This window comes from Anas acuta, chromosome Z (genome assembly GCF_963932015.1).
Source record: "Anas acuta chromosome Z, bAnaAcu1.1, whole genome shotgun sequence".
NCBI lineage: Eukaryota > Metazoa > Chordata > Aves > Anseriformes > Anatidae > Anas > Anas acuta.
In genome coordinates this window covers 5,125,962-5,194,025 of record NC_089017.1, presented here as the reverse complement: position 1 = coordinate 5,194,025, position 68,064 = coordinate 5,125,962, and the positions used below count along the sequence as shown (strand labels likewise).

The following is a 68,064-nucleotide window of genomic DNA, read 5'->3' as shown; positions in this document are numbered from 1 at the left end:
GTTCATGACAGGTTGCTTGAACCACAAGAAGGGGGACATCACAGGGAGGAGGTGTCCATGGGGCGATGTCCACAGGTTGACCTACCCCAGCCACCTCCTGGACAGTCCATGGCACACCCGGTGCTTCCCAGCCCCGCCAACACAATTATGCACAAAGACCAGGGCTGCCAAACTGACTATGTTCTCATCCTGGATCCGTTTGTGACTGATAGCAGGAATGGGAAAGAGCCCCCCACTGCAGCGCCTCTCAGGATCACGAAGCTGCAGCTGAAGGAAGAGCTCCGCAGCAAGCTCCGTGAGCACATAACAAAGAAGTGCCAGGAAGTACAGCTGCAACGCTTCCCTGGGCCAGTGCAGAGCTCCATGGAAATGAAGCATGGAGCGCTGCCCAAAAATGCCCGTGCTGGGGCTGGCGCCTTACCACCACGAAGTCCCTCTGTACGCTTCATCAAGCCCAAGCCCCTCCTCATCCGGACCAGGTGAAGCAGAAGAAGCGTGGGGCATCCTTTGCCTGCCCAGCGTTTTCCAGGACACCATGCTCCCAGCCTGTGCCTGCCTATTTTCACAGCTCTGAGGCCACGTTTATGCCTGAGGAGCAGCGTGAGGCCCTGGAGCTGCACATTGGAGGCAAGAAGCTGCGGACCCTTGAGAGACGTCTGGGCATGAAGCGTCCATCCCAGTCAGCTGTGCTCCAGGAGGAGGGTGGCAGGGCAGCCCTAAGGACCAGCGCCCTGCCCAGCACACCCTGCAAACCGACAAAGAAATCGAGCACCTCCTGGAACCACGGATCCCAGCAGCCAGACTCCACTGAGGCTGTGCACAAGGGCAAGTGGCAGAACCTGTGGGAACTCTACTCTGCCCTGCAGGGTAAGGCCCACGGTCACAAGTATCAAGCGAGGAAAGGAGTGACAGGGGAACAGGGGCCTGGCAGCTCAGTCCTCCGGTCCAAACAAATCCTCATCCTAGCCCCGGGGTGGGAGTGGTACCCACTTTGTGAAGCACCAGCAGACTTGCGTTGGGCTGTGCCTGCAGATTGAAGGGGGGTGGCAGGGAAGGGGTGTCCCTGGGCAGGGGGCTTGCCCATTAGTCCAGTGTGAATTCACCCATTCCTCTCTTTATTCAGGGGTATTCTGACACTGGCCGATGGAATGGCTGCCAGCGGTCTTGGGAGCAGATTGAGCAAATCCAAGGTTACCGCTGCATCCCAGTATTGGGAGCCAGAACGCACCTGCTGATGACTGTATAAGAAGCAGGAGAAGGGTAAGAGGGCCTCTCACAATTCTGACAAGGTTCCCTGAGTAACATCTGCAGCTGCTGGAGGGATATTAATGGGAGTGTTAAGAATTGTATGTCTTATTTGTAGATGGCTGGGTATCTCATGTAGAAAGCATTTGTGTAAGTGTATGTGTTTGAGACAAAGTATTGTCGTGAAGTGAGTTAATCCACGAGGAACTCGAATCCACGGGAGATGGTACAGACAAGTTTGGTTATTGTCTGTAGCACATGACAGATCAAAAGGAAGTGCTGTTTTACCCAAGTGTTGACTGGTGGTGCCCAATATACGGGCCCGGCGGTGCATCTTGTAATCCTCTTTTCTGCCCTTAAATGTTTTGAGTGCGACAAGGAGGAAGGCGGGAGCATTATCTAAGTAACAGTTTAGAAGTTTTGCTATATTCGCTGTGGTGTTTGGTCAGTTTCCAAAGTATCGGGGGAGGAGGGGGCCGACTGATTATCAAAGCGGTGGAACGGAGAGAGTCACTTCTTTGGTGGTTGGGGCTTTAGTCCTGAGAGTTTGGTAAGAAGGGGGAGAGTGATTTTATTTAGGCCTCAATATCTTTTAAAACCCCCATATTGGTGGATGCGTAGGAGTGATTCCTTGTTTTGTGTGGGCTTACTAACCAAGTGCATGAAAAAAATTGGCCTTCGGGTTGAAATTTGGTCCTGTTGAAATGTAAACTTTGTGAAAAAGTTGGTATTGTTTGTCTAGAAGATGGAGGGCTGAGGGCTTCAGGTGTTTTCCCGAAGCCCTGTGGATTTATGGTTGGAACGGGGCTCATTAAGAATCTGAAATAGTGAAGTCTGTATGTGGAAAGAAGAGTTTAATCCCAGCGAATTGGGAGGTTTGGGCAGAAGATTAGGAAAAGATAGCAAAAAACTGCAATAAAAAGGTTTGCATGGAAAACGAAACAAGGGACAGTAATTGATAAGGAATAGTAATAAATAAGTGGGAATGGGAAATCAAGGAAACGGGTAATATCCAAAACAAAGACGTCTTCAAGAAAGCCTCCTTGGGTGCGTATTGGCACAGTGAAAGGATATTGTTAGAAATGGGGGCACAGAAAGCAAGAGGACTTTTAGTAAGTCTTGCAATCACTGGTGGCCACTCTATAAGCTAAACAGCCACTTTATGGATCAATTGATTATAACAACATCTTGCAATTAATGTTGCTGTTGAGGAGAGAAGGAAAATAGGATGAAATGTTGTATGCTGCTATGTTGTTTAGTATCTTAGAGGGAAAAGGTATGGAATTAAGTTGGCCCCTGACTGAGCCTTTAGTGTTGGCATTAGCAAAGTACAGGCTGGAGAAAGATAAAAGAAGCGGTAAAAGGGTTGTTGGAGGTGTTAAAGGTGTAGCATGTAGTATTTGACAGAGCTGTTTGAAGTTGAAGGAGCAGGAAAAGAGGATGTAGGAATGTGAGTAGTTTAGCCTCAACCCAAGGCTGAGATCTCAAAATCATGGGTGTGAGCCCTCTGGGGCAGAGGGATCATGATGGGTCCCAGAGAGTTGTCATGGAAACAGGAAAAGGCACTTTTTTTTTTCTTTTTTTTTTTTTTTTTTGTAATGCTTGAAATTTAAATTGGGAAAAATGCTTGGAATTCGTCAGTTTTTATACTCACCCGATTTGCCAAGGTCCTTGTTAGGAAGGAACTTGCTGGAAAAATTGAATGCAAAAATTTCTTTTGAACAAGGAAAAATGGAAACAGACTGAAAGGGTGTCTTTTTCCACCTGCCCGTTGCAACTGAAGGAGAGAAACTCTTTGCCTTTGAATGGGAAAATCCTAACAGAGGATCTTGAAGTCTGAAATACCCCTTTGGGAAAAGGGGACGCTGTTGCAATGTGCAAATGATAGCTACTGAAGAAAAAAAGAGAATGTGTCTAATGGATGGACTGAAGTTTTCCAGCACTAGTTCTGTGAACCCAGCCTCTTTCCTTAGTCAGGATTGCATCAAGACCACAGACACGGTGTACTCCAGCTGACCAGACTTAAAGGATACACCCCTAGAGGATGTGCAGGATTGGTATATAGACGGCAGCAGCTTTGTCTGCCAGGGATTTCGCCTCACAGGATATGCGGTAACAAACATCAGCCCAACAGGTGGGAATCATCACCTTGATAAGAGGTTTTGAGCTGGCAAACATTTAGACAGATTTGAAATAGGCCTTTGGTGTGGTGTATGCACACAGGGCAATTTGGAAGGAGAGAGGACTTTTATCTTCCTCAATTAAACATGCAGAAGAGGCTGGTAGCAGTTGTTAGGGGAGAAGGAAAAAGGAGGCGCAGACAGGAAGAGCCCTGGCTAGGCAAGGAGCAATGTGCCCTATGTAAGAAATGTGGGCATTGGAAAAACCAATGCCCGGAACAGAAAAGAAATGGAAAAGGGAACCGGGGAAGGGAGGTGGTGGTCGCACATGCAAAAGACAACTGAGGAAGACCGCGGGAGTCTACCCCAGCAGATCCGTTGGCTATAAAAATGAAGCTGGGGAAGGAGGGAAAAGAGGTGGAACTTCTGGTGGATACGGGGGCAACATATTCAGTTTTAAGGAAAGCATCAGTACCAGTGGGGAGTGATTACGTTGTAGTGAAGGGGGCAACTGGCCAATCTGAAAGAGCATATTTCTGCAAAGCATTGAAATATAAATATGGGAAACAGTGGGGCATTCACAAGTTCCTATACACGCCCATCTCTCCAGAGTCACTCCTAGGGAGAGTGCCCTTCATCAAGCCCAAGCCCCTCCTCATCCGGACCAGGTGAAGCACAAGAAGCGTGGGGCATCCATTGCCTGCCCAGCATTTTCCAGGACACCACGCTCCCAGCCCGTGCCTGCCTATTTTCACAGGCCTGAGGCCACGTTTATGCCTGAGGAGCAGCGTGAGGCCCTGGAGCTGCACATTGGAGGCAAGAAGCTGCGGACCCTTGAGAGACGTCTGGGCATGAAACGTCCATCCCAGTCAGCTGTGCCCCAGGAGGAGGGTGGCAGGGCAGCCCTAAGGACCAGCGCCCTGCCCAGCACACCCTGCAAACCCACAAAGAAACAGCCCCCAGGCACCGCAGGCCTGTGTCCCACTGCAGCTCAGCCTCCCTCTGTGTTGGGCAGGCGGCAAGCAGCTGTACCGGTCAGTGCCAGCGTCACGCACACAGCCAGGGGGCTGCCTCACAGGGGGGAGCAGTGCTGGCACTGGCAGCGGCAGCTGTCCTTCTGCCCGGCGGCAGCCAGTCAGGGCGCCGGCGGGGGGCGGGAAAGGGGCGAGGGCGGTGCCGGGGACGTGCGGGCCGTGACCGCCCCATGCGGGGAAGTGGTCGTGCTGCTGTTCCTGCAGCCACTTTGGCCATGGCGGCAACAGCTGAAGAGGCCGTGGAGAATCCACGAGGCCGCAGGAACTCCTTTTCTCTGCTTGTCTGCCCCTCATCCTTCTGAAAGAAGCTAATACGGATGGTGTGCTCAGGGCTGGAGAGAGCTGGTTCTGCCCTGGGCAGTACCAATCCCCTGATGTCGGGCAGCCCTCCGTCAGGGCGGAGAATGCTCTCCCGCACAATGCAGTCCGTTTGTGCAGGCTGGCTGGAGGAGCTGACCCCAGAGAGTAGCCCTTGATTCCTCTTTCCTTTCTTGTAATCCTGAGTCTGCATCTTGAAGGTTTTGGGCACCCCCAGGCTCTGTGGTCACAGGTTCTGTATGGAGAGCCCACTTGGTTTCCCCATGCTTCTGTCAGCGCCAACAGAAGACTCATCTGTGTTCATCACAGATGGGCCATGTCTGCCATCACAGACATCACTGCCTTTCTTGGGATGGTACGTGGTCAGGCTGTTGGTCCTGCAGCCACTTTGACCATGCCAGGAACAGCTGAAGAGGCCACAGACAGTCAATGATGCTGAAATGCTGAAGGGGGCATGGGCAACCCATAGGGACTCCTCCTTTGTCTGAGGCAGCCCTCCATCTGGGTGGAGAATGCTTTCCCGGACAATGCAGTCCCTTTGTGGTGGCTGGCTGCAGGTGCTGATCCCGGAGTGTGGCCTTTGATTCCTCTTTCCTTTCTTGTAATCCGGAAGCATCTTGAATATTTTGGGTGCCTCAGGCCCTTTGGGTACTGGTTCAGTATGGAGAGCCCACTTGGTTTGCCCATGCTTCTTTGGTGCCAATGGAAGACTCTAATTTGTGGTCTCTGACAGACATACCACAATCAGCATTTCTTGTGGTTATCGATGGTCCTGCTGTTGGTCCTGCGGCCACTTTGGCCATGCCAGGACCAGCTGAAGAGGCCATGGACAATGCATGAGGTTGCAGGAATTCCACTTCTCTGCTTGCCTGCCCCTCATCCTTCCACAAGAAGCTGTGCTGGTTGGTCTTCTCAGGGCTGAAAAGGGCTGTTTGTGTCTCACCCAGTGCAGGAGGCCGCCATTTAAACCCAGGACGAGGGGCAGCGGACACCACCTGAAGCACAGGAGGTTCCGCTGCAAGATGAGAGGGCATTTCTTTCCTGTCAGGCTGACAGCACAGGAACAGGTTGCCCAGAGAGGTTGTGGAGTCTCCTTCTCTGGAGATATTCTACAAAAGGCGCCTGGAAGCCATCCTGCGCAGTGTGCTCTGGGTGATCCTGCTCCCCAGGGGGTTTTGAACTGGATGATCCTCAGAGGTCCCTTCAGACCTCAGCCGTTCTGGGATTCTGTGGCCACCCTCTCAGGGCACAACTGGTCCCAAACAGCCAGCCTGACCCTCCCCTGTCCCAGCTCCGTGCCCTTCCCTCGCTGCTGTTGCTGTCCTCTGGCAGCTCAGCGCCTGCCCCTCTGCTCCCCTCGCGAGGAAGCCGCAGGCCGCCATGAGGCCTCCTCTCAGCCCCCCCTAAGCTGGGAAGGAGCTCTTGATTCCTTTTGGTGCCCCTTGATGGCACAATGCTCAGCACAACGGCTTGACTTTTGCTGAAAGGAGCAGCTAACAAGGGGCTGTTGGAAGGGCCAGTGTCAAGGGCTTTGTCATGGGGTGTCCTTTGGGGCCTGCCTCAGCCCCAGCTCTCTCAGATGCTGTGGTCCCCTCCGTGCTGCTGGTTCCCCTCAGAGGGACGGCTGCAGCCCACAAGTGGAAGCTGCCATCAGAGTCTTTGGCCTCGGGCCCAGCTGGTGCCTGGATGCAGGGACTTGGTGGTGGTAGGGGGCCAGCCCCAGCACAGGCATCTTTGGGCTGCGCTCCATGCTTCTTTTCAGTGGACCTCTGCGCTGGCCCAGGGAAGCCTGGCAGCTTTGCGGGGACAACACAAGAGGCTGCAGGAACTCCCCATTTCCCTGAGGCAGCCCTCCATCTGCGCAGAGAATGCTCTCACACACAGTGCTCTCACGCACAGCCCTTTTCATCCGCAAACCACTCAGGTTGTAACTTCGATTCTCTCCACATTCGCATCAGAACCCGATCTCCTGCTTGGAATAGATGGATGGGGGCTTCCAAGGGTGGGCTTAGAGCTAACAATCCATGGGTACCGACAGATGACAAAAAGGATGACAGTGTGGTCTGTAGATTCGTGCGCAGAGTGCTGCACCAGAAAGCACACTGGGTCAGAACCCACACGAAGGTCTTTTAATTCAGTAAGTAATCATAGAACTCTGCAGTGTCAGGCGCTTGGCGATCTTTCGCAAAGCAAGCACACCTCTGACTCAAACCACCATCATTTATACACAGCAAACTTGTGAAAACTATCTCTTTGGCTATTTTTGATTGGCTCTTACAGCTCACCCAACCTAAGGGGAGGGGAGGATGGGCACCAAGTTCCACATGATCATTTTGATGGGTGTTACTTTTACTATGTTAGTGGCCCCTAATGAGCAAAAGCTTACTATAGGTCAGTCTGGAGCTGGTTTTCTCCTTCTTGTTTTTTACTTTTTACCCGTTACCTTCCTTGCTTCTGTTAGCTGTAGGCTACCTGTCTCTCCCTTTCCTTCTTTTCTCAGCTAAAACACTACACAAGCTACAGAAAGACTACACAAGCTACAGCTCTCCCTATTTTCTTCAGTGTTTCCTGGTCTGCCTTTTTTTTTTTTTTTTTTTTCCCCATGAAAACAAGGGAGAGAGCAAGGGAAGAGCACTGGATGTCCTCAACCATGACTTGTGTAAACCTTTTGATTTGGCGCTACCATATCAAAAACCACTGGAAACAGTACTGTTGAATGTTTTCAGTGGTGACATGGAACGTGGGATGGAGCGCACCTTCAGCAACTTTGCGGATGACACAAAGCTGAGTGGTGCAGTTGATACTTCAGAGGCATAGGCACAGCCCCACTTCTGGGTCAAGGATTCTCTCATGCGTAATCGTGCCCGTTGATGGTGGCTGGATGGTGTCTTCTCTCAAAGAGATGCCATGATCGTTCTTTCGCAGCATTTGATCTTGTCTCTCCAATGGTCCTGAAGCCACTTTGGCCTTGCCTGCTTTGGTAGCTATGGTGGCCGTGGACATATTGGGAGGGTGCCAGAGCTTCTTCTCCCCTCTGTGAGGCAGTTCCTTGTCTGGGTGAATGACGCTCTCACAGACAGTGGACAACCTCTGATTCTCCTGGAACTTGGCCTCCCACCACTGTATTAGCTCATTTCGGTGGGAACTCTTGCACACAATGCTCCCCTTTTCTGGTGAGTTGATGGAGGAAGAGACCTCAGGCAGTGGTTGTTCAGCTCTGCTGCCTGTCTTGGAGATGTGCTTCCAAGGCCTGCGGTGCCTGGGGGCTGTTTCCTGCTGACATCCCCTCATTCGCTGGGGCTGGCCATCACCGTGTGGGCACAGAAGCACGGCACAGTGACCAGCCTGGGGAGGGACCCACGGGACTCCTTCCAACACATCCTGGCCCCCACTCCCAAAGCCCCGAGTCCCCCAGCCCCAAGACCATCCACCCTCAAGCCCCCTGTATGTGTCGGAACTGAGAACTGGTGAGCAGGGGAGACCCCGGCCACCAGAAGCAGGAGGCAGGTCCAAAAGGAAGGCTGCCGAGAGCAACTGCACAGAGCCCAGTGTGACTGCAGCAAGCCCACCTGGGACCTCGCAGCATTGCCAGGGCACGTCTTCTTCCAGGGCCACCTGGGGTCCTTTGGGCCTGCCTCAGCCCACCTCTCTCAGATGCTGTTGTCCCCCCCTTGCTGGTGGTTCCCCTCAGAGGGACAGCCGCAACCCAGAGGTGGGAGCTGCCATCAGAGCCTCCGGCCTGCTGGGAGCTGCTGCCCCAGTGGCCTTGCCAGGCTCCTGGGGCTGGTCCCACAAAGTGTCCATGGTGCTCCTGCTTGTCTGACCCTTGCTCAGCACTCAGGCTCGCAGTTTGCAGTCCTGTGCCGAGGGCCAGGGAGACGACGCTGGACTCTGGTCCTACCGGGCCTTTGGCAGCCCCCAGGGTGTCCTCAGGGTTTTGCCTGTGGGGCCGGGTCCCTCTTGAAGCCAGAGCAGCCAGCCTCACTGCGCACTGTGCCGGGGCTCAGGGCAGCCCGGACTCCCTCCTCCTGGGGCACTGCTTGTGGGACAGGTGCTTCGGGTAGTGCTGCCACCAGAAAGGGACTGCATTGTCCAGGAGAGCCTTCTCCACTCAGCTGGAGGGCTGCCTCAGACAAAGGAGGAGTTCCTGCGGCCCTATGGGTTGCACATGCTCCCTTCAGCATTTCCCAGCTTGGTTAAAAGAGAAAAAGGATTATCTTTGCCCCAGACAAAGAGAAGAGATGGCAGGTCTGCACCTGGCAGGCACACAGACTGTGCTCTTAGGCACAAGGAATGCACAGGGAGACTGGGTGGGCTCCCCGTGAAACAGCAGTAACCCAGGACTGACATTCAGGGCCCTACGTAGGGCAAAAATATTGTTCCATCATCAAGGGGGGTGATTGTTCGTGACAGGTTGCTTGAACCACAAGAAGGGGGACATCACTGGGAGGAGGTGTCCATGGGGCGATGTCCACAGGTTGACCTATCCCAGCCACCTCCTGGACAGTCCATGGCACACCCGGTGCTTCCCAGCCCCGCCAACACAATTATGCACAAAGACCAGGGCTGCCAAACTGACTAGGTTCTCATCCTGGATCCGTTTGTGACTATGTCAGGAATGGGAAAGAGCCCCCCACTGCAGCGCCTCTCAGGATCACGAAGCTGCAGCTGAAGGAAGAGCTCGGCAGCAAGCTCCGTGAGCACATAACAAAGAAGTGCTGGGAAGTACAGCTGCAACGCTTCCCTGGGCAGTGCGCAAGGGCAAGTGGCAGAACCTGTGGGAACTCTACTCTGCCCTGCAGGACAAGGCCCACGGTCTTGGGTTGCAAGTGTGGATAGGAGTGACAGAGGACCAGAGGCCATGCAGCTCACTCCGCCAGTCCTAATAAATCCTCATCCTAGCCCCAGGGTGGGAGTGGTACCCACTTTGTGAAGCGCCAGCAGACTTGCGTTGGGCTGTGCCTGCAGATTGAAGGGGGGTGGCAGGGAAGGGGTGTCCCTGGGCAGGGGGCTTGCCCACGAGTCTGGTGTGAATTCACCCATTCCTCTCTTAATTCAGGGGTGTTCTAACGGGCACCTTCTCAAACTCCTAACTTGCAATTCCCAACTGGTAGCTCACAACTAGAGAATTCTAGAAGGTAACAGGGCGTGTAACAGTCATCTAACTGTTGACATGTGCAGCCAGGACAGCAAAATACCTTCTTAGCATCAAAAGTGCAGCGCCACATGTTAGCCAATGCCCACGTGTGTAGGGTTCACTTCCTATGCCCTACTCAGATTGAGTACTCTAAAGCAGCAGCTGCTACATGCACTGAGGATGACGAATAGTCAAGAGATACGTGGCTCAATCCCGGTTCTCCTCATCCTCCTGACAGTGATGATTCAGATGATCTGGGCAAAGGCAATGCCATGGAGCTGGCAGCTCCTGTGAAAGGGATTGAGCAAACCCAGACGCACCCCCTCAGACTACCGCAAGAGGCTTGACCTCCCTGGAGTTAACTCATCTCCAGCTCTATCTGAGGAACCGTGTGTGGGAAAAGGGGGTACATAAGGATACCCTTGTGAGAAGCAATCTGTAGAAAATAACACAGGCTCAGGTGAGGATCTCACCGAACTAGATTTTTTATTCATGATTGTGGTGCCAGCTGTCCTGCAAGCAGGAGCGCACATCACAGGTGTATCATAACCTTATATCCCCTATTACCCAGTGCTTGATTCCTCCCGTTTCCTCACTGGCTCAGTACTACAGGTTCAGAACATACTCAATGCTTGTTACTATACCATATCTGTACAATTTTATTTGACCAACCTTTAATTTCTTTTTTTCCCTATTTTTTCCTCCCTCGTGACTCGAGGGACTAGTGACCTTATGTTGTTGTTGTATGCTGAATCCACAACTGCTGGTGTTGTTTTTCTTGTCCATCCTCCTTGTTTTGGGACAGGGGGACCTTCCAATGTTCCTTTTGTCTGCTTAGCATAGTCCCCACTGCTGTGCCACTGTTAATTTTCCACTTTCATTTCCAGTGAATTTTCCACTGCAAAAACACAACTTTAATTCTCACACCCTCACCTCGGATGGGGCCCTCAAGATGCATGAGGTATGGAAAGGCCTGGAAGTGTGGCTGTCTTCCCCGCGCTTCTCAGGCTGGCCAACAAGGTATGCAGAAAGACTGGGGCTGCAGAACTGACTTTGTCATCATCCTGGCCCCTGCCACAAGGTACCTGTGCTCGTGGCACTTGCGCCAAGCCTGTGGCACCCAGGGTACTGGAGCGGTACCGACCAGCAACAGCATCCACTCCATCTGGGGAGCAGAGGGGAAAGTGCTGCTCTCTGCTCTGTGTGGAGAGCAACAGGACCTCTGTGTGGAGGGAACAGCATGGAGCTGTGACAGGGGAGGGTCAGGCTGGGTGTTAGGAAAAGGTTCTTCACCAAACACGATGGTTAGGCACTGGAACAGGGTCTCCGAGGGACATGGTCACAGCAGTGAGCCTGTCAGACTCCATGCAGTGTTTAGACAATGCTCTCAGACATTGGATTTTGGTTTTTGGCCCTCTGTGGCCTCTTTTGTTTTTCTTTTACTTTTTTTTTTTTTTTTTTCCCCTTCCTCTCTTGTGACTAGAGGGACTTCTTCTGTCTTGACTAGACAGTGGGACCTTCCACTGACCCCTTATCTTCTTAACATACTCGTCAGTGCTTTGTGCCTATAGCAGCTGCAGGACAAGCAGCAGGATGAGTTGCAATGCCAAGGAAGGATGATTGTGGCATCTCTGGAAGAGAAGACAAATTGCTCTCTTCTACCAACACCAGCGAAAGTGTTGAAAAAAACACGTGGGCTCTCCTGAAAGAATGAGCAGCCACAAGGCCTGACAGACCTCAGACTTTCAGTAACTGAGATTCAGTATCATAGGGCTCTGATGGCAGCTCCAAGCTCGGTTGCGGCTGTCCCTCTGAGGGGAACCACCAGCAAGGGGGGGACAACAGCATCGTAGAGAGGTGGGCTGAGGCAGGCCCAAAGGACCCCATGTGTCCCTGGAAGAAGACGTGCCCTGGCAATGCTGCGAGGTCCCAGGTGGGCTTGCTGCAGTCACACTGGGCTCTGTGCAGTTGCTCTCGGCAGCCTTCCTTTTGGACCTGCCTCCTGCTTCTGGTGGCCGGGGTCTCCCCTGCTCACCAGTTCTCAGTTCCGACACATACAGGGGGCTTGACAATGGGGGGTCTTGGGACTGAGGGACTTGGTGTCGGAAGCAGCCACACGGGTCCCTCCCAAGGTTGGTGACTGTGTCGTGCTCCTAAGTCCACAGGGTGATGGCCAGCACAAGTGATGGTGGAAATGGTGTTGGTGAGTGTTGGCACCAGGTCATTCCCTGTGGGTCGGCCTCAGGAGTGAGCAGCCCATCCCGATGGGCCCAAGGTGGCCCTAGTGCCTCTGTCCCACTGCAGCTCAGCCTCCCTCTGTGTTGGGCAGGCGGCAAGCAGCTGTACCGGTCAATTGGGGCAGGCTGCATTGTCCGTGACAGCGTCACGCACACAGACAGGGGGCTGCCTCACAGGGGGGAGCAGTGCTGGCATTGGCAGCGGCAGCTTTCCTTCTGCCTCCTGCTGCTGCTGGCCGGGGTGTGCCTGGAATGGCCAAAGTGGCTGCAGGGCTGGCAGCAGGACAAGCTGCAGTGCTGAGGCAGGGTGATCATGGCATCTGTGCCTCGCTAGCCCCTGGAGCTGCACTTTCACAGCAAGAGGTCTGTGTGCAGCTCCAGGGACCATCACCCTGCCCGTCGTGTCCTGCACAAAGACATGGAGCACCTCCCAGGACCAGGTATCCCCCCAGGCAGGCTGTGTCAGGATGCTGTGCTGGAGCAGGAGCTGGAACCTGTGGGCCCTGGACTCTGCCCTGCAGGGCATTGCCCACAGCCTAGCCCAGCAGAGGTGTTTGTCGTCCCCCCAAGTGTGATGGGAAAGAGAAGTGGGAGGGAAGAAAAGAAAAAAAAAAATTAAAACCTCATGTGTTGAGCAGGAAGAGGTAATAATGCTGTTGACAATAAAACCTACAAAGCAAGTGCTGTTCAGTGCAAAAATTCCTTGCCACCTGCGGTCCGATGCTCAGCCTGTCCTCGAGCAGTGTTCCCCCAGGCCCAGATGCCACATAGTGTGGGGCATCCCTTTGGGGCCAGCCACCAGCAATGGAGAGCACTGTGCGCGAGAGCATTCTCTGCGCAGATGGAGGGCTGCCTCAGGGAAATTGGGAGTTCCTGCAGCCTCTTGTGTTGTCCCCGCAAAGCTGCCAGGCTTCCCTGGGCCAGCGCAGAGGTCCACTGAAAAGAAGCATGGAGCGCAGCCCAAAGATGCCTGTGCTGGGGCTGGCCCCCTACCACCACCAAGTCCCTGCATCCAGGCACCAGCTGGGCCCGAGGCCAAAGACTCTGATGGCAGCTTCCACTTGTGGGCTGCAGCCGTCCCTCTGAGGGGAACCAGCAGCACGGAGGGGACCACAGCATCTGAGAGAGCTGGGGCTGAGGCAGGCCCCAAAGGACACCCCATGACAAAGCCCTTGACACTGGCCCTTCCAAAAGCCCCTTGTTAGCTGCTCCTTTCAGCAAAAGTCAAGCCGTTGTGCTGAGCATTGTGCCATCAAGGGGCACCAAAAGGAATCAAGAGCTCCTTCCCAGCTTAGGGGGGGCTGAAAGGAGGCCTCATGGCGGCCTGCGGCTTCCTCACGAGGGGAGCAGAGGGGCATGCGCTGAGCTGCCAGAGGACAGCAACAGCAGTGAGGGAAGGGCACGGAGCTGGGACAGGGGAGGGTCAGGCTGGCTGTTTGGGACCAGTTGTGCCCTGAGAGGGTGGCCACAGAATCCCAGCTTGGTTGCGGCTGTCCCTCTGAGGGGAACCACCAGCAAGGGGGGGCCAACAGCATCGTAGAGAGGTGGGCTGAGGCAATGTGGGGTTGGCTCCTGTCCTTCCTTTCAGCCACACACAATCCTGGAGTGGGGGTGAAGCCTGGTGAGTCTCCCTTGGGTCAGCCTCAGCACCGAGCAGCCCGTCCCTATGGGCCTGAGGTGGCCCTTGTGCCTCTCTCCCACTGCAGCTCAGATTCCCTCCCTGTTTTGCAGGCGGCAAGAGGCGTTACCGGTCAATTAGTCTGGACCACGTTGAACACGAGTCCATCCTTTGCCCACATTGGGGGCTGCCTCACGGAGGGGTGCAGCTCAGTCATTTTTCATTTTTCCCACAGCCCCCTCAGCTGTTCCTGATATGTCTAAAGTGGCTGCAGGACAAGCAGCAGGACAAGTTGCAAAGCCAAGGAAGGATGATCGTGACATCTCTGGAAGAAAAGACAAATTGCTCTCTTCTACCAACACCAGTGAAAGAGTGGAAAAAACACGTGGGCTCTCCAGAAAGAATGAGCAGCCACAAGGCCTGACAGACCTCAAACTTTCAATAACCGAGATTCAGTATCATAGGGCAGGAAACAGGACTGAAGAGCTGCGCTCTGGGGTCACCTCCTCCAGCCAGGCACAAGCAATGGGCAGCATTGTGCGTGAGGGCGTTCTCCGCCCAGAGAAATTGCTGCCTGAGAGGAAGGGGGAGTTCCTGCGGCCTCTTTGCACAGCCCCCACCAGCAGTCTTTGTCTCGTGCCTTGGTATGAAGAGAGAGGGCCAGGGCTGGGTGGATGGGTCCAGGTGCTTCACACAGAACTCTGCTTTCCTTGAACAGCTCTGGGGCTTCTTCATGGCCTGCAGTCCATTCCCTGGCTGCATTCGTCTTTCAGTTTGGATCGTGCTTTGATAGCGTATCCGTGTAATGTGGCAGACTAAGCAGCTTGGGGTGGGGGACGGGAGCTGCTGTCGGACACAGCTGGAGCTGGGCCGTGGGCTCTGACCATGGCCCCGAGCGAGGAGCCTGGGGGAGCCAGCGCTGACAGGTGCCTCGGAAGCACGACTCCAAGCCAGGCAGCGGAGCTCAAGAGCCACCGGCTGAGGTCTGCTCCTCCATCCAGCCACCAAAAATGGGGATGATTGTGCACAAGATTCTCCTTTGCCCACATGAGGGACGACAGTGCTGGAGGAGCTCTTCCAGTGCACTCACAGCTGGTCCACAGCACTTCACAGCCCAGCCAACATGGGTCACCCTCCCGGCTTGGCAGGCAGCAAGCAGCAGTACCAGTCCATTGGGGCAGGCTGCACTGTCCGTGACAGCGTCACTCACACAGACAGGGGGCTGCCTCACAGGGGGGAGCAGTGCTGGCATTGGCAGCGGCAGCTGTCCTTCTGCCTCCTGCTGCTGCTGGCCGGGGTGTGCCTGGAATGGCCAAAGTGGCTGCAGGGCTGGCAGCAGGACAAGCTGCGGTGCTGAGGCAGGGTGATCATGGCATCTGTGCCTCGCTAGCCCCTGGAGCTGCACTTTCACAGCAAGAGGTCTGTGTGCAGCTCCAGGGACCATCACCCTGCCCGTCGTGTCCTGCACAAAGACATGGAGCACCTCCCAGGACCAGGGATCCCCCCAGGTGGCTGGGCTGGGGGGCTGCCTGAGATGGATGGGGAGGTCCTGCGGCCTCTTGTTTTGCCCATTGCCCCTTCAGCATTTCCCAGCCTGGCCAAAGGGGCAAAAGCACCCTCTTTGGTCTAGACCAAGGAAAGGAAGGGCAGAGATGCACATGGCAGGCACATGGACTGTGCCCTGAGTTGCAAGAAAAGTGTAGGGAAACTGGGCAGGCTCCCCAGGAACAGGCAGCGCCTGCAGGCCCTGCTTGCCCCCAACCACCCAGGGACCCACATGCGGGGCTCCAACCCAGGCAGAGGAGGTGAAGAGCTGCCAGCTGGGGTATTTCCCAAAAGGAATCCATCAGCAATGGGGATGATTATTCATGATAGTCCCCTTGACCCAGATGAGGGCCACTATCAGTGGGAGAAGGCGTCCAAGGGGCGACATACACAGGAGGACCTGTTCTCACAGCTTCTTGTATTGTCCATGGCACACCCAGTGCTTCCCAGCCCGGCCAACACGGTACTATGAAAAGACTAGGCCTGCCAAATGGACTATGTTACCAGCCTGGTTCCATGCGTGGCTGATGTCAAGCATGGGAACCAGCCCCACACTGCAGCCCCTGTCAAGATCAAGAAGCTGATCAGTCCCTCCAGCCAGCCACCAGAAATGGACTGCATTGTCCAGGAGAGCATTCTCCACCCAGATGGAGGGCTGAGTCAGAAAAACGGTGAGTTCCTGCAGGCCATGCCCCCTTTGGCATTTCCGAGCTTGCCCAACAGGAAAAAAGGGCTATCTTTGCCACAGACAAAGAGAAGAGATGGCAGGTCTGCACCTGGCAGGCACACAGACTGTGCTCTTAGTCACAGCGAATGCACAGAGAGACTGGGCGGGCTCCAAAGGGAACAGCTGCAACCCAGGACTGGCATTCAGGGCTCCACGGGATGCAACAACAGTGTTCCATCAGCAAAAGGGATCATTGCTCACGAGAGGTGACTTGACCCACACGATGGATGGCGTCAGTGGGAGGAGGTATCCTCCCACTGGACATGCGGATGCGGCAACATCCACAGGATGACCAGCTGCCTCTTAAACTGTCCACGGCTGTTCCAGTGCTTCCCAGCCCGGCCAACACAATTATGCATAAAGACCAGGGCTGCCAAACTGACTATGTTCTCATCCTGGATCCGTTTGTGACTATGTCAGGAATGGGAAAGAGCCCCCCACTGCAGCGCCTCTCAGGATCACAAAGCTGCAGCTGAAGGAAGAGCTCCGCAGCAAGCTCCGTGAGCACATAACAAAGAAGTGCTGGGAAGTACAGCTGCAACGCTTCCCTGGGCCAGTGCAGGGCTCCATGGAAATGAAGCATGGAGCGCTGCCCAAAAATGCCCATGCTGGGGCTGGCACCTTACTACCACCAAGTCCCTCTGTACGCTTCATCAAGCCCAAGCCCCTCCTCATCCGGACCAGGTGAAGCAGAAGAAGCGTGGGGCATCCATTGCCTGCCCAGCGTTTTCCAGGATACCACGCTCCCACCCCGTGCCTGTCTATTTTCACAGCCCTGAGGCCACGTTTATGCCTGAGGAGCAGCGTGAGGCCCTGGAGCTGCACATTGGAGGCAAGAAGCTGCGGACCCTTGAGAGACGTCTGGGCATGAAGCGTCCATCCCAGTCAGCTGTGCCCCAGGAGGAGGGTGGCAGGGCAGCCCTAAGGACCAGCGCCCTGCCCAGCACACCCTGCAAACCTACAAAGAAATCGAGCACCTCCTGGAACCATGGATCCCAGCAGCCAGACTCCACTGAGGCTGTGCACAAGGGCAAGTGGCAGAACCTGCGGGAACTCTACTCTGCCCTGCAGGGTAAGGCCCACGGTCACAAGTATCAAGCGAGGAAAGGAGTGACAGGGGACCAGGGGCCTGGCAGCTCAGTCCTCCGGTCCAAACAAATCCTCATCGTAGCCCCGGGGTGGGAGTGGTACCCACTTTGTGAAGCGCCAGCAGACTTGCGTTGGGCTGTGCCTGCAGATTGAAGGGGGGTGGCAGGGAAGGGGTGTCCCTGGGCAGGGGGCTTGTACATGAGTCCGGTGTGAATTCACCCATTCCTCTCTTTATTCAGGGGTATTCTGACACTGGCCGATGGAATGGCTGCCAGCGGTCTTGGGAGCAGATTGAGCAAATCCAAGGTTACCGCTGCATCCCAGTATTGGGAGCCTGAACGAACCTGCTGATGACTGTATAAGAATCAGGAGAAGGGTAAGAGGGCCTCTCACAATTTTGACAAGGTTTCCCTGGGTAACATGTGCAGCTGCTGGAGGGATATTAATGGGAGTGTTAAGAATTGTATGTCTTATTTGTAGATGGCTGGGTATCTCATGTTGAAAGCATTTGTGTAAGTGTATGTGTTTGAGACAAAGTATTGTTGTGAAGTGAGTTAATCCACGAGGAACATGAATCCACGGGAGATGATACAGATAAGGTTGGTTATTGTTTTAAGTGATATATTCTTGTGGTATGAATGAGAAGTGCAAGGGGCCTCTCTGTGTGATTGCATGATTGTGCAATCGTCTTGGGCACAACTGAAAAGAGACAGGCTCCATCCTCTTGGCATCCTCCCCTTAGAAATTTAAACACATTGATGTGGTCTCTCCTTAGTCTTCTCTTTTCCAGGATAAGGAGCCCAAGTTCTACCAGCCTATCCTTGTACAACAGGTGCTGCAGTCCTTTAATCGTCTTTGTAGCCCTTCTCTGGACTCACTCTGGTAGTTCTATGTCCCTGTTGTACTGGGGGCACCGGAACAGGGTCCCCAGGGATTGTGGTTGCAGCACTAAACTTTTCAGAGTTCATGCAGTGTTTAGACAATGCTCTCAGACATCGGGTTTGGTTGTTTGGTCCTCTCTGGAGCCAGGAATTAGACTCGATGTTCCAGGTGGGTCCCCTCCAGCTTGGGATATTCTGTGATTCTATGGAAGTGTGAGGTTCTGTATGGAGAGTCTTACTGGTTTCCCCATGCTTCTGTTGGTGCTAATGGAAGACTGTAATTTGTGGTCTCTCACAGACATGCCACGATCAGCCTTTCTCGGGATTGTTGTTTGTTCTGCTGCTGTTCCTGCAGCCACTTTGGCCTTGCCAGGACCAGCTGAAGAGGCCATGGACAATGCTTAAGGCCATAGTAACTCCTTTTCTCTGCTTGCCTGCCCCTCACCCTTCCAAAAGAAGCTGTGGCTGTTGTCTTCTCAGGGCTGTTTCTGTCTTTTGAAGTACAGGAGGTCTCTGTAAGAACCCACTCCTGTCAGGCAGCCCTCCATCTGCATGGAGAATGCCCTAATGCACAATGCAGTCCATTTGTGGTGGCTGGCTGGAGGAGCTGACCCCAGAGCGTGGCCCTTGATTCCTCTTTCCTTTCTTGTAATCCTGAATCTCCATCTTGAAAGTTTTGGGTGCTCTCTGGCCCTGCCGTTCTGTGTGGAGAGTCCTATTGGTTTCATCAAGCCCAAGCTCTCCTCCTCTCTGTGCTACGATTATGTGCATAAAATGGCAGCAGGCCATCACTCAGCAGAGGTAAAGCTGATGAAAATGGCCAAGAAAGAAAGACTAAAATGAAAGAGAGCTTTCAAAAGGAGAAGAGCCACTATTTAGTGTACAAAGGCAGCCTGCAGAGTGAGGAAAAGCTGCAGTCTTGCCTGCAGTGCAGGCTTTGGAAAGGAAGCAGCCAGAAGGGGCTGCCTGAGTGTGTGGGTCAGTCCCACCAAGCCTGTGGAGACAGCATTACTGCCCCATGACACCGGCCCTTAATGAAGCCCTTCGTTAAGTGCTCATTTTAGCAGAAGTCGAGCAGTTGTGCTGAGGATTGTGCCATCAAGTGGCACCAAAAGTAATCAAGAGCTCCTTCCCAGCTTAGGGGGGGCTGAGAGGAGGCCTCATGGTGGCCTGCGGCTTCCTCACGAGGGGAGTGGAGGGGCAGGCACTGAGCTCTACTCTCTGGGGACAGTGACAGGACCCAAAGGAACAGCATGGAGTTGTGACAGGGTTGTACAGGACAACAGGTTGTACAGGGTTGTGACAGTTCTGTGGTCAGGCTGTCTGTTTGGAAATTGGGGTTGGGAAGCAGGCTCCTTGGTTAGCAGTGGAATCCCTTCCTTATCACTGCAAGATGTGCACATCTTGTTCTACTTCTTTCCAAAGGCAGAGTCCAAGTGTCTGATTCTTGTGTGAAGGGGGCCTCATAATTGCCAGCCTCATAGGGACTACACTGTAATGGTTTCTGGTTTATGAGGGTTTCTTAAAAACAGCAGTTCAGCCTGAGACACCAGGACAAGCAGCGCGCTCAGGTGGTCTCACCAGAACCAGTGTCACTGTGCAAGGGACAGCTCCATCAATGAAAACAGGGTCTGGTGATAAGCAAAGTGGTGGGGGACAAAAAAAGTGCCTGAAAGCATGTGCTTTAGAAAGGTGTTAGAGGATGAATCCCAAACTGGACAAGTGGGAAAGTGGGATGTATATAAAATTTTGGACTCTTGTGGGATATATGCATGGCTGACCACAGAAACGATGAGGAAGAAGACATACTTTATTCCAAAACACATCCTTTTAAGTCTTTTTTTTTTTTTTTCCAGAAATGAATGAAAATCCTGTTGTGCAAAATACAGAAAGGGAGGCAATATCTGTATCCACTGCTTGGGAAGATGCAAGGAAGGCTGTAAAATGTTTTCCAGTTTATCAGGCATGAGAGAGGGTGACATACGCTCAGGGCAAATATTTTAAAAGTAGCAGCCCAGATAAATTGTACCCAAGAGCCCTGAAAGAATGGGTTGAGGGATCTTAGCAGCAGTGGTATTTATTTCTTATACAACTGGAATTTCCCTGGATGGAGATGCTGTGGCAGACAAGCATCTGCTGGGTATCTCCCTGCTCAGGCATCCACATCCCCCTGAGCACAGAGCATCCTTCATGAGAGTCAGGCACAGAGGGATGGCATGGCTCTCACTACAAGTGTCTTGCAAGAAGAGTGCAAAAGCACTGCTTGTGCTTTCTAGGAAAAGCCAAAGCAAAGCAAAGCAAAGCCTGTGCAACTCCCATGTGAGGTTTTAAAGGAGGAATGGGAGCACACTCCATGCAAAGGGGCCCCTCTCTGCTCTGCTCCTCACCTCTGCCTCCTCCTCCACCCCCAGGTTGGCAAATAAATGTGAGCTGCTGTGGAGAGAGATCACTTCTTCCCAGACAAAGGGTAGCCCTGGAGTTGCTGCTGGAAGAGAGCATCTCCTTGTGGTGTGTATATGGACCTGACATTACATGGGTACGGTTCTCCTCTTGTTTGAGGCCATTCAGAGGGCACGATCACCAGCCATCTAAACTGCCCTCCACAACGAGGACATTCTAATATTACTTACCTTCATTCTAATATTGCTTAGCTGCTGTTTCTTGACAATATGTCTCACAAAACCACATGTTTTGTATAGCATAGCTTCCAAGTTGCTTTTCCCAGCCAGCAGCTTTTTGCATGTTCTTTGACATTTGCATAATCTAAACTCTGAGATCTCTCATAATCTTGTTTGCAAACTGCACTTCTATTACTTGTTCTTCCCTTTGCTATGGGGAGGGTATTATGGATGCCCTAGGAAGTGTACCAGTGGCAGGGATCCCTGTGGCAGTTTGTGGATTCCAAGTTGTCCTGGCTTGGGTAGTGGCAGGGGGTGATTTGAGGAGGGCATGTGTACCTTGGGCATCATCATCAACACCCATCAGCCTGTTCCTCTGGAACCAGTTCTGGGCATGATAACATTCAACATAATGGAAAATGAGTATTAAAGGGGGGAAGATGAAATCTGTAGGCACAAAGAGGCAAGGAAGGAGTTATAACGTTTAAAGGACGGAGCTGCCACACAGCTGCCAGCAAAGCTCCAGTCTGCGGTTATGCAGGAGGTGTGAAAAGCTGATCTGATGGCTCCCTCTGGCTGTAGGCTACGGGAATCTGTGGAAAATGCATCCTGTAGCTGCTCCATTCCTACAGACATCAAAGGAGCTGGGGAATCTGTCTGTTTTCTGGAGCTGTGGTCTGCAAAAGGCCTCCTCCACCTCTTCGTCCTAGCAGTTTTGGGGCAAAGCAGAACCAAGGGGGTGGTGCTGATCTGGGCATCAGCCAGAAACTGAGGGCTCACAGGAGCTGTTAGATCCTCCTTTCACACTGGTCTGAGCAATAGCCTTAGCAATATGTTTGGCTTGCTAAAAGGCAGAAAGTCTCAGCTCTTTCTTTTCAACCCTAGGGGGTAATCATCCTCCTTTTCCCAGCTCTCATTATACCACAGCTGGGTGCTGCATCAAAGTTTGGGCTCCCACAGGAGAGACATTGAATAAGCAGGAGAGAGTTCAGTGGAGCCCACTGAGACGGTGGGTGCTGGAGCTAATGCCGTGTATGTGAGGAGCTGGGCTTGTCCTGCCTTGAGAAGGGATGGCTTTGAGGGGACCTGGGAGCAGACCCCAACGCTTATGGGGAGATTATTGAGAAGGTGGAGCCAGGCTGTGAATGGAGGTGCACAACAGGAGGAGGAGAAAGTGGTCTAGCTTAAAACCTGGGGAGGTTTTTCACCACGGGGACAGTCACCCACCAGGAGAGGGACCCAGAGAGTTTATGTGATCTCTGACCTTGGAGGTTTTCAAGACCCAGATACACAAAGTCCCGAGCAGCCTGGTTTGATGCCACTGCTGCTACTGCTTTGGGCAGGAGACAGGGCTAGAGACCTCTGTGCTGGATGGATATGTAATACTGTGAAACGAGTGTGAGGAAGCAGGGGAAACCAGTAGCTGAAAATGATTTTGGCCAAATGGAGCCTGAAAGAGGGGTGGGGGAAGGCTGGAGAAAATGACTGCTGGTGCCTGGTGTGAGCCTGGAGGCAAGCTGGTCGTGGCAAGGGCCTGCCTGAGGCACAGGTCTGGTGAAGGAGAGCAGGACCAAACAGCCTGGGGAGACAAACACAGTCATACAAGACATAAAGTTAAATGTGAGCATTTCCATCTAGATTCAAACTCATCCCAACCTGCACTTCTGCTAGCTCCAAAGGAAAGGGGAGATTAATGGAGCTGTTTGGAAAGCATTTGTAAATGATTTGGGCTGGTGTGGCCACGAGCCCACGGGGAGGGCAGTGAGGAGGGGGTTGCAGCTGAGTCTGGATGAACTGACAAACATGCACGGGAAGGCCACCGAGTGCCTTGGCCCTCTGGCAGAGAGGAGCACTCTCACCCTTAGCCAGCACCACGATATCCTCTGGCCCTCAGGGACAGTCCCTGCCTCTCACCCTACCCCTGTGCATCTAGTTTGCCTCAGGCTGGTCTATCTCAAAAGCACGAGTGAGTGTCTGTGTTATTTATCAGCCCATGCAGTGACGTTCCAACAATGTTACTGAAGCCCGAGTGGTGCTCCAGGAGGATGCAGCCAACTCCAGTGTCTCTGCAGTAATAAACCAAGAGATGCCAATGTCAGAGACCTTTCTGAAGCAATACACAGCCCCTGGTTTTGTGGTGGAGGTGGCAGGAGACCCGTGGCTGCAGCTTGGGAGAAACCAGAAGGAAAGGAACAAGCTGGAACATGACTTCAGTTTCCCTCTGCTCAGCAGTGGCTGCTGCTGTCTCACAAAATTGAGAAATTGGCTGTGTGCGCTTTCCCCTTGCTCCTTTTATCTTCCCTTCCCGCTCATCCATCTACAGTCACCCAAAAAGTTTCTCTATCTGGTTATGTCCCTGTGATTTTCTGGGACACTTTTCTCCTCCTGACTAATGAGAAATACTCCCCCTCTCGTCACGGTTGATGGCAAGGACACTGTCGGTGCTGCAGGTCCCTGGGGTCCCCTGGTCTGTGCTGGGCTCCCAGTGCTCCCCTGGCAGCTCCTCTAGCTGGAAAGCCCCTGCTTATCCCCCACCTGCTTTTCAGGAACGTGCTCATTCCCTGCTTCCCCCCCAAAACCCCCTTCCCCCCCCCAAAAAAAAATAGGAAAATTGAAAATACTTTTCCTATTTCTTCCTCCACTTGTGCTCCTCCGTAAAATTAATTGTGCTGTTTATTTGTTTCAAAATCTCCTCTCTGTAAGTCTGAGCAATCGTTCTGCTTTAACTGTCCTCGGATTTTGAGGACAAGCTGTCCTGTTTGTGTTATCGGCAAAAGTTCGAGGCTGTCGTGCCTGGAAGGCTTCGCTCTGGGAATGGCCCGCCATGCCGAGAAAGGGATGCCACAGACGGGACAGCCAGCAGGCCCCCGCACCCAGGTCGTTCAGATCCCTGCTCCCACAGCTATCGCTGGCCCTCCTCACCCTGCGCCCTGCCAAAATCCAGGCGTGTTTAGCCTGAGCTTTTTGCTTTGCAGCAGTGTGAGCGTTGCCTGTTGCCTTCAAAACTGTGTGCTGGCAGTGGATGAGGTTCTGGTGTGGCTGCCAGTGTTGCCAAATGCCTGCAGCCATTTGAGCCTGCTGGTAAATCTCCCCAGCTTGTGTTGTGCTGGCTGTGGGGAGAATGAGGGGGCTGCTGAAGGAAGGGAAGGAGAGGGGAACAGACCCCCCCATACAATTTGCCTGGGGCTGGGCAGGCTTGGTGGGTCTGTGCATGGCCAGGGAAATGGGCTGTGTGCTCTGCTCTGCTCCTGTCCCCACCCTGTGTCCCCAGATCACACGAGCATCATAGCAGTGTGTTTTAGCCCCCTGCCATGCTCTTGCAGGTATACGGTCTGATAAAATCCCTTCCCTACCTCAAAAGCAGTAATACTGGGGGACCTTCCCCGCCACCAAACAGCACGTTTCGGCCACGAGCCCCTTTTAGGGGAGCATTTGGCTTCTCTCTCAGCTCCCATCCCCTGGGACTCGGTGCTGAACTGCTGGGAAGGGTCATGTTTGTCAACTGCCCATCACGCACTGCAGTCAGCCAGGGCCCCCTTCTTTCCTAGTGCAGCCAGCTGCAAGCTGCTTGCTTTGTACGGGGCTGAAAATGGGCTGGGGGTTCAAAGCGATCCCTCAAGCTTGTTCGCCGAGGGAGGACGACCTGTTTACTTTGACAGGGACAGCGGCTTGCTCAGTGGGTGGCTGCAGAAACCTCAGCACACAGCTGGACAGACACAGGGTGGCTTATCTGGCTTATTTGTCATGTTGGCCTGGAGTCTCCCAGCCATGAGAGATCGAAGGATACAAAATCTGGAGTCAATCTGCTCGTGTACAGCTCCAGCCAGCATCTACTGCCTGCGGCTGTAGGGTTGCGAGGGACAACACGAGGACACAGGGCTGTGATGGGGACAACGTGGGGCTCCTCTCTGCCCAGGCTGGCCTCTCAGCCTGGCTCTGCAGGCTTCTTGTGGACACAGGAGACAATGAGATCCAGGCTCTGTGCTGGGAAGCATCACAGACGTCAGTCTCCTCTCCAGCAGCTCCAGGCATCTTTTTCCCACCCTCACTGCCCCCCTTAGTTTCCCGCTTGAGGGACCTGTACCCAGTGGCCCTGGGGCTTGCAGCATCCCTAAGCTGGTGGCTAGAAACATCTGGGTTAGCACTGAGCCCTTCCTGGGAATTCCCTGCATGGATGCCACAGGTTTGCTAGCTCGTGTGTTTTTGTGCCGGAGTGCTGACAAGAGCTGCTTGCGGAAACAGGCTGGAACTGTTTGCAAACCTTCCAGGCTGGGTCTTTGCCTTAATCTCTGTGATTAGCTCAAATGGAAAGGAACAGCTGGGCAGCTGGGGAGCCTGGGAAGTGGGACAAACACATGTGAAATCCAAAGCTTCCCAGAAATTGCTCTATATTGAATTTAGTGCTGAGAGACTGGAAGGTCAGCTTTTTAGGGGGATATCCTCTGAGTGGGAGATAGGTGCAGGCCTGGGTAGCAGCTCACGGTGTGCATATCCTGGCTATGCCATGAGGATGGAAGAAGGCATGGGTGCTGCATCTTCCCTCGTTTCTTCTTCCTCTGGGCCTCTGCTTACACTGTTTGGAGTTCAGGGCTGGAGAAACCACTGGGCAGTTCAGTCTTAGCCCTGTGCAGACTACAGAGATTGTGAGATGGCTCTGGTGGCAGGGAGGCATTGGTGCCTGTGTGGAGGCACACGAGGGATGCTGCTGATCCACCCAGTCTTCCCAGGCTCACTGTGGCCCAGGCTACAGGTCCCCAGATGGAGCTTTCTGCACCCGGCTCTTCCCAGGCAGCTTGGGGCCAGCTTGCTGGGACCTCTCATGGACAAGGAACTGTGTGTGTCCAGGGCTTGCATCTCTTCAGGGTTCTTCAAGATGCATCTCCCGTTGTACCTGTGAGGGCACCAGGGAGCTCCTGATGGGTTTGAGAATAGTGATAACCATGCAGAGGAAGACAAGCAGGAAACTGCAGGGCGGCCAGTGGCCACAGATCCTCCTGAGCACACAGATGAAGCCCGTGGGCAGCAGAGAGTGGGCGGATGCTGCATGTTGTTACAGGGGAGTCCTCGGAGGGTGCTCTGGGTCTACAATCTCCTAAGGGCTGCACCCACCCCAGGAGAGCTCTTCTGATGTCCTGCTTGGTTCGCTTTAGTATATTTTAAATGCCTATTCCAGCAAAGTGTGCTGAACCCAGGCGGCAGCCAAGTCTCAGGACAGCGGGAATTTCCAAAAGATTTAGAAGAAAATGTTATGCCAATATTTGACAGGGGTATAGGGGCGGACCAGAAAGATAGTGCACGTGTCTGGGGGAACACTTAGTCACTAGCACATCCTCAAGCTGGAGGACATCTCTAGTAATAGAAAGTTTTTAAAGGATAGTATTTTTTCCCGAAATCTCTATTAGACTAAGGAGTTCCCAAGGCAGATAACATCAAGTGGGAATGAAGGGCAGCTTGACCTCCAAGAGCTGCTTGGATGTTTGGAGAGTTATCCTTATCTCTGCAGTGCTGTAGCCAAAGTGGCTGTGTGTGATACTGGCTGGATGCAGAGCTCGGGCTCAGCAGCCCGGAGTTAATCTCTTCATTCCCAGTGACACACGAGCGACTGCAAACTTCAGCAGGTTCCAGAAGATCTATTAAATCACCCTACATAACACAGCCAAAGCTTATGATGGGGCGGGGGGTGTTCCCCGAGCTGAGATGACTTGCATGAGAAGCTGCAGCCACGCAGACACCGGGTCGGCCGTCCACCCCGGCCGTTCCAGCCTCCCCTTTCAGAGAGGAGAACATTTTGTGTGCGCTTTCCGTTGTAAACACATTTCCCAGCCTTTGTGTTGATCTCCAGACTCTCATCCCAAGCCTGCTCAGCCTGCTCTGTGTGCGTGCCGGTGCTGCCACAGCACAGGGTGTGCCAGCCGGTCGGGGGGACACAACCTCGGGGTCACCACGAAGGGAGCAGGGGCAGGCAGGGGGCACTGACACCCCCCTGGCAGGGGCAGCGGTGGGGCTGGCAGCGTCCTGTTGCTTGGAAGAGAAAATAGAGACGGTGCTTGCAGCCCCCCGAGGCCCTGCTCCCCTCAGGGGTGGGAGCAGATGGCAAAGATGAAGAGAGCAGGAGCATCCGCAGAGGTTTTGGCACTGGAATGGCACACAGTCCTCCGCTGCTGGCTCGAACATCTTCCCCCTCTCCCTCCAGCAAGGCTGTTGTTTTGCAATACTGGCAACTCTCACAGAGACCTTCGGGACTGGAGCAGAGCCCTGGACAGATGGGAATTAGGGCCATGGCCCTTGTGGTCTTCCTGGGGGTGCAAAATCCCCTTCCTGATTGCAACCACAGTTGATTACTGCTGGGCTACAGGGGGCACAATCTGGTCTGAATCTCTTCTTGGCAGCCCCAAGCTCCTCCAGACGTCTGTGACATGCGGGGTCTGCTCTGCTGCAGGGTGCTGGGACAGGACCCAGTGAGGGAGACAGGGATGGGACCCCTGGACCCTACAGCACGGAGCTGGACCTGCAGAGCGCACACACTCCAAGGCTCCCTGGTGTGTGCAGAGACATCCAGCAGCACCAACACCAGAGGCAGATCTGCTTTGAGTGCTCATGGATGCTGCTCTATCTGGTGTCTATGTGCTGCAACAACCCTGGCTGTGCTAGAACCATCTTGCTGTCTCCTTTGCTCCCTTCAAAGGAGAAAGGGCCTCCTAAGCTACTATGAACTGGTCTCTAAGGGAAGAGAAGTGGGAAGGGACACCCACCAGAGCACAGGGAACATAATATTTGGAAGTGGGGCTCTGCTTGAGATGCTCCAGCCGGCCGGCAAGCGTCTGAGCCCTTTGGTTCAGCGGGTGGCTGCAGGCGGTGTCCGGCGGGCTGGGAACAGCGAGGGGCTGGAAATTCCCTTTGGGGCTGGGGATCAGGCGAGGCGGCTGCTTGCAGCGTGGGAGCAGCGGGGAAAAGCTGCAGGGGCAGCGCCGGGAGACCTCCCGGCAGCATCCGCCTGCCAAAGCTTTGGAGATACATCACGAGGATGGAGATGAGGCACACCAGCCCGTCGGGACAGAGCAACTTTGGGCTGTGGGAAGTGCCAGGTGGGCCAGGGCAAATTGCTCGTTCACCTCCCCAGGTCAGGGAGGAAGGATTCAGCTCTTCTCCAGAAGCAGCTTCAATGCTGCTTTCTGGCTGACATCCTTCTTCCAGGACAACTCAGTTTCGTGAAGAAGCTCGCACAGTTTGGAAGCACAGAGGGAGCATGGGCATTTGGGTCCATGGCATCACCAGAGCAGCCTGGGGTTTGCTGGGGACTTTGGAAATGCTCCACAGTCTCCACAGCACCTCCAGCTCTGTGTGGCTGGAAAGACTGGGGGTTCCTTCTGCCCACTGTGGGATTGCCCTGTGGTATATTGGGTGGAATTGTTGTTTCATGAGGTATTCTTCATGGAAACTGGATGCTCTGTAGACACAGGAGAGCTCATCACTGCTGTCACTGTGGGGAACAGACTGTGGGCCGTGTCCAAACACAGTGGTGGAGGACTGCTTGCTGGTTTCTGGTCTTTTTCTGGCCCTGCAACTTGTGCTGGACAAGCACAGCTGTAGGGCAAATTTGGTGGGACACAAAGTGCTTGGGTGCTTGTGAATGCTGCACACCAGCCTCCTGCTCCACTACAGACACCTACTAACACTTCCCCAGTGCCATAAAGGGAGGCTCTGTCTAGGTTACTCCATATGAGGCTCTTTTAAAAACTCTGTAACTCCTCATCTTTTCCTTAAAACCTTGTCATTTTTCTTCTGAAAGGCTGACTCCAGAACAGGCAGTGTAAGCAGCGGTCTGCTGATGGGTGTATGCACAGGCGTCACCTCCAGCACTGTGATTCCCTGATGTTTGTGCCAGCCACGCATTTTGTAAGTACGGGGTATTTTGGCAGCTGAATCTACTGAGATTAGATGTTTTGATAGACAATGGGGCTATCTGAGCTGTGCTTACAGAAGGATGCTTGCCTTGATGGATCACGACCGTGGACTCAGTGACAGCTCCTGGCCTGTGGTCAGACAAGACGAACATACCCATTGCTCCTGTCCTCCAAGTCCATTAAAACAAAACTCCCTAACTACTGCCTTGCAGCCTGGGAGTCAGCCTGGCTCTTCCCAGGTGCAAGGCAGGGGGTGATTTTCTCAGCGTGGAGCCAGGTGCTCCTGCTGCATGGTCCGAGGGGTTTTGGCAGGCGGATACCGCCGGGAGGTCTCCCGGTGCTGCCCCTGCAGCTCTTCCCTGCTGTTCCCACGCTGCAAGCAGCCGCCTCGCCTGATCCCCAGCCCCAAAGGGAATTTCCAGCCCCTCGCTGCTCCCAGCCCATCAGACACCACCTGCAGCCACCCGCTGAACCAAAGGGCTCAGACTTTTGCCGGCCGGCTGGAGCATCTCAAGCAGAGCCCCAGCTCCAAACACTGCTCACCCTATGAACCAGAGGGCTCAGATACTTGCCAGCCGGCTGGAGCATCTCAAGCAGAACCCCAGCTCCAAACACTGCTCACCCTATGCTTACCCCCGGCCTCCTTTGGAGACCAGTTTGGGGGCCAGGCCAAACGTCCCATCCCATCTCCCGAGGTCTTTGGTGTGTCCGGGTTACCCACGGCTCTGCGTGTGCCTGCAGGGAGGTTTCTCTGCCTCATGCAGGTCATTGTGGTGGAGCAGAGCATCCCTCCTGCATTGCTCCTGGCTGCCAGAACCACTCTCGGTCCACCCCTCGTGCCTTCAAGCATTGCCCTCACTACAGAGTCAGCTACGGCGGGCCTCCAGCGCTCTGCCCTGTACCACTGCTAACGACCGGTCGAGTTTGGAGATGGAGCTCATAACTTCTTCCTATTGTTTAATTGTATCCGGGCTGGGTGAGGCCTGTGCATTGTGGAGCGGGGCTCCCTGAGCCCCCCCTGACCATTTCCTCCCCATCCAGCAGCTGTTTCCTCTCCATACAGCTGCTGGGAAGTGCTCGGCCACTCCTCAGCCCCCTCGGCTGCAGGCTCCGCGGAGCTGCCCCTCCACCAGCCTGTGCCTGGTGCCAGTGCCTGGCAGCTCCTCACCCCGCGGGGCTTCACCTCCTGTCTCCTGGCTCTCTCTCCATCCCCAGGCACTTGTATTTTCCACCTCTGCCAGGGCGTTGGGTTGCTTCTTCCCTGTTCGGGGCTGAAATGGGGGCAGAGCGTTTTCCACTCCTGGCTGAAGCACATCGAGTTCCCAGCTCACACGCTGCTCTAACACACTCTGCGAACCCTCCTGAGCCTTCCCAATGTTGTGCTTCATTTCCCTTTGGCTGTCTTCAGTTTCTCTGTCTCCGTCTCTCCCCTCCTGCCGAGCTTGCCACGGGTGCCAGCTCCTGTCTGCTGCGGGCGCTGGATCCGGCCCCTCCGGGCGAGATTTTTGGGGCCGGGCGGGTGCCAGGGACGCGGGGCAGAGCGGGGCTGCCTGGCGGATGCTTGGGCGTCTGCAGCACGGCTCTGCCTGTTTTCAAGCACCGAGTCCCACGTCCCTGGGCACGGAGCCGTGAAATGGAGAAGGAGCGGTTTCCTTTCCGACAACACTCAGCCGCCTCATTTCCCAGCAGCTTCCTAAATCTCACTGAATTCACACGCTAGGCGGGCTGGGCTGGGGCTGTGCCTTTGAGCCGAGTGTGCCCCTACCAGTGTCCCTGCTCGGACAGAGCCCAACTCAAACCTGGAGGCAGCCTTGCTGACTGCCTGGCTTGGCTGGCAGATACCTGGTGCCTTGCCTGGGGGATTTATGACTTGTTACCTCTCCATTTTCAACAAGAGGCTGGGCTGGCGCCAGCAGTTTCCACTCTGTTTTTACTCTGCTGCAGGGAGAACCGTAGGGTTTCTGGATGGAGGATCGCCGTGCTCCTTGCTGGGAGAGGAGCTGGGCCAGAGCTCGGTGGAAGGGGTGGGGACCAGCTGAGAGAGGCCCTGATTTTGGAGGGTTATGCAGACTCCAATTGGCACGCTCTTCCCTGCAGCACCCACTTCTGGCCTAGCATCTCTGCTGAGAGCAGGAGCATCTCACTGTGCCCCTTTACATCAGGAACCTTGGCCACTGCATGAAGGTTTTCACCCTGCCACAGAGGAGAGAGCTGAGCACCCCAGCCCACCTGCTTCCCCTGGGGAGGGGGACAAAACGGCAGAGCCAGCCCAGCCCCTTGCCTTTCGGTCGGGGGGAGTGCTACGAGCAGCGCTGCACACCGTGCAGGCAGAGCTGGAGAAAGAGGGCATCATGCTGTACTGCAGGACTGCTCAGCTCCCTCTCAGCATTTCACCCCTGGCAGATTTCTCAGCAGAGAGCCAGCGCTGCCCCAAAAGCCTCCCAGCATCTCTGTGGATGTGCAAGCAACTGTGTGTGCTTGCACCCACACCCGGCTGGGAAAACACATTTCCTTGGGGTCAGAGTGCTTGGGGTGCACGGGGGCCAAACCTGAGGATGTCAAAGCTCTGGTGTGCGGGGAGGGGGGTCCTGGGGTGCCCTTCCCAGCACCATGTGCTCACCCGCTCTTCCCATCAGCCCTGCCACACGCTGGGGACAGGGAGGCAGCCGGCGTGTGTGCCGCAGGCTTCCAGCAATTCTTTTCCCATTTCCTGAGGACCGCCGCGCTGCATGGCATTTCTGCACCGTGTGGCTGACAGGCAGCCCGCTCCCCTTCCCAGCGGCGGGGGCTTTCCAGGCTGCGGGCTCGGCGAGGTGTCTCCGTGGCTCGGTCCTGGGAATCGGGGGCCTCTGCAGGAAGGAATTTGCTGGTCAGCGGGCTGAGCGCAGCGGAGCGACCCCGTTCCTGTTAGCAGTGACTTTAACTTGGACGCGGCGTCCAGGAGGATTTGGAAATTCCCACCCCCAGGATGGATCCCCTGGATGCCCTCTGCCTGTGTGTGCGCCCGAGGAGACTCTGCTGCCGGCCCCGAGCATGCCGAGGAGCAGACCCTGCTGCAAGCCAGGGAAGCAATTCATAAGCAAACTCCAGGCTCTGGTGCTGGGGTGTGGGGTGCCAACACGGGAAGCGTTTGGGATGGAGGCTTGAGCGAGGCTCTGCAAGCTCCTGTGGTGATTTCAGTGCCTGGGAAAGTGCCAGAAGCAGGGTAGCCCTCACTATGGTCCCACTGCTTTTGCACACAGGGCGTGAGGGTCCCTGCCTAGGACCCTCTCCCCTCTTTCTGCAGTTTGGGACACGTGAGGGGAGGGAGCTGCCTGAGCTCGGGGGGAATGGAGAGCCTGGGTGGGGGGGTTCCAGTGCCTGGGACACTAAAGAGGGGCACCCTGCCTGCTTGCAGCCCCCTCATCCTGCACCTCTGAGCTCTGGTGGCTGCGGGAGCCCAAGCTGGTGAGCAATGGGTATAAGTGGGCACATGCCCAAAATTGTGCCTGGCCAGGGCAGAGCAGAGAGGCTGCTGGAGGTTGCTGGTGTTGGAGAGCCCTTTTTAGGGCTTTGCTTCTGTCCCCCCACCCCTGGCAGCTCCTCTTTTCCCTGAAGGTGAGGTCTGCCTCATGACTGCCCGCAGATGGATGCTTATCCCACTCCCACTGCCAGAAGCTCCCTGCTTTCTCCCTTGGCTGGGGGGAAAGGTGGCAAAGCAGGGCACCTGGGGAGGATGAGGTGAACTGGGGGCTCTGGGAGGATGGGTGCAGGAGGGGAGTTGTGCACAGACCCTCCATGGGCCCTGCAGGTACCTGTGGCCTCCATGGGCTTGCCCAGCCCATGAGCATGCTGCTGGGTACCCCTGCCCTGAGCTTGTATCCCTCCAAACCTCTTTCCCTGCAGGGACCAGAGCGAGGGTCCGCTCAGCTGGCTGTTTTCTTTGGGATGCAAATTGCAGTGACCAGAAACTTGCCAAAACTGATGCCTGCAAAAGGGAACACGTGCCCTGACCTTCCTCAGCAGCTCGGACCTCGTTTGGGGCTGGCCTCCAGCCAGAGGATGCTGCTGCAGTGTCTTCAAAACACGCAGAAAGCCAGGGACTTTCCAGGAGTCTGCTGCTGCAGCCGGGGCTGAGACTGGGCAAAGGAGGCAGCGGGGCTCTGTGCTGGGCTGCAGAGCTCTCCTGGGTCTGACTGGTTTGTGCTGGGGGCCACTGGTGGCATCTCTCCCCCCTCCACATCACTTGCCTTTGTACCTCGTGCGCTCCAGGACTGGGCTGACCAGGATGGGTGGTCAGGGCTGGGGTTAAGGGCGCAGTGATGCCCTGGTTTCTCCAGCACACTCCTGTCCCTGCAGTGGGACAGGAGATGCTGTTGGTGTCCCAGCTGTGCCAAGGCTTTGGGGTTCACCTGGGTGCTCGGTGCCTGGGCACTGCTGCCTGCAGAAGTTACAGGATGAGGGCTGGGAATGCTGTATGAGCTTTTTTTTCTCACCCTGTCCTGACACCACCAATGCTTTGGGGTTGGAGGGATGCACGTGGAGACCCACACTACCAGGGGATGCATCCACAGGCAATTTGCTGCTGCCCACAGCCCACTGCCTCCTCCCCAATGAGGGGGCGAAAGCCAAGGCTCACTGGTCTGCTTTCTGCAGAAGTTGGGACTTTTTTCTCCCCCTGGGTTACTCATTGCCCTCGATAACTGCTTCCGAGGGTCCTTATCAGCAACTGGTGAAGAGTCCTGGGGCTGCAGGAGCAGCAGCCCAAGACGAGGGCAATGGGGTGCTGCAGCCAGGGCTGGGGAGATGAAGGGGACTTCTCGCTGGTGGGGGCTGCCTGGGGAGAGCTGGGGAGATGCCAGGACTCAAATTTTCTCAGAGAGACCCTGGGACAGGGCATGATGCAGCAGCACAGGATGCACACAGGGAAATTCCGATTAAATAGTGGGGAAAATGCTTTCAACATGAGAACATTTCGAGCGTTGGAACAGGTTGCCCATAGTGGTTGTGAAATCTCCATCCCTGGCCGTGAAATCTTCATCTTTGGTCTCTTCCAGTCCATGGCCTGAAGCTGTGGAGGTCTCTGGCCATCCCCTGCTGAGAGCAGGAGATGCTTTTAGGGTTGCCTTTGCCCCTGCAGCTCAGCTCCCCCAGACCCACTTCTTGCCAGCCGTGCCCAGCCTGGGGCTTTGCATTTTGCCGTTTGTGTTGGACCTCAGGAGGAGCCCAGCAGCCCCTCCTCAGCTGGTTGTGGTCCCTGCTCATCCTCAGCTCCCCACAATCCGGTATCAGTAACAGGGAGCATGCAGACACTCAGGGTTTTCACGCTTACAAAAGGGGAGCAGGCTGTGCTGTCACCCCCAGCCCCATTTGCAGCTCAGCCCTGGCACACCCCAGCCCTACAGACGTGCTCAGAAATCTGAGGAGCCCCTGGGGTCTCGGGGGCAGGAATGCGGGGTCACCTTTTCACCCGCACGGGTGACTTGGCTCGGGAGCAGAGCGCAGGGTGGGGAAGTAGCAAAATTCACTCCTTGCTTTCCTGGATGGCTTGGCCACCCGCCAGGGTCCCTGCCGGGGGAGCAAACAGGCAAACAGCAGCGGCTGGGAGCTTGTAGAGGCAGGTTGTGGGGCCGGGGAGGAAACAGGAGCCCGCAAACACATCTGGATGTGGTGGGGGCCGCGTCTCGGGCATGCCCCCCGCCTGGCACCCCGCTCCGTGCTGGGCAGCTGGGGACAAGACAAGACACATCCGCAAAGCGGGGCTTGCTGCTTACAGGAAACATCCCCCCTCCCTCCCCTCCATCACCCAGCCTCCGGCCGGCTGGTGGGCGGCCTGCCAGGGGGGGCCGAAAATGAAAGCAAAGTGTCCGGAGATAAATAGGAGCAGCCGAGGAGCGGGACAGCAGCGTGCACCCTGCTCCCAAACCCCCTGCAGCTCGCCATGGCTCTGCGCATCCTCCTGCCGCTGCTCCTGCTGGCCGCTGCCCTCCTGCTCCTCCCGGCTGAAGGTGAGGGGGACGCAGGGGTCCGAGCCCCCCCTGGGCTCCATGCAGGGTGCTGGACCCACGGGTGGTGCGGCACGGGGAGGTGTTTGGGTGTTGGAGCCGGCTGGTGGGGTGGCAGCCCCCTGAGATTTAGGGCAGGGGCAGGAGGTTGAGGAGCAGCCCCTCGCGAGAGCTCCCACCCTCACTTTGCTGCCCTGTGCTGGTCAGGAGGAGGAGGTAGAAGAGAGTGACTGGAGGGACTGTTTTATTTTGCTTATTTTGCTTTTAGTTCTCACTGCTCTGTATAGCAACAGGCGATAAACTACATTAATCTACTGCAGGCTGAGACTGTTTTCCCTCTAATGGTACCTGGGAGGGATCTCCCTGTCCTTATCGCAGCCCATGAGCTTTCTTTCATCCTGTTCTCTCCCCCTGTTCTTCTGAGGAGGGGAAGTGAGAGAGCGGCGTGGTGGAGCTCAGCTGCCCGTCAGCATGAAACCACCACAGCATCCTTCCCCAAAACCACACCGAGCGATCCCATGCCCTCAGCCCATCGTGCTGCGCTCCCCCAGGCTGGGAAGGTGCCGAAAAGGGCTTGGAAGGGTCCGAAATCCCACATCTCCTCCTTTCTGCAGGTGTTGACAATGTGGCCTCAGACTGCTGCCTGAAGACCAGCAAGAAAAACATCCCCAGCGCCTGGGTGAAGTCCTACAGGATCCAGGGCCCCGAGACGGGATGCCTGCTGCGTGCTGTCGTGTGAGTACCCTGGGGCAACCGGGGCCACCCGGCGTGGTTCGGCTTCACCCCAGCCCTCCCTGTGTGCTCCCCACATCCCTGCACACCCCCTCAACAAACCTCTCTGCCCACCCCACAGGTTCACCACTAAGAAGGAGAAGAAAATCTGCTCCTCTCTCACCAGTCCAGCCGTCCAGAAGCTGATCCGCAGCCTGGAGGAGAAGCAGAAGAACCCCCCTCCGAAGCCCCAGGGCAGATCCAGGCGGCTGAAGCGGAAGCAGGCCTAAGCCAGGCCTGGAGAGGTAGGCGAGGAGCTGGGGGGGACACGGGGCGGTGGGGCCACCATGCTGTCCCCCACCCCAATCCATCCCCTTGAGCAGCTCGGGGGCTGTCAGAGACATGCTTGGGGACATGCAGGGCACGTCGTGCATGGCTCCCCAGCCACTTTGCTCCCGCTGAGACCCTCATCACCCCTTCCTTGCCATCCTCTCCCCCAGGACGGATGCTTTCCCCACCAACGACCGACCGCCTGGCAATGGACATCTGCAGCACGCCTGCCCGCCGGCCCCAGGGGGGTGAGGAGGGGGTGTCTGGGGGGGCTTTGCCCTTTCCCACGGCCCCCTCCCCACCGCGGGCACCCCCACACCGGCTGGATGCTGCCGGTGCTGGGGGACACCGGCTGTTTGCTCGCCCACGGCCACGCCAGCCGAGTGTGGCCCATGGAGGTGGGCAGCTTTGCCACGAATGCGGGGCTTTCTGCGGGGCACCCGGTGGGATGGCAGCTTTGTTTTGGGGTTTTGTACATTTGTATTTATATTAAAGACTCTGCTTTCATTCAGTCTCACCCAGAGGGCCCTAATTCTGGCTCCTCATGCTTCACAGAGCACCCTTTATGCTGCAGGCTGGCTTGTCTGGAAGGTCACTTTTATTTTTCTTACCGAATAAGCGGTGGCTACCGTTCACTCCCTTCCGGCCCCTTTTGCTCCTTTCCAGCTTGCAGGGCTGCGGGGCGCCAGGCGGGTCCCACGTCCCACTGCTCACGGGCTGCTGGCTGGGAGCTGCCTCCACGGCCACTCGTGGGGCTGAGCAGCAGAGGGGGGCTGCACGGTGCCACGGCCCCACTTTTACAGCTGTTGCAGTGTAGTTTGCAGGAAGACAGGCTTTTTCAAAACATGTTTTGATTTTATTAAATCCTTTCTTTTTTTTCTTTTTTTTCTTTTTTTTTTTTTGGTATAAATTGCAATGAAATCAGAGCAAGCTTTTCATTTCAGTGCAATTTTACCCTTTTATCCGCACTTGGTTTTGCTGTATTCAGAGATTCAGAGATTAGTAAGCCAGGCGCTTTGCTTTCAGGAAGAAACTCTCTTACACTTTATTCTCCCAGATGAAAAGCTTGCATGGTGAAAATTGCACGCAGGTGGGGGAATAGAAGAGTTTGCAAGATTCATTACAGACACGCTGCAGTTGCTTGTGAGCAGCTCTATCTCAAATCCTTAGTAAAATGAGAAATCTCTGCCCTGTGTGCGCTGGCAGGTGAGGCTGAAAGGGGGGGGCATGGAAAGGTCCCAGGGAAACATCAGCTCCCTGCGCTTGCAGACCCCGCTGGTGTGCCAAGGAGCGATGGAAGGGCTCTGCCACTGCTGCAGTGTTATTTGCTTGCAGAGATCTCAGACACGGACTTTGGTCAGTAAAGCTCTATTAAGCTGTATAATTGCAATAATTGGATTTGTGGGGCTTAGCAATATCAGCAAAGGCAGCGTTCTGGCTGGGGATAGCTTGTGGCTTAGTGCTTCTATTAAGCACGATTATCTGGCTTGATTGCTTTATCGGGCAGGCATCGAGGTGTATTCTTTTTAAGACTGTGTAAAGAAACTGTGAAGAACTCGACATCGGCCCCGGGCACCAAGCTGTCTCTGTGTCGCGACGGTGCGCGGCTGTCCGGGCTTCAGGCAGGATATAAAGCAATAAAATATATCCTTTAAACTCAAACCTAGTCCTTCTGCCTCTCTTGATGTCCTTTGGGAAGAGCTGCAGGGGTTGGGTGGGGGGGTCCTTGGTGGAGGGGCTGCTCTCCTGCCCCACAGATCGCCCCACTGGTCTTGGCTTTTGGTCTGAGCAGTGCTAATAAAGGAGTTACTGGTGAGGCTCTGCTCTGGCCTGGGAGCTGCGGGACTGGCCCGGGCTTCTGCAGGGGTGGCTGTTGTGCTGGTGGCGTCAAGGGATTGTGAAATTGTGGGAAAAACCCCTGGAAAGGAGGCTCAGCCAAATAGGTCTGCAACCACAAAGGGCAAAGCGTGAGGAAACAGCTGGAGCGAGCCAGCACGTGAAGCGCTGCCTGTTTTCTCTGAGGCTGCAAATATAAGCACTGCGGGGGCTTTTCTTCCCTCAAGTGTGAGATGGCTTTTGGGCTAAGATGGGTTAAAAGCTCTGGCCTTGTGTGTGCTCTGTAGCAATTTACCCTAAAAGTAGTGCTTGTAGGGGAGCCGTGCTTGGGCGCGGATACCCAGGAATCAAGGCACACGTGAGCACAGACACAGATGCACAAACGCAGCCCCCGTGTGCCACCTGCCTGCACGCACACGGGCATCAGCACACCATCCTCACTGCAGAGCTCTGCTTTTAGGGAAAATAAGGTGCAAGAGGTGTTGTGGGGCCCTGTGATGGGTGAGGAGGGTGGAGGAGGCACTGCTGTGATGCATGGTGAGGTGTGATGGCACTGGGGAGCGTCTCCGAGGGTGCTCCATGAAAAAGGAATGATGGCCTGGGTGGGCTTTCAGGGAATGCGGCCACCCCAGAGCAGAAAGGATTAGGTGACAGGCAGAAAGTAGCCAAGCAAGAGAGAAACCACACGCCGCAGCCAAAAGAAGGGAAGTCCTGAACCCGGGCCAGATAATGAGCTCAGCACTTACCCGGTGCAGACGGAGCTCCGCGCTCGCCCTGGCAGCGCAGCGGCGTGCTGGGCTGGGATGCTGGGCTGAGCTCCAGCGATGCTCAGCTGGGGACATGGGCACAGGATTTGTCCCTCCACACCCAAGAAACGGGAGCAGCATGCTAAAGGGGCTGTGGTCTCCCAAAACATCATCATCAGAACATGCAACGTGCGGGACAGTGATTGCATCTGGACCTTGTGCCCCTCTTAGATAGGGATGGGAGAGGGCTATGGGTTTGAGTTATTAAATGGGACATGCAGGCATGGAGAGCCAGCATCTCCAGCCAAGCTGCTCTCCTGGGCTCTGCCAGGGTCTTGAGAGCAGCACAGAGGTGGAGGAGCAGCTGGTGAGTGATGGGGACTCCCACACTCCCTGGTCCATCCAGGTCCTGCAGGTCTCCAGCCCAGAGCCCCCTCCCAAACCTTTTTTCCCCTGAGATGGGTGCTGCCCTGTGGAGGTTGAGCAGCACCCAGCTGAGGGGGCCTCCTCTGCATCAGCGATGCACCTCATGCACTTGACCTCAGCATCCATGATGTGTTAGGGGCAGACAGGCTCCAGCAGTGCAGGAGTGGCACCTTGGGCATCCCTCTTAACCAAGCCCTCAGGCTTATCTTTGCTGTCTTCTAGCCAAAGGCATGGCTTGTTCATTGTTTTTAACTTAATTCCGCTTAATCACCTTGGCAAGGTTCCCTCGGCTGGAGGAGATCCAGCAGGGCCCTGTGTGCTGGCTGTGGCCGCAGTCCCTGTGCCACTGCAGGACTGGAATGGGATGGAAGTAGCGTGGGGGCCTCTCCCATGCTGGGCTGTTGTAGCAGAGACAGAGAAATTGAAACAGCTGTGATTCTGGCCCAGTATTTCCCAATGTGGTAAATGCAGCCAGGCCAGATCCTGCCCCAGGGACTGTCTGTGCCTGGAACACGCTGGAATTCCCCCTTTGCCCTTCCCAGCTCCACGTCTTGGAGGTGGGAAACGGAGCACCACAAGGCACCGCAGGGAGAGCCCAGGGGGGCTTGGGGAGGGCTGCAGCGGGGTCAGTGCTGCCTGAGCAGAGCCCGGGGATGCAGGCGATGCTCACACGGCCTGTTGGCATGTCGATGGGTTGGATTTCCCATGAGGAGCCCCCTTCCCCTCCTGCACAGTCTGTACTTAAATTAACAACTGCTTTACCCAACCTTCTGCAGGGGTGAGCACTGGGGGATGCTCGCGCTGCCTGCGGTGCCTGGTGCTGGAGGAGGCCTGGGTGGCCCAGGACACGCCGTGCCCTCCCCTCTTCCCAAGTTGCACCTCAGGGGAATGGGGTGACCACCCTGCCTGTCACAGGGACGCGTTTGGTAGATGACCACGCTCTTCTTAGAAATCCCACTGACCCCAATGGAGGTCATGTCCCCCTTTCACAACGCGGAAAGCCCCTTTCCTCACTGTCCCATGCACCTCCTGGGGAGCGGGGGTGACTCAAACCCAGCCATGCTTTCACCCCCTTGGCACCCGCACAGCTCTCGGGGAGAGGCAGAGCCTCCGTGTCCCTCAAGGCCTGGGGGCTGCCGGGGACACTGCAGGACTTAACCCATATGTGCTCCCGGCTCTCACATCTTCCTCTCTATCCATGGCCAGCCCTTCACCATGGGGCCCCCGCAGTGCCTCCCCGCAGGAGGGGACCCCCAACACCCCTCGCTTCTCCTGCAGGCCTGGCTGTCAGCATCCTGGCCAGGGGCCATCATTCTCCCTGCTGTGGGGTCTCTTTGGGGATCAAGTGGAGACTTTGTCCTGGCACCAGCCTGCAGCCTCATGCCACCCGAATCTTTCTTCCGCCAGCCAAGATTTCTCCGCGATAAAGAGGGTTTGTGAGTGCTGAAAGCAGGCAGGACCGCAGCTAAGCTGGCACATCCTGTTTGCACTGCTCTTCCTGCCTGCCTGTCCCCTCCGGCACGGTGCTGGGTGTGGGCACAGCCCGAGGCAGCGCTCTCCTGATGGAGGACATCAGCCCGAGGTGCAGGCATGAGAAACCTTGGCTGCTGGCACGGCAGGAGTTGTGGCATCCCCCTTGCCACATGCCAGGGCTGGAGCAGGCTGGCTGAGGGACAACCACATGGTGGTGGCACTGGCCTGGTGGTGGCCTCGAGGAGGAACAGCCCCTGTCCCTGCTCTGCTGTGCAGGTTTGCAGCACGAGCGCGATCTTTGCCCATGCATCCTTCCAGTGAGCTGCTGGCACCTCGAGCAGCACACACAATCTCCCTGGGGGATTTCTGCTCGTGTACCAATATAAAACATGTTCCCAGAAAGCTCGATTGCTGGTTTTGGCCATAAACCTGTTTGCTGGGTTGCCTGGAAGCCGTGCTGTCCTTCGGCATCTCAGCTCAGCCTCAGGGCAGAGCACACCAGCTTGGCTGCCCTCAATCTGCCAGCACTGCACAGGGGCACCAAGGTTTTGGATATGCCTGGCATTCTGGCAGTGGAGAGGGGAAAAGGAGAAGCCAGACTCCTGCAACCAGGTTGGGGGGCTTAGGGGGAGTCAGGCATCACCCTATTATTGACAAACACCCCAAGAATGGAGTGGAGGCAAGTTGTCCCCCTCAGCATCACCAGCTTGAGACTGTGCAGTATCTCTGGATGTCCCAGAGAGGCTGTGGAGGATGAACTGGTAAATGCAGAGGATGAAACCCCACAAGTGCTTTCCCAGGGCTGCAGGGTGTTTTTGCAGGGTGAGGGTCCTGACTGGCAGCCCCCATGCCCTGGGAGCCAGCAGTGGGGAGGACAGAAGGGTGTTTGGCTCCGGGGATGCAGAGCAGCTGGCTTCAGGGAAAGCTGACAGTATATTCGGGAACTGCTCAAAGATCAAAATCCTGCCTGTGGCAAGGCTTGTTATGACTTCCCACCCCTCTTCTCCAAAAGAAAGTGAAAGCCACGGGCCAGAAGGATAAATAGGCAGCGAGGAGTCCCAGCACCAGAGCTCAGGGAAGCAGTGCAGAGCTCACCTCTCCTGCCCGGAGCCCCGCTGCCTCCAGCCCATCCTCTGCCAGACTCAGCGACACAATGCAGCAGCTGCATCTTCTCTGCCTCGGTCTCCTGGTGCTGGGATGTATCCTGCACGGTAAGAGGGAATCTCTCAGGGTGCCTTGCTTGTGGATGGGCTAGGGTCTGGTTTCTTGCCTGCTTTTGCATTTCCAGCAGACTTTTAGAGGGACCCATTGCTGGGGCTCAATAGCAGCCCTCCTGAGTCCTCTGCTTGTAACCCATCCCAGAGGGACTCTGTCCTGACCAAAGTCCAGGAAGGAACCCGCAGGGGCTGGAAATCTGTGCTGGGGACAGGCTGTGGAGCACTCCTGCCTCCCAGTGCCCTAGCCCAGCCTGTGCACACCAGGCTGGGATCAGCTTTTTTTCCACTTCCATCTTCCCCTGCCCGAGCAGCCCTCACCACACCAGGGGAGCATCCCTGGCACCGGAGGGGAAGGCACCGCTTTGGTGCATCTGCTTGCAGGGTGGCAGCAAGGTGCAGCTCAGTGTGGGATGAGCTGGGGCATGTGTAGCTGCCAAAACAATAATTGTTTCAGCAAATACAGCCAAAGTCATGCCCAGACCCTTGGGAATGGTGTCTCCAGTGTCTGGATGGCAGTGCAATGAAGCCAGCAGGTGCCCCCTGGCCAGCGCTCACCCCAGGGATGTGGGAGGGAGCCCAAGTGTACAGAAGGGCTACCCCTTCCCCATCCTGCTGCTCTTCTCCTCTTTGCTGAGATGTGAAGCAGGCAAAGGGCTGCCAACACCTGGGAGCGGGGCCAGCCAAGCGTGTGCCTGCCTGTTCGGGCAGGACTGCGTGCCAGGGCACGGCTCGGCACGCTGCCAGCGCGGGCACCATCCCACGGAGCCCGGGAGTGACCTCAAGCCACGTGTCCCTTTCCTCCTCCAGTGCACGGCGGCAACAACGTCCTGGACTGCTGCCTGAGGACGAGCGAGAATCCCATCCCGCGGCGGATCGTGCAGAGATATCAGATACAGCTGGTGCAGGACGGCTGCGAAATCCCTGCCAACGTGTAAGGACCATGGTGATGGGCAAGGGATGGAGCGTGCGGCGGGGCAGGGAGGGAGGCAGAGCGGGGATGGCAAGCTGTGTTTGGGAAATAGGGGGAGAGATGGAAGGGGAGGGAAGGTGGAGGCGATCGGAGGCTCAGACAGAGCAGGACAGACCCGCTGGGAGGTGAAAACCTGGGGAAAACGGGGCTGAAAGTCATGGCAAGGAACAGGTGGAGGAGGAGGGTGAGGGAGGCAGTGTGAGAGCTGGGGCTGTGCTGAAGCATCCCCAGGACATCCTGCTCAGCAGCTCCTGCCTTTTCCCCCTGTGGGCCCTACAGGTTCATCACCGTGAGGGGCAAGCGCCTCTGCGCCCCACTCGAAGCCCCGTGGGCAGTTCGCCTCCGGGAGAAGCTGGACTCTGGCTCTGCCAGGAAGGTAAGAGCTGGCCCGTGCTTGGTGTGTGTTCTGGGGAATGGGGGCGGCCTGGGGATGGCTCGAACCTGCCACCAAAAGGGATGTTCCCAGCCCGAATGGGACCGATGGATGCCACAGAAAAGGGTGCTGGGATCAAAGCACTGACCCCCTGCTTCTGCCCTGTGAGCTCAGAGTTGGCAAATCCACATGTGGCTCTGCTCAGACAGTCCTGGTGACCACCTTGACATCAGGGAAGGGGTCCCAGAGATCTCCTACCCCAGGACCATGCTCATTCCAGCTGTGTTTTTCATTTCCCCAGGTCCCAAATAAAGGCAATTAGGCCCTGAAGAAGCCCACGGCTGGCCCCAGCACCCATATCGGGGCCAGCTCTCAGCTGTGAATCTGAAGCTCATGAAGCCGACTTGCTTCCACCTCCTACTACAGTGCACGGGGCCAACCCTCCTCGGGACTCATGTCAGTGCATGGGGCTCGTCACAGCCCTGCAGCTCTCTCTTCTCCCCTCTGCCACCAGTGTGACTCAAAAACCTGCGTCAGGCTGAGCCGGGGGCTGCTGGACCAGAGTCTCCGCTCCAAGGGTGCTCGGCATCTCCAGCACCCTTGCAGCCAGGAGGCTGGTTTGATGGACTGATCTGTGAGATGAGTTTTGGGGATCCCAGCCTTCCTCTGAGCGCCAGTCTGTTCCCTCGGGTTTCCATCATCAGCCTTGAACCTGAGCGCCTTCTGCATCCCTGGGAAGGGCAGTGGGGATGGGACTGTGCAGGGATGGAGGGGAGGGGTAGGGATGTTCGTCACCACCAGGTCGGTCCCGTGAGGTCCTCCAGCTTTCCCCCTCCTGCCCTTCCCTGCCCAGGTGGAAACGGAGCCAGTGCCAGCATCCATGGTTTGTCCCAGCCTGGCACCACTGGCTGCTGTGGCATAACGCTGGTGTCTACTTGGCCAGGGCATTACTCACAGGATGGGAATGGTGGAGGGTCCCTGCCCTTGTCAGGGACATCACCCTCCTTCTTGGTCCCCAAGTCTGCCACCGTGGTCAAAGCCTGCCTGGTGCTGCTGCCCGGGCAGGGATGCAAGAGCAGCGCTCGTGCTGTGCTCAGGTATTTGCTGCTAGATCTGCTCAGTGCAAAAATTACGGGTGTTAGCTGCTTCTTTCCTTTCTTTTTTTTATATTTTTTATTTTTTTTCCTCTGGATTTGTTAAATAAAAAGAAAAGCCTATGAGTTGACGGTTTGCCTCGTTTTTGATCCTGAAGCTCAGTGTGGAGGGTGGGGGTGCTAAAGCACAAGGCAAGGGGCTGCGCTGGGTGCAGGGGGAGGAAAAGGGCTTTAGGGGGATGAAGGGTGCAAGGGAGCATGCAAGTATTGCAGCATCCAGACCAAGCCACTTCGGTTCCACCAGCACCTCTGCTGGGAATGGGAGCTTTGTTCTTGCAGAGAAGGGAAACTGAGGCATGGCAAGGCTTGGGCTGCCCTAGCAGCTCAGTGCCAAAGCACAGCTGGGCTGCAGGACAGGAGAAAGAGCTCTGAGGGAAACACAGGCATGTGAAAATCCCGGTGTCCCTGCTCCTAAATGCATCCTTGGGTAAAACACAGAGGTGACACATTGGCTCCTGCCCGTTGTCACCCATGAGCTGTGAGTCCCTGGACGCTTTGTTCCCAGCTCTGTGCACCAGCGCTGTGGATGACCAGGTCCCTAAAACCGAGCCAGTCTGCCCTAAGGCTTGCTGCCCCAAAATGGCCTCATGGTAACTGCCCCTTCACCCTGGCGACACGATGTTTGAATAAACCTGCTCCCCTCTGCCGAAGCACGGGAGAAACGTGCAGAAGCAAGGCTTAGTGCAGCCAGCAGCCAGGCACAGCCAGCAGCAAGGCACTATGCTCTGGCATGCACCTGTACACAGCGTTAAATCATTTGCACTGGGCACAGGCTGGGAGTGGGATGGCCCGGAGACCCTTCCCGAGGAAAGGAACAGCATCCGTGGTGGTGCAGTGGCTGGGGACGCCCAGGCACTTGGTGGCTGTTGCTGAAACCTGTTGAAAGCAAGATGAGCTCCAGCCCTTTCCCTCTGCTGGTCTGCTTCTCCCTTGGTTGGTGGCTTCAGGTGTTCCCCCCAGGGTCCTCCTCCTGCTCTGTGTGCACTTGCCGTGCCCTGGGCTCGGCCGCCTCTTGCTGTGATTTTCCCAGAGCCCTCGCACCGGCTCTGTCTGCCCCAGCTCATTAAGCACAGTGACAGCTCCAGCAATATAATCCCGGGGAGGGGGAGGAAGAGGACGAAGGCTGGTATGGGAAGAGAGGCCAAGACAAACAATGTGAGTGGGAAGAGAGCTTAACCAGTGCTTGCTTTGGCAGAGCTTCGCTGCTGCTCGTTAGGTGACCTGCGAGGGGCCGCACCAAGGAGAAGGAGGAGGAGGAGGAGGATGCTCGGCGCAGATCCATGCCCAGGCTGAGCTGCTGTAGCTGGTGGGCAGGGGCTGCAAGAGGGACTTGGCCTCAGATGGATCAGGTCTTTCCTTAGCTAAGGGCTATCTTGCCAAGGAGCATGGTGCCTGGGCTCCCACCCCTTCCACCCTCAAGGGAAGGGCAGGAGATGCCGGGCACTGTGTGTGCGTGGTCCTGGCAAGGAGGAGCCAGCCTGGCTGCAGCCCCAAAGCAGCTTTCCCTGCTCCACAGCCCGTCTCGTGGGAATCTGTCCAAACCAGCAGGGCTCAGATCTTAGTAAACAGCACAGAGAGTTTTTCTGATATAAAAGTCAATGACCTTTCTGGAGGGAAGTGGCCACTATCCTTGGAGAAAGCAGCAAATCATGGACGTGTCAAAACCTTGGGTCCCAGCCGAGAGCCAGTTTCAGTAAAAGTGCTCCAAGCCCTGTTGTTTGTCTCTCTCTCTCCAACTGTGTTTTTCCTGCTCTCTGCCTACCCTTGCTGCATCCTCAAGTGTCAGCGTGGAAGATCAGGACCCAAAGCACAACAATGCAGACATAGCCTCAGTAGGACCAGGTTTTGGTGTGAGGTATTCTGGAGCATCAGTTGAATCAGCCATGGTCCTTTATCAATGCCTAGGATCTGTATTTCTCATGTCATCGCAACTGAAAAGCTTTCCTAGGTATCTGGCAAAACAGCCCTTCTTCTGGTGGCTGTGCACAAGGCAAGGCTGTACCTATGCCAGAAAATTGAACATGGGTTGTTCTCTGGCCCCGGGTCTCACAGCTGGCATCCTGAGATCTCTCCCATTCCTCCCAGGCTTGGTGGCAGCTTTCTCTGATACCTTCCAAGTGGATGTAAGACACATCAGGCATGACCTTAGAGTCCAAGTGCAAGGACCAGTTGTCCCCTGTGCTGGTGGTCTCCTCTGCTTGATGCCAAGGCAAGGAGCTGCTCTCCATGGGCACAGCTCCCTTGGCACCACCACTGGACGTTGCTGGTAGGGGCTCAAGGACCTGCCTGGACTATTTGGAGGAGATAGGATGTGGATGGATGGGCAGGGTGGGAAGCCAGGCAGGGAAAAGCCCCACTGCTCTCTTCCCGCTGTGCTCTAAACTCTTGCCTAACCAGTAACATGTGTGGGTGATGGAGAGGATCCAGGCCTGGCATCTCTCCTCCCCAAGCCCCTCCTGGTTTTTCATTCATTCCCAGCATGTCATCTCCGGTACTGCTTGTCCAGACACTTTCTGCTAAGGTTTGTCTTGTGGGAGGATGCCAGCACTCTTGGCCAGGCTGTGGGGCTCTGAGCAGAACTGCTCCTCCTGCAGCTACATCCCAGAAGCCTTCTCCTGAAGCTGGATGGTCCCTGGTGGCCTCACCCAGCCGAGCATCTGGGGACACAGGAGGAGCTCCCATCCTCCGGGCTGTGCTGGGTCCCTGGGGACCTGCTCAGATCATTGCATAAAGGCCACCCCCAGAGCACCCAATAAGCTGGTTTAGATACAGCTTTCTTGAGGGCCGGGGGGAATCTACTGCCCAGGCTCTATACCCTCTTTTCGGGTCCCCTTTGGGCTGATCTGCCCCGGTAAGTGGGAGATTGCTGGTGGGGGCACAAGAGAGAGTGCATAGAGAAGGATGTGCCACGAGGGATATTAGGAGCTGAGTGATCCCACCACCAATGACCACAGTCTGCTTTTAGACACCCAGAGTCCTAGGAGCTCGCACCATCAGCAAATACAGAAATGTGGCTGAGTATCCCCCAACTCCTCCTGTGAGCAGATCTGGCTCTAATTACACAGGATGGGTGCTACTTGGCTAAATCCCACTCACATTCTCTGAAATGCTGGGGCTTCCCTCTGGCCTCCTACCTTTCCTGCCCAGCAAAGAACAAACTCCCTGCCAAGCATTTTCAGTTTTGTTTCTCCACTTTTTTGAGTTTTACTCTGACATTCAGTGCCTGAATATTCAGTCAGACCTCTAAAAAAATATATATCTATTAGTTGAGCAAAGCAGGGAGGTGGGTTTCCAACAACCCTGGGGTCTGAGCTTTGTCATCCATGTTTTGCTGGTGGGATTTGGGGTTATCATCCCAAACCATTTCACAGGGGTTTTCTGAGACTAGGAAGATGTGGGGTGAACTTTGCCCATAGGAGAGGGAATGCAGGAGTTTTGGGGTGCCTGAAAGCTGATCTCTATTCCCCTAAAGGTTGACTCCAGGAGTCATTCATGCTCAGAGAGAACAGGGTAAAGTAGCATTTACTGGAGGGCAGGAGCAGCAACAAAGCCCTGCAACCAAACCCCAAAAACCCCACAGCAGGGAACAAGATGGGATGTCCCCTCTTGTCCCATGCACCTGATGGCTTTGCTCCTTGCCTAATGCCCTGGAGCCTCTCCCTGCTCCTCTGTGGTCTGTCTTCTTGGCTCTGATCCCCGGGACTGGAGCAGGGGGCCTGGGTACTGTTCCTAATGCAGGTGAGAGGAATGAAACAGAGTCCAGTAGCTTTCTGACACGGGTACCTCACGACACAGGCACCTCATGCCCATGCTGGGCTTGGCTTTTACACACAGTGGATGATGTGGCTCACGGCACTGTAGGCTCAGCCACCAGCCAGAAGCACCCTTGCCCTGCTCCCAGAGCACCCTTTGGAAAGGGAGGGGGGACCCATCCTCTCTGCCCTCAGGAGCACCCATCTTCTCTTCGTGCACAGTAGCAGTAAAACCTGGAGATAAAAGAGAAAACCGGGAGGACAAGCAAACAGAAGACTTGTCCTGCTGCCAGAAGTCTCTGGAAAGTACCTTCCTTGTTACCCATCCCTCCCTACAACCTGCTAGGCATCAACAAGAGGCTTAGTGACGTTTTCTGTGGCACTCCTCACCTCTCCCTCGTGTTCTAGGAAAGGTGTTGGCTGGTGTGTCCTCCCAGCGAGGGCTGGGGAAGGGAAAGAAGAGAAGGTTTTGGAGCTCCTTATGAATTTAGGAGAATAAATTAAACCCGTATGCATGCAAAACCTTTCTACATCTGGGGTGGAAAGGGAGCTGGAAGATTTTGTCACAGTATGTTATGCTTGAGAGCTCTTGCTGCAATCCTGGCTTATCCCTAGCAAGAGAAAACATCTCATGCTGGGGTCTTCATCTCTCAGCCCACCTGGCCCTGTGTTGCCCAGCTTCTGCCCTGCTCCCTCGGTCCCCTCTGCCCCAGGTTTGCCCATGTGCTGGCCGTTTTGTGCCCGTCCAGAGGGATGTGGCAGCTGTGTTGTGTCAGCAGGAGGTTCACCCTCTGCAGCCCTCAGTCTTCAGCCACTACTAAACGCATCTCTCTCTTCTCTGTTTTCCCACAGAAAGCGAAATTTTCTTTCTTGCAGATGTGTTGGCTGGGAAAATCCCTCCTCTGCTAGGCTGCGCACTGTCCCCACGCTGCAAACACACAACTGTGTTTACATGTGCGTTCCTTAATCTTGTTTAAACCACCAAGCCATGGCTTTCCACGGAAGATGCTGCTACAAACAAGCAGCACTCGGCGGAGTCTCCTGAGCCTCTGAGGCAGTCTTTGGTGAAAAACTCAAGACTTTTCACTGAATTCCTCCACAGGTTGTAATTTCCCACCTTCCGTTTACTTGTTGTGGCTTTTGGAAAGCCACCAGTCAGCATTTAGACGGCAGCCACCGCGTTGCAAAGAACAGAAGCAGAAGTGTCTCAGATGCAGCGATGGACTCGCCCTCCACCCGCAGCGCCTGGTTTCATTTCCCAGCTGTGGCACAGCGCTCCAGCATCCTCCTCTGCCCCTGCCAAGGCCAGCTGCCTCCAGGGAATTCCCAGAGCTGGAGCCCCTGGGGTTTCATTGCCTGCCTGGAGGGGGAAAGGCCAAAGGGCTGAAGTCCGCTGGGTTGAGCCCTGTTGTTTTTGAAGGCTGTGTCCATGCTGTGCCGTGGTTCTTGGCCGGGTTTGGCTGGCCAAGGCAGGGCAGCAGGGCCTGGAGCTCTGCAGGTCTCACCTGGGGTGGAGGAGCATTGCAGTGGAAGCAGGAGGCATGGGGAAATGGGGGATTGCGTTGTGGGTGCTGTGGTGAGGAAGGCCTGTGATGGCTGTGTGGTGTGGTTGGCATGCTGGAGGCATCCAGGGGGACCTGGGCAGGTTGAGAGGTGGGCCTGTGTGAACCTCATGGTGTTCAACAAGGCCAGGGGCAAGGTCCTGCACCTCAGTCGGGGCAATCCCAAATACAGACTGGGTGACGGATGGATGGGGAGAAGCCCTGTGGAGGAATTGTTGTGTAGGAGGACAAAAACCTGAACATAAGTGTAGCCTGCACCAACACAGCGTGGGCAGCAGGGCAGGCAGGGGATTGTCCCCCTCTGCTCTGCTCTCATGAGACCCCACCTGTAGCCCTGCACCCAGCTCTGGGGCCCCCAGCACAAGATAAGGATATGGATATATTAGAACAAGTCCAGAGGAGGCCACAAGGATTCTCAGAGGGCTGGAGAACTGCTGTGGGGACAGGCTGAGGGAGCTGGGGGTGCTCAGCGTGGAGGAGAGAAGGCTCTGGGGAGACCTTACAGCGGCCTGTCAGGGCCTAAAGGGGCCTACAGGTTGGGAGAGGCTCTTTTTCAGCAAGTGGAGTGATAGGACAAGGAGTTATGGCTTTAAAGTAAATGAAGGTGGGTTTAGATTAGATATTTGGAAGAAATTCTTCACTCAGAGGGTGGTGAGGCCCTGTCCCAGGCTGCCCAGAGGAGCTGTGGCTGCCCCATCCCTGGCAGTGCTCAAGGCCAGGCTGGATGGGGCTTGGGCACTGCCAAAGTACTGGCTGAAGGAACCTGGGTTTACCCTCCTTCCAGGAACAGAAGAGATGGCCTCCAAATGTACAGGAGGCTGCTGTTTCAAAGAGAAAGTGAAGAAACTGTTCCCTTAATTCACTTCTGGTAGGACAAGAAGTCACAGAAAACCTTGGGGTCAGTTGTTGAAGGGAAATTCCACTTATCAAGAATGGTCAGTTGAGGAAATGCTGCCTCTCCACTGCTGCAGATTTTACGGTTAGACCATGGCCTGTTGGAAAGCTCTGAGTTGTGCTGGCCCTGGCTTGGCACAGGAGGGACTGAATGACCTGTGACAGCCCTTCCAAATCCTTTGTTTCCCATTATTCTGATCTATCAGTGCCCCAGTGGGTGAGGTGGGTTTTCTCTGCCGTATGTTATTTTTCTGAGGGCTGCATGAAGTCATGGGAACTGCGATTTGGTGTTCGTGCAAGATCTGAAGCATCTGAAGCAAGAGAAATTTAACCAAAATGGGCTCCAAAGTGTCCGTGCTCAGTGTTTTTGCTGAATGAGGAAGGTCTCAAGCAGAAAACATCTGGAATCGGACCAAGAGCCACACACACTCCTAAACAAAGGAGATACATGGACTTGGAAGAGAAAGCAGACATGTAAATGGAGATGGAGGGGGCCAGCAGCAGGTTGGGTTTCTCTGGGTCTCATTTGTCTTCCTTGTGCTTCAGCTGTCTTGAGTGAGAGCTGTGAGGCCGTGGTGTGCCAGGACATGCTGGGCCATCCATCATGGGCTGTGCTGGCTGCTGGGGCAAGCCCGTGCCGAGCAGAAGCTCCCAGCTGTCCAGAGGGGCTCTGCCTCATTTGCTTTATCAGTTTGGAGGCTGCAGCCTTTCCCATACTGCATGCAGGCAGATGCAAGCACAGAACAACTTCTTCCAGCAGGGCATTGACCCCCTACAAATGTGACCCCAGGGGGCTTTTCTACAAGAGCTCTGGCTGGGTTTCAGGAGGGTCATTGCTCTCCTGCTACTAGAACCTCTTCATTTCTGCCTGGGAAGCATTCCTCCTGCGCTGGATCTTGGCCCTTGTAAGGTATGGCTGGTGGCACTCACACAAGGTTTCTGGGTTTCAGCCAGCTCATTCTGCTTTCTGGGCCAGTGCTTGAATGGTCTCAGCCTGCTCAGTATTGCTTCTTCTCTTCCAACAGAGTGCCAGACTGAGTGGGGAGATGAAGTAATTCTTCACCTTCACCAGTCCTGGCAATTCTGCAATGCTTTGATATGGATCTGCTACAAAGGGCGTTCTCTGAAAGTCAGGAGTGTGACAGTGGGTACCAGAGCTGGTCTGAATAGCCTGCAGCTCTGTGTCCCTAATACACGGGTCACCAGGGACAGCACAGAGTACAACACAAAAATTCCCAAGCGAGCATTTTTCTCAGCTGCCTGCAAAGGAGGAAGCCATGGTGGCTGGAACTGTGGGGGCTTCCCGTGGGGCAAAAGGGTCTGCATCTTCCTTCCCATCCTTCCTGTGGGATATTTGTGTCCAAGGATTTCCAGGCAGAGGGTGACAGGGCCAGCAAAATGTCATCAGAGAGAGCAGAGCTGCCAAGTGTGCAAAGGGAGCAGAGGACAGGGGAGCTGGGGAACTCTTCAAAGACAATCCAATGTACCAGGCTGGTAGTCCTATTTGGGCACAGCAGCACAGAGTGGAAAGTCCCTGGCTGGCTCTTTTGTGTCTGATAAGGCAGACTGGCCCCATGCCCTGCTGAGGAGGGACATGCTTGCAGATCCCTTCCTTCCAGGAAAAGGAGGGGAGAGGAATCAGGGCATCAGAGTGATGGAAAACAAAGGCAGACAGGTCCTTCCTCCAGGCAGCCCCGAGCTGCATGAGCGGGGAGCTGCTGGGAGGGCTGGGCAGCAGGTCCAGGGCTGCTGCTCACCTGCAGGCTGAAAGTATCACATCAGAGCCTGCCGGGCACCTGAGCTGCCCTCTTCTGTCCTTACAGTGCCGCAGTCCCTTTAGAAGTGCTCTGGACCCCTGGAAGACATGAAGGTTTTTTAAAATCCCCCTTCACTGCTGTTAGAAACATTTTTCCCCTGCGCTGCTGCAGCTCTGCCAGAGCTCTAACCCAGCAGCTCCAGAGCTCCTGTTGTCCCCAGGTCTGACATGAGCTATGTCCATCCCTGCAGCGACCAAGTGGCAAGCTTAAACCAAGTGGAAGTGCCTCACCTGGGCAGAAAGCACCCGGCTGAGGATGGGGAGCATTTAGGTGCAGATGGACACATCGCAGAAGGCAAGGCTGGGATGAGGGGTACTGGCAGCAAGGCTTTTCTCTTCCCTTCATTCCTGGGAGACTGTCACCTACCAAGCCTTTGTCACGTCCCAAGGAAGTGGTTGCAGATGGGGACATACACACTGTCCGGGAGGGAGCGTGTCATGCCGATCCTTTGACCTTGTGTCCTGCAGGGCAAGAACTCTCCTGGCTCCTTGCCCTGCCCTAACAATGCTTAACCCAAGGTCCCTGCCTCCCTGAAAAATCCTGGCCAGCAGAAAAAGCCGGCCACCCACCGGGAAGGAGCAGGAAGGCACCACCGAGCCTCTTCTTGCCTTTGTTTGTGCAGAGTCCAAGGCCGGCCAGCACTCAGCACTGTCCCTGGCCACGTGTGTGCCAGCACATCCCAGAGACACGGGGGGACAGGCAGCAGAGGAGGACAAGCTGGGGAGGGCTTTGTGTGAGGGTTTTTGGGCTGCGTGTGGGTGAACAGCAAGCCTCAGAGGTGTGCACAGAGCAGTGGGGTGCTCTGGGAGGTGTCTGCCCTCACAGAATCACAGAATCACAGAATTTCTAGGTTGGAAGAGACCTCAAGATCATCGAGTCCAACCTCTGACCTAACACTAACAGTCCCCACTAAACCATATCCCTAAGCTCTACATCTAAACGTCTACCCATAAAGATTGTCTTTTCAGGAGACTCTGTCTCAAGCACTCTGTGAAGTGCTGGGATGGGTTCACAAACCTTGCTCCCTGCAGGTCCGGAGCCCTTCTTTTCCCTTCTCACACACAGAGAAAGACAAAAACTCCTCCAAACCACCACCAGCACAAGAAGAACACAGGAGACCTCATGTGTGCACTGGCGCTCACAGTCAAAGAGCCTGCACCGCTCACAAAGAGCATGGAGGGAAGGCACAAATTAACATCTGCTGGGGCTTTGCTGCTTTCTAACCTCCCAGGCTGGTACAATCTTGACAGCCCCAAGCCTTGCACAGATCCCTTGCTCTTCATGGATCCCTTCCCCTGCCGCTCGATGTCTCACCCCACCCCATGCCGCATGCAGCACGGTGGCAGCAGGGACCAGGACAGCGCGTGGCATCACACCAGTGCTCCATCCACATTTCCCAGTGCCATTCCCTTGAAAACACCCTGCAAGCATCCACGCAGGCTGTGCAAGGCCTGTTGAGCCCCTGCGAGGACAGGAAACCACCAGGTTTGCAGCTGCATGGGACAAGGCTGGCCGGCCCAGCCCACCGCTTGTGCATGCACTGAATACAGCCCAAGGATGTTTTTTTAGCGAGCTCCGAGCCACTCACAGCAAACTTCTCACACCAATGCCATTTACCTCCGTGGCAAAATAAGCTGCTGATTGTGCAGCGGCAGGTTAAAGGGCTCTTAATATCTTTATTGGGTACAAGATACACAAACTCGGCCTAGTAACTGTTCTCAAGTGGGAAAAAAAATGTGAAGGCAAAACTAAATGATCGAGAGAGAGCTCAGCACTTTATCAGCCTTTTTACAATGTGCTCAGGCTTGCAGATTACAGAGCCTTGCGTGCGTTTGTGTAAATACGCACTACGATATCCTTAAAGGGACACTTGCAGCCCTCCCTCCCCATATTCCCCCCTCTCTTCTGGCACTGCACCAGCCAGGCTGTAACTCCGTGCCTGCATTTTGCAGAAAGGTGGCTTCCTCTTCTCCTCTGGAAGACCCTGAAATGTCACCCAGGCTTTTTCTGTTCTATAGGGAATGTCACCGGAGCTGGAGCTGGCAGCGCGAAGGTCGGGGCGAGTTGAACCTCACCCTCTGCGGAGGCTGATGATAATTTATCCTTTGCCACTGATGGACTGTTAGCATTTTATCACTCTGCGTCCAGCCTCCAGCATCAGGGGCAATCAGGGGCATCAGGGCAGTGGGTGCTGGTCTACTTGATACTCTCATAGAAGCAGAGGAGTACGGGGGAGGTGGGTGACACCAAAAGCCCAGATCCTAAAGACACTGAAGCCACACTGTTGGCTGGGCAGCATCCCCTCTGTGCACCGCTTTGGGTTTCTGCTGCCTCCCTCCACCACAACACCCATCCTCCTTGTGTGTAGTTGTCTTTCTGGCTTTTTCCTTATTTTCTGGCTTGCAGCTGTGTACTCTTCTTTGAGGAAGAGTACAGAGGTTGCTACTCTGGGGAATCACAGCTGCGGTTGCGGTGTGCTGGAGCCTGTGCTGGGAGCTTTCACTTCCCTTCATAGACATTACCCTGGTGAAGGCAGCAGGTCTTCTTTTTTTTTTTGTTTGTTTTGTTTTCTTTTGTTTTCTTCACATTTCTTGTCTTCAGGAGGAAATGAAAGCACGGCCTTTCTCGCACTGGTAGCTTTTCCTTTGGTCTCCAGACCTTGTCAGCTCTTAGGTCTCCTGCAGGCTTCCAGGCAGCCCCACAGGGCAGGAAGCACTGCAGGGGTGAAGCAGGTCTGGAGGTCACCCATCAAATCTTTACCACAGCTTAAGAACTTCTGCATTTGTAGGATCGTGATGAAAAAGTACAGACAGAAAGGGTATCTACTGCAGAGCTTCATCCTGGAGCAGTGCCAAGCTGCTTATGAAGGGGAAGAAGCAGACACAGCTGAAATCCCACAGTCCCCGCTTAGCTGGAGCAGCTTGGTGCAGCCCCTCGGGTATTTTTGAAGCTGCTTCATGCCGGAGGATGCTGGTCCAGATGACCTGAGAGGTCCCTTCCAACCTGAACCATTCCCTGATTGTATGTTCTCGCCTGGCAGCAGCAAGTGAGGGACGTGGACGGTGTCACTGCTGCAGGCAGGAGGGGACTTGGGTGGGCTAAGATGTGGGGACCTAAGATGTGGTCCAAGCAAGGCTCATGGCAGCCCGTCACCTCTCACGGGTGCCATGCAGAGGCAGGTAGCATTTTCTTGGTGAAAACCACCCAGGAAGAAAATCCCAGAACCTTGAGCCCACAGGGAAGGGCCAGAGCTGCTCCCAGGACCTGGGCTGGAAGCTGAGGTCAGGAAAATGTCATGGCAGTGGGGGACATCCTCGGGCAAGGGGAATTGCCCATCCCTTGGTGTCCTCAGCTCAGGGGTCAATAGTTGGAGGTGATGGGGATGGGTTAGCAGAGCGGGGTAATAGTTAGCCTGGGGATACTGGGGGGTCTCTGATGCTGTGGCCATGCAGGCACAGAGCCCACACAGCCAAACATTTCCCCCCTGGGCCAAAACCTCCTGGATCTGTAAACCTCACCATCCAGAGCGGCGCAGTCATGTCTGTGCCGAATTGCTGCTCCGCCGCTTTTGGGGACACTGACACCCAGGGCAAAAGGACGGGGAAGCCTCTGGCCATCCTTGTCACCGCCTCTGCCCCGATCCCAAAGCCCCAGGCATGTCCCCGGCCGTCAGCACGTGCCAACACAAGCACTGGCCGGGAGCCCAGCCCCGCTGCAGCGAGCCAGAAGGGCTTCTCGCCCGCCCCGCTTGTGGTCCAGTGGCCGCGGCGGCGGGTCAGCGGGTTTGGCCGAGGCATGCTGCCCCGAGCCACATGCTGCTCACCAGCTCCCGACAGCTCCCTCGGTTTCTGTTCCCCAGCCACCCTTCTTTCATTTTCTGTGTGTGCTTTTTTTTTTTTTTTTTTTTTTTTTTTTTTTTAACTATAAATAGCCCCAAGAGGGACTTCCCATCCTCAAGGAGGAAGAGGCAATTAATCCTTCCCAAAGGAAGTCTCCAGGAAGCCTGGAGGACCCTTCTCACCCAAGAATAAACCGTGCCCAACAACAGCCCCGGACAGGAAACATCAGAGGCAGCAAATGGAGCTGATGCTGCCAGGAGCAAGGCTTTCGAGCACTTCATGGAGGAAAAGCAGCTGCTGTTAGTTCATTAACATGCCTGGCGGCTCCTTGCACAGCCCTGCTCTGGCTGTTTGCACACTTGGGCACATGCCTGGGGCTCTGGAGGGCTGGGTTTGCCCCAGGAGCAAGGTGGCAGGCTGCTGACGGGCTGCAGAGGTGCCAGAGCTGGTAGAAAACTCAGAAAACTTCTGCACAAGGTTTGTATAGAGACCATGAGGTACTCTGGGGCTGAATTCAAGCAAGCACACACAAGCCTGGAAACACATCTGAGCTGGCAGAATACCTTAGCCGAGCGCACACATCCACCTGCACAGCCTCCATCCCTTCCTCCTTTACTCACACCCGGCACAAGGGCTTGCACGTGGAGCTGGGGGCTTGCCCTCTTGCTAGCAGGCACGAGGACACATCTGGCTGGCACACACAGCGTGATTTAATCCCCAGCAAAGCTTCTGGCTTTGGCTTCGTGGCCGCCCACGGTTCAAGGTGCTTTGTGGGGTTATCCAGATGCCTCTCTCGCATTTATAGGGTGAGGGATGGGTCTCCTAGGATTGGGGCAAAACCAGGCGGGTGGTAAAAAAGGGAAACCCAAAAAATGGCAAAAAAAAAAAAAAAAAAAAAAAAAAGCAAGATATCCGTGGCATGGAGGACCACTGTAGGCTGTCCACTGAGCAGGTTTGGCCAAGCTCCAACCCTCAGCCCCGCAGCAGGCAGCCCCAGGCCCTCAGCCTTCCCCTGAGGAAGGATTCTCGTTTCTTAGCCTCCTCTACTGGAGGAAGGCATGTAACTCCTCGGAAGGCTATTTTAAAGGCGTTGTTTGCCATCTAGTGGGAAAATAGTGTCTGGGCATCCTTCATGACTGCTCTGAGACAGGGGGAGGATGGGGCTTGAGGCCTTGGCCCCTGCAGGAGCTCTGGGGAGAAGGAAATGAGGAGAGGTGCTGCAGGCTCAGCTTGCTGCACAGCTTTGCCTCCCCCAGGCACTTTACTGGCCCTTTGCAGCCAGATGTAGATGCACAAATGCAGACCAACAGTGCAACCCCTTGGGGTTGCTCCTGGCTGTGCTGGTGCCCTGCATATCTGGGGAGCGAAAGAAAGGCACCATGACCTGTTGCCTTCCAGCCCAGCATCCTCCTGCAGTACAAGATGCAGCTGGTGGGAGGTGAGCAGGTCAGGATGCTCCCTGTCCCTCCCCAAAGGCTGCTCCCAGAAGTGTTTCCTGCTCTGCTTCAGTCCCCGTAGCTCAAGAAGCAGCTGGAGGAGAGATGTGAACTCTTGCTTGGACACCGGGCCTGCTTTCAGTGAAAAGAAAAAAGAAAAAAAAAAAAAAAAAAAGCTGGCAGGGAAACCCAGTGCTTGGCGAGCTCGTCCAAAGTGCTGCTGCTGGGCTGAGGGGGGAACAGGCATTTGCGGAGAGCATCACGAAGCAGCGCTGCTTGGGTACAGCTAAGCTGCTGGTTTAGCCTCCCAGCACCTCTGTGTCCCTGCGTTTGGAATTTTTTGTCTTTCCATGAAAGCCAAAAAGTGTCCTGGAGGCAGGGAGGGGGCCACAACAGCAAACAGAGAGAGAAACAAGCCTTTTGTGCAGGGAGAAGCCTATAGCCGGGCAGCAAGAAGAGGCGACTCAGGCCTCTCCTCTCCCCACGTTTGGGTGCCAGCACATCTGGCCTGCCAGGTGATGCCCAGCCTTCTCCTTCAGGAAAGAGAGCTGGTGCTGGGCACAGAGTTTGCAGCTAAAGAGAAGCAAATTAAGAAAAAGCAGCATGGGTGACCTCTGGGGTCTTGAGTATGCTGAGGGCTTGGACCCTCTTGCAAGACCCCAGGCAGAGATATCCCACTGAGTTCAGATTTACTGCCAAGGTGAATGTCCAGCAATGTTTTTTTATATCATTTGTGTCTGGATTCGCTGTGCCCCTGGGGCAGGATCCCTGCCCTGCTCCCCCTGCCTGGACAGCATGAGACCAGGAGGGTGGAGGTGCCCCTCTCTGCCCAGCACAGGGGCTGACTTTCTGTTGATCCAGGCTCTGTCTCCTCATGCCAGCCGTGTTACCTCTTCCTTGGGGACTGAGCATGTGGGTCACACAGAGGAGCTGTCCCCAGATACTGTCCTCGCTCTGCCAACGGGCCTCCCATTGCCAGCCTTATGCACTTGGCTTCCCAGCTGTCCTCACAAACCAGTCTCTGCACGAGCATCTTTGATGCTTAGGATAGTATTTGGGTGTCCCAGTGGCTCACCTGCCCATCCATTCATCCATCCATCCATCTGTCTGTTCCTCTGTCTGCCCAGTCCTTGCATCCCTCTCTATACCAAGCTCCCTCCCCCAACCCACGCATCCTTCCCTCCCCACTGATTCCCTCTGTGTATGTGTTCCTTCCTTTCTCCCTTGCCCCAGGATTCATTCCCTTGTATTTCCTAGGACCTACCAGGGCTGCTTCTTTCTCTTTCCTGGAGGAAAAGGGAAGAGAGCAGCAGGAGAGTGAAGGGAGGGCTCTTTTGCAGACAACCTGCCTCCTGTGTGCACAGCACAGCCTGTCCTGGCAGTGAGAGGGGAGAAAAGTCGGGGCTCGAGGGCCAGCCCAGGCATTTGGGGCAGGATCCCTGCCACCCCAGTGACCTGGGCAACGCTGCACAGCCCGTGACCCATCACGGTGGCTGCAGCGAGGCAGGATTGGCAGCACCACTGCCTGCCCTGGGTGCGTCCCGGCAGGGCTCCAGCCTCCTACAAGCTCAGCCGCGAGCCAGAGCCACCAAAGAGCCCGAGCCCTGAAGGAAGTGCCCTGGCCCGGCGGTGGGACAGGGAGGTGCCGGCACTGGGACTGCTCTCATGGTCCCTTCCTGTTTTTCTCCTCCGCAGCTTGGAGGCAAAGTTGACTTTGGCATCTGGAGGCCTCTCCTTTATCCCAGATCGCTGCTCACCCCAGCCTCACGCCTCGCTGCTCCAGAGGAGCGCTGCGCTCCCCACGTCCAGCGCCAGCTCGAGCTCTCCGGGCACGCAGCCCCCAGCAGTATAGCTATGCCCTATGCCTTCAGACCCCCATACACTTTGCTTGATGCTTCCCTGGGCTCCCAGGCTGCCTGTGTGTCACATTTATGGGCTGCTGGGGGACGTGGGCATGGCTCTGGGCACCAGCAAGGCTCCTGTGGTCCCTGCCAGCTCTCCTGCTCCCCTCGCCAGCAGCAATTCCCTTTTATTTGGAGCAAGCCTGCACTCTCTGGAGGAGCTTTTAAGCAGGGCAGGATGTGGGGGCCAGAGCTGTTGGCTCACACTTTCCCATTTTCTGGCCATTGAGCTCCTGAGGCACAAGCAGGCGTCCGCCTCTAAACCAGCACCAGGTGCTGGCAACACGCAGCTCGCTTTGCAAACACTATGGGATGGGTGTTGTACGTGTTCAGCAGCATCCTATGGACAACCACAGCCCTGATTCCCTCCCCAGGGGTATTCAAACTGGGATCCGGTGGTGGCAAGAGCTGTTTTCAAGGCAGGAAGGGCTGTCCATGGGGTGCCGGGGACCAAGAGGAGATGAAGGTGGCTGTGGCACGTCAGGAAGAGGGGCACAGCTGGGCTGGGTGCTACAGGCTTGGCTCCCAGCCCAGGATGGCACCATCCCAACAGCGTGCCAGAGATGGAGGTGGGCACATGCCTGGTGGTGCCACCAGCCCTTGCAAAGGGCACAGAGCTGCCCCCCACTCCCTGGCAGAGCCCAGCTTTCATCCCCAGCTCCAGGATGCTGGGGTAAGATCCGACCAGAGCCACCTCCCAGCCCTGCCTCGCATGGGGACCACGGTGGTGGGATGGATCCTGCCTCGGGCAGCTCTGGGTAACACAAGAGCCCCCAGACCCACCCCATGCTGCTGCTGGTTGCGTTTCCCCATCTGGATCTGGTTGGGCACGGAGCCGCTGGCGCCGAGCACCGGGGCTGGGAGGTGCCAACACATGGAAGCGATTACGGGGGCCGGGTCGAGGTGTGAGGAGGGGCCCGAGCAGCACTCGCCAAGCAGGGGGCTCTGCTCAGGGTTGCGTCCCCGCTGCGGGACAGGGGAGATGCCCCAGCCACCAGCCTGCAGCCTCTGCTGGCACTCAGCAAGGGCTGAGCAGGGCAGGGGGGCTCTGGCAGCAAGGTGCAAAGGGGTCTTGCCTGGGCAGCGCCAAAGCTACCCCATTTATTGGGATCACAGAAAGGTGTGGGGGTCCCTTCTGCCTTCAGACGGCTGGTGGAGGGGGCTCAGCGACGCGCAGCACCCTTGGGAGCCTGTGCCCATGGTCCCCCTCGAGGTGGCACGGCGCAGTGGCGCGGGGCTGGCTCGGTGCCCCGTCCCCACGTGCTCAGCGTGGCTCGTCGCCCTGAGTCCGAGGTGTCTCCAGCCGGCTCCTGGCGGGCACGGGCAGCCCAAAGCTCCTGGAAGCACAGCCTCCATCCTTAGGGTCCATCCTGCACCCAAAGGGTGCTGGGGGGCAGTGTCCGAGGCCGTGCAGCGTGGGGCCCTTGGGGCCGACAGTGGTGTCACGGCCCCTACGTGGTGAGCGGGTGCACGGAGCGGGGTCGGACGGGGCTCATGGCAGGATTTGGGTCCCTGCAGAGAAAGAGGGAAGGGGGTCAGCCAGTGGCACTGCCCTGCCTCAGCCCTTCCCTGTGCCCCTGCCCCGGCACTCACTTGGCAGAGCCTTCAAGTGGGTGGCAGCAACCAAGAAGTTGTGGGGTTTGGTCTCGTCCTTGCTGTGCTTCCTCACTCGGAGCCTGGGGATGGAGAGGTGGTGGCTGAGGACCTCGAGCAGCCCTCCCTGGGCGCAGGGACTGCTCTGCACCCTTATCCAGCTGGGACCCCAGCACAGGGCCTGGGGGACGTGGGGTGCCCGTGCTGGGGTATCAGGGTCCAGAGCGGGATGGGGACAGCATTCATGCAGCCAGAACCCCGCCTACCAGATGAGGATGGTGATGACGAGAACAGCAGCCAGGATGAAGAAGGCGAAGATCCCAAGGGAGACCAGGATGGCCATCTTCTCCAGAGGGTCGCTGCGGTCTGGGACAGGAAACTGTCACGGCCGAGGGACGCCACAGACCCCGGCACTTGGCGAGGTCTTGGGACCTGCACCCACCCCAGTCCCCAGCCTCACCCGCGACCCCCAGCTCTACTCACTGATGGGCTCAGGGTTGGGAGCCTGCGAGGGCTCCTCTGCCAGGCTCTCTAGGCTGGCATCTGTAGTGGTTCCTTCACTCGCCGTGGTGGCCGGGTCTGGGAGGGCAGCAGGGTTGGGAATCAGTCACCCAAAAGTGGAAATTAAGTCACCCAAAATCAGGGGTAGCATTGCAGGGAGGAGGAAAGAAGGTTGCCTTTGGGGTCTGGGAGCCCAAGGGTGTCCTTGGGGTGCTTCTGGCAGCTCCACTTTGCCCTGAGAGCCTTGGGAGACAGTTCCCAAAGTGCACCCTGCCATGGGGCAGCAGGAGGTGGGAGCTGCTTTGCCCCTTTGCAGCTCTACCTCCCACCGTGGGGCCAGTTTTTGGGTGGTGCGGGGCAACGTGAAGGGACCCCAGGAGCTGGGTCTTGCCCCAGTGACACTCGAGGGAGGGAGGTGACATGTGGAAGGGGCTGGAGGGGCTGTGGGAGGGACGGTGAGGACCCCTGCCCCGCACCTCTGACCGGCGTGGCCCGTGCCTCCGCGCTCCACTCGCTCCAGTTCCCCGCGTCCAGGAAATCCTTCGCGCTCACTTGCACCACGTGCTCCAGCCCCGCAAAGGCGTCCGTGATCACCTCGGACAGGTTCACCGTCTCCACCTGGGCAGCAGGAGACATCGGGCACGTGGGCACCCCCAAAACCTGAAGCCACCATCCCAACCCCGGCACCCCTCGCCGTGCGCCCCCGCGGCTGCCGCTTACCACGGACCAGGAGCGGTGGATGACGGGGCGGTACTGGAGCCGAAAGCGGAGCTGGAAGTGGGGCTCCTTGGGCCAGGAGGCGGGGTACTTCCAGCTCACGTAGAGCCGCCGCGGGGCCAGGGGGACGGGCTCCACCACCAAGCCCTCCGGAGGGTCCGGCTTAACTGAGCGGGAGGGGACAGGGACACCCTGTCAGGCCGTGTCCCCACGCCACGGGTGGATGAATGGATGGACAAAAGGGACAGGCACTCACTGATGGCCTGCATGGTGATGTCCAGGAGGCGGAAGCTGGAGCCCAGCGGGTTCACCTCGGTGATGTTCAGCCGGTAGGAGCTCCAGAACTCCGAGCGGTGCACGGTGCAGGTCCCAGCGCGGGATGGGTCCTGCAGGCACGGCCCCACGTGCCCGCTCTTGTTCCTGCAGTATGGGGAGGTGGGGTGGTGACGTGTCCCCCCAACCCCAGTTGTACACAGCTCCCTGGTGCTGCTAAGGGGGGGGCATATGGGGAGAACACCACACCAGGAGCCCGATGGAGAACGCAACCCCTGTTACATCTCTGGAAGGCTCCAGGCTGCTCCTGTCACCCCTAGATCCCCCAGACGGCCAAAGGGACCCCCCCATCCCAGCTCCATGGCTTGGGGAGCCTGTTTCTCCATGGGGTTATCACCTCAGGGACCCTACTGAGGACAGGGGCAGAGCCTTTTGGATGGGGACTGGTCCCCAGGGCATGGGAACGGGGTGGGAGTGAGCCCTACCTCCGCTTCTCTTCTCCTGTCAGCGATTTCTTCCTACCAAGGAGAGACAGAAAACCAAACAGTGAGGACTGGGGGACAGGGGGCAGCATGAAAACAACCCCACCACAACCCAGCATGGGGACACAGGTCTCCACAACAGCCCTGGGGGGCTGCTTTGCCACACCCCACTCCCCCCTTGCACTCCTTTGGCACCATGGCACAGGGGCTGGAGCTAACACCGTGCCCAGCACTGCCAGCAAGGAGCAGGGGCTGGGGGTCCCAGCCTAACCAGGATGTGCAGGAGGGTCCCCAGCACTGGAGGACACCCCCTGCCTGCTGCTCTTTGGTGCAAAGCGGCAGCAAGCATGCTAATAAAAGCGGCCCTGGAGGGACGTGGTGTTATTTTCCACTCCCCAGCAGCTGGCTTGCTCTCTCCGTGCGCTCCAGCCCCAGGACCCGTTGCTTTCTGCTGCCAGCTCCACGTGGCTCCGGTTCTGAACACCCTCTCCCCACCGTGCCCACGCACTCGGGGGTGCCCAGGGCAGGGGGGGGGGGATCGAGGAGAGCCCTGCTCCCCTCCTGCGCCTGCACAGCTGGCAGCGGGGCCCCGCTGCAGGTTTTACAGGCTCCGGCTGACTTCAAAGCAGCCCCGTAATTTGGCCTGCCGTGATAATTAGAAGCAGCGGCAGCGCCGTTTCGCCAGCTCCTTTCATCCTGGAGCATGATGAAGTGCTTGGAGGCTTGCAGATAACCCGCTTCTCTTGCCCACCCCCTCTGGCACCAGCAGGGAGGGAAAGAGCCTGTGCTGGACCCCAATGCTGCTCTGGAAACCTGCTTGTGCATGTGCCCTAAAGCACGCTCTGCTCCAAGGAACAGCCCGGTCCTTGGCTGCGATGCTCTGGGGCAGGTGGTGAACCTGGGGTGCAGGCTGGGAGGTTGGGGTGCAGGCAGGATTTGGGGGTTATGCTTAGGAGGGCTCCCCCAAAACCCTGTCCTCACCTATAGGTGGTGATATATCTGGTGGGGAGGAAGGTCTCCAAGCTGGAGGTCCAGGAGCAGGAGAAGTTCTCATAGTCGGACGCTCTGCAGGACACAAAAGGGACCCCCGGCAGGTCTGGAGCCCGCGGGGAGGCAACGGTCAGCGAGGGGTCCCCTGCCCTGCAGCACAGCCAGCACGCGGGGACCTGCGCACGTCCCCTCTTGGCACCCCCTGGCCACCCGGCCCACGGACACACTACTCACGCCCCAGCCGCAGGGACACGGTGTGCAGGAGGCTGCCATCCTCCCCGTGGCAGCTGTAGGTCCCCGCAGCAGCCAGGCTGGCGTGTGGCAGCACCAGGGCTCCCTGGTGGACGGCCGAGCCCTCTGGCAACGCCGCAGCCCCCTCTCGTCTCCATTGCACCGGCGAGCTGGGGAGGAGAGAGATGGGGCGTTAGGGGATGGGGACAGCAGGGACACCCCGCAGGCTTTGGGGAGACAGGCACAGCTGGGGATGGAGACGTTGACTTTCCTCCCATGCTGTTGTTTTTTTCTTTTTGTTTTTCTTTTTTTTAAATTTTGGAGCCCTCCCGTTAAACCACCCCGTGGTGTGCACACAAAACACCTACCCGGCGCGGGCACCGGCGCACGACAGGGTCACGTCCGTCCCCACCTGGCCGTACTGCACACCTGGAGGGACACACAGAGGGGTGTCAGCCCCGCGTGCCACCCCTGGGGTCCTGCTGCACGCGGGGAACTGGGAAGGACTGGTCCCAGCTGGGGCTGGGCAATGGGCAGCTTTAGGAGCAGGCTGGCCAGGGGACACCCAATGCTGTGGGGCTGCATTTTGGGAAGGGAAGGCACCTGTAGGGTAGGCACTGATGTTGTTTGGTCTGTGCCCTTTTTGGGGGTGCCCCCGTGTCCCCATGCTGGAGGGCTGTGCCTTGCTGCAGTCGGGGGTGCTCACCTTCCTCTCCCCAGCCCTCGGGGATGGCGAGGGAAGCTGACGCCAGGGCTGCCGCGAGGAACACCATCACCCTGCCCAGGCCTCGGGTGGGACTGTGCATCTGGGGGGGCAGAGAGGGAAAGGAGAGTGAGTTATCCCAGCACTGGGATCTGCATCCCTGTGGGACCATGCGCCCTGCCCCAGTACCTCACCCCCTCCTGTTGGGGACAGCAGGGTGACCGTGACACCCTCACTCCTGTCCCCGGTGAGGGCTGCTGAGGAATCCCCATACCTGGAGTGGGGACACGATGTGAAAACGCTGGCCAGGAGCTCAGAGCTGCGTGGGCTGTAGGGATTGAGGGCTCTTTGCTGTTGCAGCCCTGTGCTGGGAGCCCTGGCTGGCTCCCAAGCCCTGCAAGCAAAGCAGGGTGGTCCAGAGCCCTGCACTGGTGCAGCTGGAGCAAAAAGAGATCAGTTCTGGCCTGGTTTTATGCAGCTGGAGGCAGCGTTTGGCTCTGAACAGGCTGATGCAGCAGGGGGAGCAGCTCTGTGAGAGCTCAGACTGCACTGAGAGCAGGGATGGCTGCGGGTCCCTTTCACTCCCCATCCCTGGATGGCATCAGGGCTGGTCCGTGCAGCCCGTGCCCTTCTGTGTCAGGGGCAGTAAACTTCCTGCAGGCCCCAGGCACAGGGGCAGGTGCATGCTGCAGCCCCGTGGGCGTAAATCCCTGTCCTGCTGAGTCACCTGGGCTTGAGAGCTCCGAGGGAAATATCCCAGCCCTGGAAAGCTGCCACGGAGCAGCTGGTGGTGTCCGTCCCGCAGGCAGGCGGCCGGTCTGCAACCCGGCGAGCTGGGGCTGATGCTGCTCCCCCTGTGCTCATCTGGTGCCCGTGGTCCACACACCAAACCACGAGGGTTGCAGGAAATGAGAGAAATGGGGTGATGTGCTAAAACCCAGAGAGGTGGGGAGCTGGGCTCTGGCTTCCCCCGTGCAAGGAGGAAAAGGAACGTGTTGCTCCTGCATTGCACCACGGTGCTCCAGATACCTGCAGGAGCTGCTCTCCGCCCTCCTGCACACGCCAGCCAGGCTCAACTGCAAGCCCCACACATAAATAATTTCATGAGACTGTCATAAGCTTTTCCTACTAAACCACACAGAGAAATGTTCCCAAGAAACATCGGTGAAAAGAGCCCTGCCAAAACTATGCTGGTAACTGATACTAACTGGGAATACTAGGCCTGAAAGTAAAATATTTCAGTGATGGAAAAAAAGACTTAAAATACACTCTAAAAGCAGACACCAAAAATAACTCCAAGCACCACACTGGCCAAAGTTAAGGGATGGTGCTCGGGGGGATCAGGGAGAAGGAGAGTGTGCTAGCGTGGACATAGTTTGAAAACCAAATAATTTCTTCTCCTGTCTGTCCTGCTCTGTGAAGTGTGGGCTGTTCAAACGCAAAAGCAGAGCTGCCTTGCTGCAGTCCCAGCCCAGCCACAGCGTTTTGCCCCCTGGATCCCCTCTTTTTTTCCCCCAAAACTCAGGAGGGAGGGGGTGCTCCCGGTGACCTGCCCAACCGCTGCTAAAACCCAACCGCAGCCAAACATCACAGGACGGGACACGGGGTGATCCCTTCTGTGCCATCCCGACAGCCACAGACAGAAGCCCATGGGAGGGGTGGCAGCCACGGCACCGTCCCACCGGGCAGGAGCCGCAGGCCGGGGGAAGACCCGGGGACTTTGTGCTCCAGCAGTGCTGTGGCGTGGCCGGCAGCCAGCCGCTCTGGGCCAGGCAGCCGCTCGGTGCAGGAAGGATACCCTGGCTTTCTGTGCCCAAAATCCCTCACGGAGGGTAAAATACTTGTGAAAATGAATGCCCACACATGTGTACGGCCGGGATGTCTTCCTTAGCAGCGCTGCTCTCTCCCAAACCCCACACAGGCGGAGCCTGGCCCCGCTATGTCTGCACCGGCGGTGACGCACCCGGGGACAGGGAGTCCCGGCAGAGTGGCCTGGAGCCCAGCCGGGGCAGAGGGAACAATCAGAGCCTTTCTTCCTCCCCGCATGGCTGCTCCCTGCCTGGACGGGGTGACCTCCCCGGCCACCGCTGGGTCAGTGGGGACAGCCCGGGGCGAGTGGCTCAGCCCCAGGATGGTGGCAATGTCGGGCACCCCTGCCCTGGTGCGGGGTGCTCTCGTTGCGCCCAGGCACCGGGTGAAAATGCAAGGTGCCGTCTTCCACCCCGCACCACCCGGCTGTCCCTCTGTCCTGCTGGGCATCAGTCCTGGTGTGGGATGGTGGGGACATGGCTAGCAGCTGCTGCTTTCCCCCCCCCAGGGCTGCACAGCACCGGTTCCCAGAGCCACGTTGGGAAAGGACAAGGGCTGGGATTGCACAGCAGCGCGCAGCGCGCTTCGTGACTCTTTAGCCCATCCAAAGATTTTCTGATTGAGGCTTTTGGGGAGCTGTGGGACAAGCCCTGCTGCGAGCCCCCTCCTGCAGAAACCATCATCAGCAGCATCTTAAAACGCTACAAATCAAATTGTCCTGCCTCCCCCCCAAAATCACAGCCACGTGCACCAGCACCGATGCACATGTGGGATGTGATAGTCCCCTCGGCATGGCCGTGCTGTGCCATGCCCCGCAGTGGCCTGGCAGAGCTCGGCGCAGATTCCTGGGGGAGGCCAACTTTCCATTGCACTCGCTGCTTTGAAAGACAGTGGTTTTGGTTTTTGTTTTTTTGCTTTGCTTCATTTGAAGTCACTCTTCAAAGAGGAAGAGACGCACACAGAGCCAGGGGTGGGGCGGGGGGGGGACACACGCAGACGATGCCGCCTTGGCACGGGGGAAACAAGAGCTGGGGGCACACACGAGTTGCTCCCCACCGAGTGCACAAAAGCCGTGGTGCCTCCCAACCCCTCCACAGGGTGGTCTGGGGCAGCATCACTGAAATGGAGACGTAGGGGGAGAAAAACAAAACAAAACAAAAACAAAAAACACACCACGAGCACTTGGCAGCCCTGCCCACCATGTGCTGGGTGCTTGTGGAGTCACCCACCTGCAGAATGCCACCCTGCAGCAGGCAAGGGGTGACACCGGCCAGCTCCAGCACCCTGCCCGTGCCATCGTGCTGTGCCCCTGTGCTTGAGCATCCCCAGCCCTGCTGCCCAGCCCCTGCTCTCCGCCAGTGCCCGCTGTGGGAAACCGCTCCCGTGGCCAAGGGCGGTGGCGTTTTGAAGCAGCAGGAATGTCCCTCTTCAGCTCATTTTCCTTCGGGGTCGGGCGGGGAGCGCCCTGCTAAGCCCCCCTCCTCCTGGCCGCCCTGCAGGAGCGCTGTGCCCTGCTCTGAGGAGCCGCAGCGTGGCCTGAACCCCTGCCCGTGCTGCTGCCCTGCCCAGAAAGCTGGCAGCATTCCGGTCCCACAGCAAAGCTGGGGCAGGCAGGGGGAGGAATGGTGACCCCCAACCCTGCACGCCCTGACAGTGTCCCCTCTCCAGAGGCTAGTGAAAGGCTGGAGGATTTTGTACCTGACAGCACGGCTCAGTGCGGAGGGGGCACAAACCTGCGGCACCCGCATGGCCCCCGCTGCCTCTTGCGTTGCCTTACCAAGCTGGAAGGGGCCGTATCCTGCACCAGGGCTCGCCCTCTGGGAAGCAGCTGCGGTGCCCTCATTTTCAGCGCTTTTTATTCGCATTCATCC

The 68,064-nt window shown here is 56.5% G+C and overlaps 3 protein-coding genes across 9 annotated transcripts in view; 2 read left to right on the top strand and 1 right to left on the bottom strand.

Moving 5' to 3' along the window:
* The first annotated feature begins 34,303 nt into the window (after window positions 1-34,303).
* On the top strand, window positions 34,304-37,160 carry LOC137848098 (C-C motif chemokine 21a-like). The gene is made up of 4 exons (XM_068667024.1): window positions 34,304-34,460; window positions 35,072-35,192; window positions 35,311-35,473; window positions 35,669-37,160. The coding sequence occupies exons 1-3, from the start codon at window positions 34,394-34,396 to the stop codon at window positions 35,456-35,458; spliced, it is 336 nt and encodes a 111-aa protein (XP_068523125.1). The 5' UTR covers window positions 34,304-34,393; the 3' UTR covers window positions 35,459-35,473; window positions 35,669-37,160.
* Window positions 37,161-41,029: 3,869 nt separating this feature from the next.
* On the top strand, window positions 41,030-43,756 carry LOC137848099 (C-C motif chemokine 19-like). Its single transcript, XM_068667025.1, has 4 exons — window positions 41,030-41,190; window positions 42,004-42,127; window positions 42,446-42,542; window positions 42,841-43,756. The coding sequence occupies exons 1-4, from the start codon at window positions 41,133-41,135 to the stop codon at window positions 42,859-42,861; spliced, it is 300 nt and encodes a 99-aa protein (XP_068523126.1). The 5' UTR covers window positions 41,030-41,132; the 3' UTR covers window positions 42,862-43,756.
* Window positions 43,757-59,964: 16,208 nt separating this feature from the next.
* IL11RA (interleukin 11 receptor subunit alpha) overlaps window positions 59,965-68,064 on the bottom strand; it is a 22,104-nt gene continuing 14,004 nt past the window's right edge. For 6 of the 7 annotated variants that reach the window (XM_068666896.1, XM_068666894.1, XM_068666892.1 and 3 more), the window contains exons 2-13: window positions 64,388-64,487; window positions 64,050-64,110; window positions 63,685-63,851; window positions 63,442-63,556; window positions 62,464-62,496; window positions 61,962-62,125; window positions 61,709-61,872; window positions 61,465-61,606; window positions 60,971-61,066; window positions 60,754-60,853; window positions 60,488-60,570; window positions 59,965-60,406 (exon numbers count right to left, since the gene is read on the bottom strand). In XM_068666896.1, coding sequence (XP_068522997.1) covers window positions 60,387-60,406; window positions 60,488-60,570; window positions 60,754-60,853; window positions 60,971-61,066; window positions 61,465-61,606; window positions 61,709-61,872; window positions 61,962-62,125; window positions 62,464-62,496; window positions 63,442-63,556; window positions 63,685-63,851; window positions 64,050-64,110; window positions 64,388-64,487 — 1,245 coding nt within the window. In that variant the 3' untranslated portion in view covers window positions 59,965-60,386. Of the gene's footprint in view, window positions 60,407-60,487; window positions 60,571-60,753; window positions 60,854-60,970; window positions 61,067-61,464; window positions 61,607-61,708; window positions 61,873-61,961; window positions 62,126-62,463; window positions 62,497-63,441; window positions 63,557-63,684; window positions 63,852-64,049; window positions 64,111-64,387; window positions 64,488-67,970; window positions 68,052-68,064 lie in introns of those variants that run through there. The other variant, XM_068666895.1, reaches the window with a different exon arrangement.

Excerpts from the sequence above, each read along its gene's own strand:
- LOC137848098 (XM_068667024.1), top strand. The coding sequence starts at position 34,394 with ATGGCTCTGCGCATCCTCCTGCCGCTGCTCCTGCTGGCCGCTGCCCTC. Across the intron at positions 34,461-35,071 it reads CCTGCTCCTCCCGGCTGAAG|GTGTTGACAATGTGGCCTCA; the intron begins GTGAGGGGGACG and ends TCCTTTCTGCAG. Across the intron at positions 35,193-35,310 it reads TGCCTGCTGCGTGCTGTCGT|GTTCACCACTAAGAAGGAGA; the intron begins GTGAGTACCCTG and ends CCCACCCCACAG.
- LOC137848099 (XM_068667025.1), top strand. The coding sequence starts at position 41,133 with ATGCAGCAGCTGCATCTTCTCTGCCTCGGTCTCCTGGTGCTGGGATGT. Across the intron at positions 42,128-42,445 it reads TGCGAAATCCCTGCCAACGT|GTTCATCACCGTGAGGGGCA; the intron begins GTAAGGACCATG and ends TGGGCCCTACAG. Across the intron at positions 42,543-42,840 it reads ACTCTGGCTCTGCCAGGAAG|GTCCCAAATAAAGGCAATTA; the intron begins GTAAGAGCTGGC and ends TCATTTCCCCAG.